Raw genomic sequence first — 60,948 nt, forward strand, 5'->3', positions numbered from 1 at the left:
GCACGCGTGTGGGAACCATATACGGCCACACGTGGGCGTATTTGTCACTATGTGACACGCATGTGAGATCTGAGCTTAGATACGATGTTTAGATCGTCTGGCACAAAAAATCACGCGATTTAACACCTTAGGTGGGCTACAGAATATCGGATGTTCAATTTACTTTGTATTTTGTGGCCCACCTGAAGAGTGAATTATCTGATTTTGAAGGCCGAAGATCTGAGCCTTATTTAGAACATTCCAGAAAACTCAGAACTTACACGCTTGTTTCATTTTTGCACGTGTGCCCGTGTGTGTGGATGTGTACCGATCTACACGCGCGTGGAAATAGCAAACCTATAAAACCATGTCAAGCTAATCCTCCTCGTCTCAGAGGGAGTTATTCGATACTCTGGTAACGTGTCATGGTCAATACGCTGGCACACAAATATTGTTATACCTGGAAACCATCTACTCGTACCAAGCCGACCAAATTGTGGGAATCACTTTAGATACGCCACCATCCCAAAGATAGATTTGATTGAACGGTTCTAACCTCTTACTAATGGCCATTTGCTTTTGGCATTCCAACGGTTGGATGTGTTTCATTTTGGCCATCCATTAAATGTTCACTGATCATCCGGTGGGAAAATCAATAAAAATTCTATTTTGAGATTCCCGATTTGAACGGCTTAAATTAAATTAGTTAAGTTCCACTTGTGCGATTTATGTGGTTGCGCATTAAGTACCATTACACTACCAGAGTAGAAGTTTTTTTCCTCATCTTAGCCACGTCAGCAATTAGGACCGATTCTAACCTAGTGCAGTATTATGCCATCGGGTCAACGGAACACTTGGCATACATCAGAACTGTCCACTAATAAATTTAAATCCGGATATTCTTCTTTTCCGATATATATATATATATATATCAACCCCATGTTGTAATATGATTGTGCCACGTACGCATTAATGCATCAGTGATGAAAATGTCAAAGATGACATGAACCAAAGGTTGGGTGGGTGTAGCGCACTTGGCTCACCTCACCGAGTACTGTTGTCCTATTTCGAGGTATGTATTATATTCAAACTGTCCGTTCCTTTGAAGATTTGCTTGTACGGCTTGAGCCGAAAAATAAGAGATATCCAAATATCAAGTGGACCTGTAATAAGCAGTGAGGGATTGAACTTCTACCATTGAAACCCTTTTGGGGTCGCAGAAGTTTTGAATCAATATGATATATAATTTTACTCTTCATTTTTGGTTTGTATGACCTTATAAACAAATTAGATGAAAAATAAACATTTTAATGAGCCCTATAAATGTTTTAGCAGTGAAAATTATTGTCCCCATTTGTATTTATAGTGTAGTCCTCTTGAGCTTTTGATGCAAATCATTTTTGCGCTCATGCTCTAAAAAGATCTCCCAAAATGGATGAACGGTGTGGATATAATAAATACATCATTGTGGGCCCCATGTTACTAGGATCGCGTTTGCCCTGTTTGTACAACTGGGAGATAGAGGAGCGTCAGCGCTCGTCACAGGTACCCTCATCAGCTAGGTGGTTGGTGCGTGGTAGACCAGTCATTCCGCTTCCGATCCAAACACAGTCCAAGAAAATAGAAAATCTGGTAAGCATAGGACCCAGATTCTATAAATTTCCTTAATCAAAATTCTCCTATCAAGAATTTTGGACACCACCACGTGTCACAAAAGCCATAGCTCACATTTTGGATGATAACCATTGTTGATCTGGTGGGCCTCTACTTAGATGACCATATAAAAATAGCCATAGTGCTCGAATGATCCTATCCATCTAACTTGATGAGAATGTGTGGCCCTCAATGTGGGAGTACTGTAATAACCTCTCACATAACATGCTTAATATTTATTAATTTTAAGAAATGCTGCAATGCTTCTGGTTGCGTTGGAACCCTTAGGCAATTCAGTCAATTGATCTAAACTGCCCATTAACTTCAACACAGATTTCATGGCATACCATGTAGATATCCCACCAATCTGATCAAGATCATTTACACAGTAAAAAAAAAAAAGTTTCAATTGACAATTCGATCAATCTATTTAGTGGGACCATCGTAAATTGCTTAGGATTGTAAAAAGTCACTTTCGTATGCAATCCTAACCTTCCCATACATGGCTTAGTACCTTATAGTGCTATGAGAGCATTGGGCCATTTCTCATTAATTTTATTAATATTGAAATGTTAATATTACAAATACATTTACAGTAACGTAGAAATAATGGAAATGTTCCCTACTAGGTTTGTGGAATAAGCTTAGGGCCGGTTTGGCCGGTCGGATTGGAAGGGATTGGATGGTATTGGAAGGGATTAGAAGTTAAATCCCGGATTGGCCGGGCATGCCAAACAAAGACGGTGATCTGATCCCAATCCCATGGATCTTAAGACAATCCACTGACAACACCATCATTACCTTTAAATCTCATCCAATCCACCCTAATCCTTTCAAATTTCCTTGAGACGTGTTTGGTTCGAAAGATTGGAAGGGATGGGAAGGTTTAATATTGGGATTGGCAGGGCACGTTAAACAGCCTGGATATAGCAATCCCATGCATCTCAAGACAATCCACAGACAACACCATCATTACCTAGAAATTCATGCCATCCACTCTAATACCATTCAATCCCTTCCAATCCACCTGGCCAAACAGGCCCTTATTCTTGAACACGGTTAGTGGCCTACTGTGAAATGCACATGACATCTAGTCCATCCGTCATATGGGTTCTCTCTTATTCTCCTTGGAACCCAAAAATCAGGTCAAGTCAAAACATAGGTGGGCCAGACTACCTAAAATCATGCCTTAAACCTCTAAAATCACATGATCTGGCCCACTTGAATTCTAGAATTTCTTGACTTTTGGGTTGTTCCGTCAACCTGGTGGTGAAAAATATTCGGCACAGGTTGGATGACACATGCAACATAAAGTAAGCCTCACATGGGGCCTGCAAGGTTTTAATGGTGAGCATCCTCTTCCCAACTTTTCTATGTGGTGTGGTGTGGCCCACCCATGTTCTGAATCGTACTGATTTTTCAGATAATGAGAGAATTTGATAAGGAGGAACGTGGGTCATGTGGGCTAGCTCCATATACTGCATGTTCTACAAATTTGTAGAGCAAGCCTCATCTACACCGTCCATGCAATTACTGTCGTCACTCAAAAAGAGCCTATAACAATTGGATTTTATTTTTTATTTTGTCATAATTCACTAGATTTTGACCGTTCATCCACCGTTGAGATGACATTAGGATACCGATTTCCTGCTGTGGGAGCTAGGTGTGGCCCACCATGATGTTTGTGAGAAATCTACCCGATTCATATGTTTTTCAAGACCATTTTAGGACATGATATAAAAAAGGCACATCCTAAACTCAAGTGGGGCACACGACAGGAAACAGTGAGGATTGAATATCCACCGTTGAAATATTTGCAGCCCCATGGGAATTTTGGATCCGGCTAATATGCTTGTGTTTTTAATTCACCCCAGTAGAAATGACTTTATGAACGGTATGAATGGCATATAAACATCAGGGTGGACTTCAAGAGGTTTCAACTCTAGGCATTTCCCTACCGTCTCCTGTCAGGTGGCCCACTTGAGTATTGGATTTGCCTCATTTTGGTCCCATGTTGAAAAATGATCTGTTAAAATGTATCAACCGGGTGTTTTTCTCACAAACATCACAGTACTTAGCTTCCTGTATTATTCTTGTTGGGAGCAAAAAATACAAGTCCGAAGACTCGGACTTAATGCCTCGGGTCACCGAAGGATGTGTCAAATCCGAGGCATGATTCGCTAAACCGAGACAAAGGTTGAGTCGGTTCGGACGACTCATCAGCGTTCCGGGCATGCGTCGGGCGGACCACCTTGCCAGATCAACCGTCGCTAGGTCGGGCCTCATCCCAGATATCTTGGGATAAGATCTCCGACCCCGAAGCTCACGGGATCGGATGAAGGTTCAAGATAGGCACGATCCTATCTCCGCGATACCAGGAGAAGATCCCGCGCTCAATATCAGGAGGAAAATCCTTGTGCGACTAAGGCCCCAGCAGCTATAAAAGAAGGATCCCTGACACCTTGAGAGGTACGGAAAAAATCCTCTCTTAAAAACTCCTCAATATTCTCAGACCCAGAATCCAGGCCTGACTTTGGCATCGGAGGGTCCCCTGCTCAAGCCAGGGTCTCCTTTGTCCCCTTTTTGTGCAGGTACGCGAAGGTCTAAGAGGAGGAACCGGACATTTGCATCAACAGTTTGGCGCCGTCTGTGGGAACGTACAAAAAGCTATCTCGTATCTCTATACTGAGTCCAATGGTGATGACTAGAAGGACGGTCCCAGAAGAAGATTTAAATGAGAACGCGATTACAGGGCCACCCGGTCCAATCGCCGTTCCCCCAGCCCAGAACCCACTTAACAACCGCCGACGAGGGGCGACCGGAACAAGCAACAATCAGCGGGGTCGCGACGATGGGCGGTTGGACAAGGAGGTTCAAGAAATCCGCTCCGATATGAATATGATGAAGCAGATGCTGGAACAAATGTATCAGCAGCAAATGCAGCCACTCCCGCATCCTCAAGGGGAGACAGCGCACGTGCCGACGGCGGTTGATCCTCAACCTTCCGCGCCACTCTTTCCGGCCGAGCCAACCCTAAGGCGGATCGTAACCATCTCCAGCATAGCCACCAACGCTCCTCCCCGACTGATCTTCGGCACGAAATAGAGCGAAGAAGGCGCAATCGCCCTTCCATGGAAGGCACGGCAGAAAGCGGCGAACCTTGGAAAGCCGACATTCAAAATTTCAAAAAAGAAGTGCGGGAAGAGATGGCAAAAGAGATGGCGGACATAAAGCACGGCCGGAATGTATATTCAACCGGGTCCGAAGCGAAAGCGTCCCCCTTTGTAGACTCGGTACTGAAGGCCCGGTTGCCCGAGAGGTTTCGATTACCTCAAATCACTCCTTTCACCGGCAAGACCGACCCGACCGAGCATATTGAGTGCTTCAGAACCTATATGGAACTCCACGATGCCTCGGATGCAGTAATGTGTCGGGCCTTTTCTCTTACATTGACTGATGTAGCTCGACTGTGGTTCAAACAGTTGAAACCAAAGTCCATCAGCTCATTCGTTGAGCTGAGCGACGCCTTCCTCACCAACTTCATCGGCGGAAAGAAGAAATTAAAGCCCTCAGCGCATCTGAACAGTAGTTCAAAAGCATGGAGAGCTATTGAAAGATTACATCAAGCGCTTTAATTTCGAATCCCTTCAAGTTCGAAAACATTCTGAGGAACGGCCCTCAATGCACTCATGCAAGGAGTTAGGGATAAGATTCCTTGCATCTCTAGACAAAACTCCGCCCGATACTCCGCAGAGTTTATGGCACGATCCGATAAATATGCCAACGCCGAGGAAGCGCGAATCTGCGTGAAACTAAAACCTCGGCCAAAGAGTCGGCCAAAAAGAAAGCCGACTGCCGGGGGAAGGAAACGCAAAGAGGATCAAGCGCGTGACGAGCGAAGGTCAGGAAAACGGCCGGATCGAAAGTTTTCTACATATACTCCCCTGAATAAGACTCGGGAAGAGGTACTGATGGAAATAAAAAACGAAGGCTTTGTCAACTGGCCCAGCAAGCTCAGGAGTAATCCTAATCGGCGGAACAAGGATAAGTACTGCCATTATCACCGCGATCACGGGCATAACACAAGTGATTGCCGTCACTTAAAAGAAGAGATCGAACGACTCATAAAAGACGGCCGACTCAGAGAACATATGGTCAAAGCTGGGGCATCCGAGGCGCGCCCGACCGAGAGTCAACCTATGGAAGAAATCCGGACGATTATCGGCGGTCCACAATGTGGGGGCGACTCAAACAACGCGCGAAGGAATCACGCACGAAAACTTAGTCAGCCTCAGTTCGAGCTCATGATTATAGATCGCCATCAAAGGAAAAGAAAAGAGAAAGATATTGCATCTCCTCACAGAAGAAGATGCCCGAGGTATCCATCACCCCACGATGATGCGTTGCACCCTGACGATCGCTAACCGAAAAGTGTTTCGAATACTCGTCGAAAGGTCATCCGCAGACGTGTTATTTACCCAGGGTCGACAAAATGGGGATCGAACGATCCAAGCTACGCCCACACTGATCGGTTTTTCCGGAGGACAAGCCGTCGAAGGGATTGTCTCTTACCACTCACCGCCGTAGTGCCCCATGTCGACGACGATGATGGTTGACTTCCTGGTCGTCGATCAACCATCATATCATCCTCGGCCGACCATCCCTTAACACCCTACGTGCCGTGGTATCCACATACCATCTTTCATGAAATTCGACCGAGTCGAGTCGGATTGTCAAAGGAGACCAGCAAGATGCGAGGCGATGTTACATGATAGCCGTAAAAGGAGCCGCCGACAAAAGTCCGACCAACATATTAACAATCGAATCATTGGACCCTCGGAGTGAGACGAGGACAGCTGGTCGAAGATCTTGTCTCGGTCCCCTTGGTCGAGACAGATGGATCCAAGACGATATGAATTGGCTCGTCTCTGCAGTCTCCTTGAAAGAAAAGCCGATAGCCCTGCTCCGTAGGTACGCGACGTCTTTGCCTGGAGTCATGAAGATATGCCCGGAATCGACCCCTCCGTGGTGACTCACCGACTAACATCGATCCATCGACCGATCCGACCGAAGCGACGACCGCTCGGCCCCGAACGATACGCTATCATCGAAGAAGAAGTCAACAAACTCCTCCGTGCTAATTTCATAGAAGAAATACACTATCCAGAGTGGGTCGCGAATGTCGTGCTTGTAAAGAAATCCAACGGAAAGTGGCGAGTCTGTATCGACTATACCGACTTAAATAAAGCCTGCCCCAAGGATAGCTTTCCGCTTCCGAGGATAGACCAGCTAGTTGATAGTACAGCCGGACATGAGCTCCTTAGCTTCATGGATGCTTATTCGTGATATAATCAAATTGTAATGCATCAAACAGATAAATCAAAAACTACCTTTGTCACCAACAAAGGCCTTTATTGTTACCGAGTGATGCCATTTGGTCTGAAAGAATGCCTGCGCAACTTATCAAAGGTTAGTTAACAAAATCTTTGCTCGGCTTATAGGCCGAACCATGGAAGTATACATCGACGACATGCTCGTCAAAAGCATACACGCGCAGATCATGTGAATAATTTGGAAGAAATGTTTCTAATCCTACGGAAGTTCCTGGATGAAGCTAAATCCAAGTAAATGTGCTTTTGGAGTAGGAAAGTTCTTCGGTTTCTTGGTCAGTCAACGAGGAATAGAGGCAAACCCCGAGAAGATAAAGGCTTGATTGATATGGAATCCCCAAAACCATTAAGGACGTCCAAAGGTTGACCGGACGAGTCGCACTTAATCGATTCCTGTCCAGAGCAACGGATAAATGTCTCCCTTTCTTCAAACAATTGAAAGGAAGACAAGCGATGGGTTGGACGGAAGAGTGTGAAGCAGCATTTCAGCAATTAAAATCATATCTCGGTTCTGCACCGCTCTTATCAAAACCCGAACCGGGGGAGTCGTTGCTCCTCTACCTAGTTGTATCCGAGGCAGCGGTTAGCTCGGCTTTGATACGAGAATCGGAAGCAATTACCGGTTTACTACGTCAGCAAAGCGTTACTGCCAGCAGAAACGAGATACCCAAGCTTGGTAAAAGTGGCCTTGGCTTTAATAACTTCCTCTCGCCGATTAAGCCGTATTTCCATGCCCACACCATCATTGTAATGACCGACCTTCCGCTTCGCCAGGTACTTCCGGCCGACTCACCAAATGGGCTATCGAGCTGAGTGAGTTTGATATTCAATACCGACCAAAGGCAGCAATCAAAGGGCAAGCCGTAGCTGATTTTATCGCCGAGGGAACGTCTTCAACGGAACTTTCGGTAAATGATACACCGAAAGACGGTACAGTTCCGACCTCAACCGCTCCCCCTTGACCTATTCCGTGGAATCTGTATGTCGACGGTTCTTCCAACTCGAAGGCCAGTGGGGCTGAGGTTGTGCTGGAAGCCCCCGATCATACCTATATACAGTATGCCTTACGACTTGGATTCCAAGCGTCGAACAATACGGCGGAATATGAAGCGTTGTTACTCGGCCTCCGACTCGCCGCTAGCATGGAGGTCACGCACCTAAGTGTTTTCAGCGACTCTCAGTTGGTTGTTAACCAAGTTACCGGTGTATACCAGACACGAAAAGACCAGTTAAGGGCATACATGCAGAAAGCAAAGGAACTTATCAACGGATTTCAACTCTGTCGTATCACTCGGATCCCTCGAACGGAGAACAGCAAAGCCGATCTGTTAGCAAAGCTCGCCTCAGCCGATGAAGATGAGATACCCAGGTCCGTCCCTGTCGAATACGTTGACAAGCCAAGCATAGATGAACCAATTAGCGAGGCCGTCAATACAATCGACTCGGAACCTTCCTGGATTGATCCAATCCGCCAATACCTTGACGAAGGAAAGTTGCCCGAGGATCGTGCCGAGGCTCGACGAATTAAGATTCGAGCCTCCCGTTATACCATATTCAACGGAACCCTCTACAAGAAAGGTTACTACGCCCCGTTGCTGCGGTGCCTCAAACCCAGCGAGGCAAACTATGTGTTACGGGAAATTCATGAAGGAATCTGCGGAAACCACTCTGGAGGGCGATCCCTCGCCTACAAGGTCCTACGACAGGGATACTACTGGCCCACTATCCAACACGATGCTCGCGAGCTCGTTCAAAAATGCGACAGATGCCAACGGTTCGCGGCAATTCCGAGGCAAGCACCGAAGCACTAACGCCGATGACCGGTCCCTGGCCTTTCCAGTGGGGCGTCGACATCATAGGACCGCTCCTTATGGGAAAAGGTCAGAAAGTTTGCTGTGGTAGCGGTTGACTATTTCACGAAGTGGGCCGAGGCAGAACCATTAGCTAAAATAACCGAGCAGAAGATCACCGAATTTGTATGGAAAAACATTATCTGCCGATTCGGGGTACCCCGTACCATCGTTACAGACAATGGAAGGCAATTTGATAATAGAAGCTTTCGCGGGATGTGCGCCAACCTCGGAATCAGAAACGTTTACTCTTCGCCTCATCATCCTCAAACCAACGGACAAGTTGAGGCGGTTAATAAGATTATCAAGCAACATCTTCGGACCAAGCTTGGCCGGGCCAAAGGAACATGGGCCGAAGAGCTCCCGAAAATTCTTTGGGCCTACCGAACCACCGCTCGAACAGCCACAGGGGAGACTCCGTTTTTGCTAGCTTATGGCTCGGAAGCCGTCACTCCCGTTGAAATCGGATTACCTTCGGCTCGAATCACCACATTCAATGCAGAAGCAAACGAAGAACTCCTTGCACTCGGACTCGACCTTCTGGACGAACAAAGAGAAGTGGCACGGCTGCGCACGGAGGCGCGGCAGCGACAAGTGGCCCGGTTCTACAATACCCGAGTTAGGATTAGAAGATTCCGAATGGGAGATATGGTGCTTCGGAAAGTGTTTTCTAGCACCAAGGAATCGGGGTCGGGTACACTGGGACCCAATTGGGAAGGACCCTACATCGTCTCGGGCACCATTAGACCGGGAACGTATCAGCTAGAAGACCTAAACGGACAGCCGTTGCTTCACCCTTGGAACGCTGAACACCTCAAAGTCTACTATCCCTAGTTCTGTATTCAACGACTAAAGACTCCGAACTAAGAAAGGATAAAGCCAAGTCAAAAGTAAAGATAGGCATTTCTTTTTCATTCATCAAAACATATGTAGGTACAAAGCAAACGAATACATCAAAGCAAAAAATATATGTCCAAAGGCCCCGGTAACGGTCCTCATGCGCCGGCCTCATCCCCAACAGTATCTTCAGCAGTGGCGTCCGGGTTCTCGGATCCCGAGGCTGCTCCACCCTCGATTTCTGAAAGGTCAAGGTCAGGAAAGGATTTCTTTATGTCCTTGACGCATTCCAGATACCCGCTTTGGAACAAGCGGTCCCTTTCATCCTCGAACTCCGCCGACTCGAGGAATGCTTGGACGGCTTGATCCCTAGCCTTCTCGGCCTCCCGAGTCTTCTCGACGGCCTGCTGGATGTGCTCCGCCGCCTCAAGCTTAGCCCGAGCTAAGTCATCCGCGCACGAAGCATGGACTGCCAGAACTCGCTGATTCTCTTCTTAAGCTTTGGAGAGTAAAGCCAGTGCCTGAGCGACCTCTGCCTTCGCGTCGTCCAGGGCTCTTCTGGTGGAAGCCGCCTCTGCCCTCGCGTCTTCGGCAGCTTTTCGGGCAAGGGCCGCCTCGCCTGTCAGGACGCCGACCCGGATCTCGGCCTCCTCGCGTCGACCTACGGTCTCAGACAGAAGAGCCTGCAGCCGATGGGTTGAGGATAGCTCCTTGCTGGCCTTGATCAAGCAAGGAGCGAGTTCAAAAAGCATCCTGGCAGCGTGGCTGACGGTCTGCGACGACGGGGCGTTGTAGAGTTTCACGAACTCTCTTTCACACCCGTGGGCCAGGGCCCAAGGGACCATCCCCGACACCACTTGCTGCAGGACTGACGGCCCCTCCTGGTTCGTCTCCTCCCATCGGGAGGACGCAGTCCTCGTCTCTCCCTCCCCCTGGAGGACGCGGCCCCGGTCTCTTCCTCCCGACTCGGAACATCCGCCTCAACGCGTGCCGAGTCAGGATCCGCCCGAGGCTAGGCAGCGACCGCCGTCTCTTCCGCCCTTTCGTCCGGTCGGGAATCACGACGACGAAAGGAGCAGAAGAGCTCGCTGGCTCTTTCCCCTTCCGCAGCACCTTGCCTCTTCGGCGGCCGAGGCTCCGAAAGAAGAACCGATCGCGGAGGAGCCTTCAACTCGTGGATCGCCTAAGGGCGTGACGAGCTCCAGCCATCTCCGGCTCGAGGACAATCCCGAGGTTGGGACGAGCTTCGGCAGATCTTAAAAAAAAAAAAAAATAATAAGTTATGGCGAAGTAAGTCGGGAAATTCGAAAATCCGAAGATTCACTCTCAATTACTCGTAACTTCCGAGTCCGACTGCAAGATGAAGGCGCTCCTGCTGTAGAAGCACCTTCCAAGACCTGTCCTCGAATCCAACGACCTCAACTCCTTAATTCGAGCCGAGGCACTGGAGCCGAGCTTTGGCCGCTTCTTCGGAATATCTCCCAAACACAAGCACCTACTAGTAATATTACAAAAAAAAAAAAAAAAGGGCGAGTGGAGAGAAGACCCAAGTCACTGCTCTTTGGAACGCCCGAGGGACACGAGCCTCGCAGGATCCGGACATCCGTCTCCCCGCGACCACATGCCCAAAACCAACGCTCTCTCCAGGTGTTTGTTGGAAGTGGGAGGGTTATCCGGGAACCGCCTCCGCCTCGCCAAGCCGCGAAGACGTAGAAGCCGGGATAGTTCGGATTTACTCGCACTTGATACAGGTGGAGAAATTGCCGATCGTAAGCGGTGGTCTGCTCCATCTCACCACAACACCGCACATCCGAGTAAGTTCCTCCACCCATTCGGGACTATCTGCCCGGGTAATCTTATGCGAGACAAAACTCCCCGGACGATGGCCTTAAGGGGCAGACGCAAGCCGCATTGCATCGACACTTGGTAAATCGCGACCGCCCCAGCAGGATGATGATCCGGCACTGGGGAGATAGGTGATGACCGACTCGGGAATATGATACCCGATTCGGATTCTGTCCAAGTCCGTCTCGCCAAAACCGAGGAACCGGACTACTTAAATCTTCCCGATCCTTCTTCTTCGGACTCGCGCGCCGATTCACCAACAGAGCAGAATCGGGGGTTCCTTCGGCGATTAAAACTTCATCTTCTTCCTCCTCATCTTCCTCCATGTCCCTTGGCAAGTTAGGCCTTCCCGGGCGGGTTAATAGAGACGACCCGCCCCGAGAAGGAACGACGGAAGCAGGGCGCTCCGCCGGAGCTTCTGTGACTCTCTCAGATAGAAACGCAGCGTTGGCATCCACTGCTATCTCCGTCAGTAAGGAAGGCGATTCCGCAACGTTCCAAAAACGTTGCGCTTCGCCTTCGTCTCCGGAAGCTCCCCCCTGGGGACTTCGAGAACCCCTATCCGCCATTATTATCTAATAAAGAGGAAGGAGAAACTCACCGGAGGGAGAAAGGAAAACGAAAATGGCGGAAGGAAGCGCTGACGGTTAAAGAGAGAGGAAAGGAAGAAGATGAAGGGCCAAAAAGCCTCCAAAGGGAATGAAAAGTAGGAATGACAATAGAAGTTCAAAATGCGGGACCCGCACCAATTTATAAGGTTGCCATACGGCGGGAGTAATTAATGAGGAAATGATTCGACGCCTGCATCGATTCCCCCACTCGACACGTGGCGCTCGTCGACTGACGGTAATAATGTCCTAGCTACGTGTCCAACCCTCATTGACGGGATGAGCGACTTGACGGCTGACGGCGCATGAGATGTCAGGAACCGAACCGCCTCTCGTCAGCGGCGGCATGGAACGCATTAAATGACCACCTGCAGTCTCGGACTGTGTTATGAACCGACTCAAAACTCGCTACTCCTAGGTGTCATATGAGACACACGGAGTAGGGGGGGCTTACTGTTGGGGGCAAAAAATACAAGTCCGAAGACTCGGACTCAATGCCTCGGGTCACCGAAGGATGTGTCAAATCCGAGGCATGATTCGCTAAACCGAGACAAAGGTTGAGTCGGTTCGGACGACTCATCGGCCGGGCATGCGTCGGGCGGACCACCTTGCCAGATCGACCGCCGCAAGATCAAGCCTCATTCCGGATATCTTGGGATAAGATCTCCGACCCAAGCTCCCAGTAGAAATGACTTTATGAACGGTATGGATGGCATATAAACATCAGGGTGGACTTCAGGAGGTTTCAACTCTAGGCATTTCCCTACCGTCTCCTGTCAGGTGGCCCCACTTGAGTATTGGGTTTGCCTCATTTTGGTCCCATGTTGAAAAATGATCTGTTAAAATGTATCAACGGGGTGTTTTTCTCACAAACATCACAGTACTTAGCTTCCTGTGGCAGGAAGGCTTTTGCAGTCAAATCGCATCTGCGACGTACGTGGGGCGTTCAAATGGAGAGGATTAAAAGAAAATGCTCAGTGGTTCAAACTCAATGGGTTGGATAAGCTGCTTACGATCATCTAATAAGGGTGACTTTCGTGATGTGGTCCATTGCCAGCGGGGCCAGGGTTTGGTTGTCTAGAGTGGAGCCACCTTAGCTGTGGAGGAATTGCCACATTTTGGTAATGGGGAGTTATTTTATACTCTGGCTAGGCGTGTCACTTGAAAATCAGATCGGTAGACCATTTTTGTTCCTAGCCTATCCGTTGATCAAATGGCCCACAGGTACCAAAAGAAATGAATAACTTAAGAGGAACGAAATCAACGATCTGCATTCAATATAATAGTTGTGTATAATTGATCATTAAAGTATGCCATTTGTCAGAAATAGGACTCTGTAAATATGAAAGGCTAGGATGACCGGGGCCAAGCTGGGCTAAAATAACTTGAGCCCAAACCCAGCCTATTAATTAACCAGGCCTTGCATGCCAGGCCCAAAACCAGCCCACCGCCGAAGCTAATATGTCCTGGGCTCATGGGGCCACCAGCCGCCCAGCTCGTTTCGGACCATTATATCAATATCAGCATTTATTTTTTTTTTCGCACGAAATTGGATTGTCGTACTGAGTAAACTCTGTTGGCCCCACCGTGAATGTATCTGGTCTATCCATGCCGTCCATCCATTTTTCCACATTATTTTAGGGGTTGAGACCAAAATTTAAACATACCCAAAGATCAAGTGGACCATACCATAAGAAACAGTTGGAAGAATGATAGATCACACAAACATGGATGAATGGAAAACACAAATATAAGCTTGATCCAAAACTTCCGTGGCCCCAAGAAAATTTCAATGGTAGATGCTCAATTCACACTATTTCTTGTGGTGTGCTCCACTAGAGGTTTGGATATACTTAATTTTTAAGCTCAAGCCCTAAAATTATCTGGTAAAATGGATGGACGGAGTGGATAAAATACATAAAACACGGTGGACCCCACAGAGTTTACTCAGTACACTAGTTACTCAGTTAGCAAAGCTTCCCTCACACACTCGCACCATGGTGGGATTTCACCATCCATGGATACTCAACCCTTAACCGGTTGTTGAAACTCCTGACAGTCTACCACCGGAGCAAAAGTAAGGATCCTATATCAATATCAGCATCGATTGATGGTACTGGGGGCTAAGTGCATCAAAGCCTTCTCATGCATATGGTGTTGGGGACCGTAGAAGCACACAAATATGAATCAAGTGAAGTAATCCAATCACATCAAGCAATCACAATGCAAACACAATGAATTTAATGTGAAAAAACTCTTGCGGGGGAAAAAGCATGGCACAAAGCGACGATAAGCATTATGAAAACAGAAAATTATAATAGAGAGAGAATACCCGATTCGAACAAGCCTAAAATCTCCCTTAGAAGCCCTTAAAACTCTTAGGAACGAATTAAAAAGCTTTGGATACCTCCCAATCCCGATTACACCCAAATATATATAACCTTTAGAAGAATCCCGATCGGATTTGAAAAAAAATTCTGCAAATTCGTAAATCTGTGTAACTCTGCTATACGCTCAATGACACATTCGATGGGACTTCGATGACATCAAACCCACTTCGATATTATCGAAGTAACACCAAAACGTTTCAGCAATCAAACATGAAAATTCAAATTTTAACAATAACATTAAACAGACTTCAATGATATTGAAACTTACTTCGATGGCATCGAAAAAGACACCTAAAATATCCAGCAACCAATTCGATTTATTTTGAAAATTTTCGAAAGTATCGACCCGACTTCGATAAAATTGAAGCCTGCCCGATGACATCGAACATATCATTGACAGACTATTGAATTGCAAATTTAAAACATCTATCAACATATAGTTGCATTTGGATTAGTTGCCATCAGTGACATTTATCTCAATCTTCCATTACGCAAGTTCATCAATTCATACGTGTATTCATTGCACATGTGTAGCCTTCATGGTTAGTTGTCTAGCCCGATGCCTGTGCCGGTCGTGACACACGGGAGGCCCCACCTGATGATCGCTACGCTTAGCACACGTGTGCCAAGTGGATGGTCTTAGCATTATAGGCACTGAAACACGTATTAAACATAGTATGCCCCTTGGCCACCAACGACAACTCCACTCTCCACGAGTAACAGCTGCCCTGCAACTCACCACGGGCCACACACCTGCCATCTCTCCAACCCTCGCAGCCCCATTGCCGATGCGGTTTGGCCACCAATGACAACCCATCATGCACATAAATCTAAATGCTGGCACGTGTGTGGCATGTACACAAGCTTCATTGCATGACTGTGTGCCCTTAGCAATATAGCTCTAAATATAAGATTGCCCAATTGAACCAGAATACTGCCAAGGGAAGGTTTGCTAATTCCACACATGTCTAAGCATGCAGCTATTGTTTTATGGGACCCACTATGGATGGACAATTGCCTTAAAACCTCCATGATAGGAAGACCTTAGCCATCCAATCTTTACCCTCGTTTTCCACTAAATTTGGACTTAGTTGCATTTTCTTACGAACTATCTATTTGGAAGCAATAATGAAGGGCTATATATATATAGGAAAACGCTCACCGGAACCCATCATACGTTATGTGGATCCAAAATCTAAACCATGTAGCACCTCGTGAATCCCCCGTTTGGAAATGTTTTACATTATAAAGAAATTATTTTTTATTAAATGAAAATAAAATTATTATATTTAATTCAAATAAACTAAAATACTTAATAGAAAATTAAAATATTATTATAAAGAGAAAATTTCAATAGTAACTTGAAAATGGGTAATTTTGGAAGCAATTATATATATATATATATATATATATATATATATATATATATATATATATATATATGACTGTCCAATTGAGGAATGCTACACTGTCCACACGTGATGGGCCCCATGTAGAACAATAGTGTGGACTATGTATTGCTGAGCTGTGGAATATAATGGGTGGAGTGGATCCACCTGATGCGGGCCCTATCGCGGAAAAACCTCGAGAAAACTGTTTATATATATATATATATATATATATATATATATATATATATATATATATATATATATATATATATATATATATATTAGGATGCTATTTTGATGTAGAGCAGTTTCATGGCCAAGATGGATGAAAAGGCTTGATCGGAAGCGGAAATGATCCGAACTGTCATATCTTGCAATTCGGAATGAGTTATCAGGCATAAAATATATGATTTTGGGTAGAACGAGCTACTTTAGCCACCCAACCTTGCTATGCTAGGTTACGCAAGCCGGATTTGCAAAATACCCTTGGATGGACGGTTGTTTCCCTATTTTAATTCCGTTTTTACTATAAATAATAAGTTTTAGTTTGATTATGAGTCTTTATCTGTTGGGCTTTAAGAGTTGTGCCAACATGAAAAGAGCTTAGAATAATTGGGAGAACAGCTTAGTGAAGCCAAATAGGACACTATTTTTGGCCGAAAACCTTGCGCATTAGTAGACGTCACAAACTTACTATTTATAGTAAGTTGTGAATTCTAAGAGTTTTAGTTGTAGTTTGCTTCTGATTTCTCTCTCATTGTTTGGTATCCCTATTTAAAGGGTTGTGAACTTGTTTATTTGATTGATCAATTAAATTTCGAATTTATTAGAATTTATTTCTATTTTCTTGCTCTCTTTTCTCGTGAATTCGAGAAGTCTTTGTGAGGAATCTAGAGAAGCTCCGTGGATTCGGAGTAGTTATCCTTGAGGAAGACGATGATCGACCTCTTGATTTTTCGTGCGGGCTTTCAAGATACACAATTTCTTATTTAGTGAGGCATGACTTGCCTTGGGAAGAAAGAATTCTAAATTCACTGACTTCTTATATCTTCTTTTCATAACTGATCCATTGTGGAAATCTTCGTGACCAACTAAAGATCTAGCTTAAGATCGCCAAAGATTATTTGATAAAGAAAATTAGACCAAAGTCTGGGGACCTCATGGGCTTAATCTAGACCAACTATAGCTGGTCAACAGTTTTGCTGATGGCCCACCTTGTCAACTTCTAGGTGTTAGACAATCCGGTTCAAATCACCTTCTTTATTTAATCACCTTAAACGGTGATGGCTTGGAGTGTTGGAGGGAATTTGACCTCCGATACTGATCTATCACTTGGATAGATCAAATCTCCCATTCTCTTAATTCCGATCATTGTGTAGAATGAGACCTGGTGTAAGTTTAGTCTATCTATAATCCTGGTATGAAGCCGGGCCTAGATTGGCTTGCATACCAACTCGACCTTTCAACATTCAAGATCTTCTGAAATGTTGTTGGCTTTTCGAATGTCTATGGGAAGATCTCCAAATTTAGAATGCCTGTAAGAGATCAACGACACTCCTAATGATATCATATCCAATTGTGACATAGGATACGCTCATCCTGCGGGTCTTTTATAACCATGCTATGCATATCCCTCATTTAATGGACATGTTTATCGTGGCCACGTGGAGTATGATAGGAGTCTATACCATCATAATAAAATAAAATGCATAACACCAAAAGAAAATCAAATGCAAATCTCTTTGGATGAGAGTATGTTTCTGACTTTGCCAAACATGTAATATATCTATTGTTGTTAAAAAGATTGATTAAAAATAATATATATATATATATATATATATGTTTTGTTTGAAATAATTTGCGTTTTGGCGTTTTGGGGAATAGTCCCATATCAGAAAGGATATAGAAAAAAATAGTGTTTATATATAATAGGTAAAGTACCTTTATATTTCTTTGGTTGATTTGTGGAGTATTGGAACTTGCGCGCACGTGCTCGGGCACGGTCTCGGTCTCGGGCTCGGGTTCGGGTTTGTTGCAAGGGCGCGGACATGTGAGGCAGTGCAATAGGGAATAGTGGTCAAGTGGCTGGAATGAGTGAGTGGTCTGAATGAGACCTGTGTGGATTTTACAGAGGCTAAAAACTAGCCTTTGGAGTGAGGTGTAACTCCTCGTGTAACATAAATTTGGACCATGCAAAAACTGTTGCATATGGCTAGCCCAACAACCATAAAACGGCTAGCCAGCGAGTCTAAACAGCTAGCCCAACTCGACCTTTCAACATTCAGGATCTTCTGAAATGTTGTTGGCTTTCCGAATGTCTATGGGAAGATCTCCAAATTTGGAATGCCTGTAAGAGACGACACTCCTGATGATATCATATCCAATTGTGACATCGGATATGCTCATCCTGCGGGTCTTTTATAACCATGCTATGCATATCCCTCATTTAATGGACATGTTTATCATGGCCACATGGAGTATGATAGGAGTCTATACCATCATAATAATAATAAAATGTGTACCACCAAAAGAAAATCAAATGCAAATCTATTTGGATGAGAGTATGTTTTTGACTTTCCCAAACATGTAATATATCTATTGTTGTTAAAAAGATTGATTAAAAATATTTTATATATATATATATATATATATATATATATATATATATATATAAATGTTTTGTTTGAAATAATTTACGCTTTGGCGTTTTTGGGAATAGTCCCATATCGGAAAGAATATAGGAAAAAATAGTGTTTATATGTGAGAGGTAAAGTACCTTTATATTTCTTTGGTTGATCCGTGGAGTATCGGGCTCGGTGCGAGGGCGTGGGCATGCGAGGCAGTGTGGCTGTAGAGATGCTACTGACGTACTTTACATTTGCTCTTTCACGACCTTACGCGAACCAGTGCAATGGAGAATATTGGTCAAGTGGCTGAAATGAGTGAGTGGTCTAAATGAGACCTGTGTGGATTTTACAGAGGCTGGAAACTAGCCTTTGGAGTGAGGTGTAACTCCTCATGCGACATAAATTCAAACCATGCAGAAACTTCTGCATGTGGCTAGCCCAACAACCATAAAATGGCTAGCCAGCGAGTCTAAATGGCTAGCATGTAGCAGCAATTATCCCACATGCACAATGGTCAGAAATTATCAATAATGGCTAGTTTTTCACCAACGACCATAAAATGGTCATATTGGTTTATGACCTAGTGTAGACACCCCACCTAGGCTAAACATCTTGAGAAGGCTAAGACAATCCGGGAGCCATGATTATATCATAAACCAAACCATAATCCCAACTTAAACCTAAACCTAACCCAAAACCCTGACCCAAACTTCAAACTTCCAATCCGCAACCTGAAACCCTAATCCAGATCATTCAACCCACATACAGCCCCCGCCTATACCCTATACCCTGATCTAAGCCCCTTTACCCAAGCCTAAGTCCATCTATCTGAACCCCAAAACCCCAAAAAGGAGACTAGCGGATGAACCAGCACACCAAGTAAACCCACACGCTTAAGCCCGGCTCGAACCCATACCAGACAGTAGTCTAACTACCGCCGGCGGTACTTGGAGCGTCGCCGCTTGCGGCCCACGTGTGATCTCATGGGGACAGCTGTCCTAGCGTCCAAAAGTCAACTTTCTTCAGAAATTACCCCTCATCCGACTTTATTTACTGTTTTACCAATCCCAGGAGCCAATGAGATTACGCTACGTGGCGTTTCGCTTCCCTTAACCATTCACAACTTGCTATATCATCATTTACCCCTCTCAAACTAAGAAATTACCACATTGCTATTGGAGAAGGCTATAAATAGCCTTCTCCTCTTCACAGTTCACAACAACTACTCTTCATTTTCAAGCTTAAGTGAGAAGGAGAGAAAGAGAAAGGGAGAGAGTGAGGGTGAGGGAGAGCTCTCGTGTGACGCCCCAGGATCAGATTTTTTTAGCCATCTCTTAGCCTCCTCCTAACCTTCTCAATCCCAAGTCTAGCCCGAATTGGCCATGGTCCAACCCATGTCTTAGCCTACTCAAGTTCTAACCAAAGATCCTATTATTTTATGCAAGCATTCATCATGACATCTACTCCCTTCTCAACCCCCCTGCTCCTCTAGATTTCTAGTGAACGTATGCTCTGTGACTTGCCCTATACTGGACCCTGTCACATCAGAAATTCCTAGCAAACTAGTACTATTTTCTTACCTCTTTACATAAGCACATCATATCTGCCTTCTAGACACATCATTGGACGTATGCTCTGTGGCTTGCCGAAACCTCGGATCTTGCCGCATCAAAAATTCATGTGTGCGCCTAGTCCTATCTCAACCACATCATCCATCCCTTAAGATTGTTTTACCACACAAAGTAGAGACCGTACGTTTGTAAGGGCATATAGGGTGCTTAACACCTTCCCTCTTTGTAACCGAGGTCCCTTATCCGGAATCCCGATTCGCAGATCAGGAGTCAATTTTAGGTAGGAGAATCTTCAGATTTCTCCAACCATACGTTTTCCGTAGGTTCTAGCCAACTGTGGAATTCTGAACTCAATTGGCTAGTGGCGACTCCAATATCCACAAATCCGTTTGATAATCCCCATCTGCCAAACCATAAAATACGCCAAATTTACATAGGCACTGATTTTTCAGTGTCTACACCTAGGACCAAAACGGTCAACCATTCTAGCCGATATAAACAGTGTTTGGATGGTTCAACAGACAATCACCAACACTCGAACCATACTCACTTACGAACCAATAAAAAGAGCAACAATGTACTCTTTTCAGTCAGCATGGCTTATACAAACCTTAGCCAGAAGACCTCAAGAAATAGATCAATGCTGTGGTCTAAATTTTTCTATTTCTCTTTCTGAATCTGGGATGTTTTCTTTTATTTATCTGCCAGAAAATTGTGTATAGAGTTACATTCGTGGTTATTCGTATTTGTTGAACGCATATCCACACTCATGTTCATCGTATCCTATAAGCTATTTTGCCTAAAACCTATTAGTATTCTCAATCTTTTTGAGAAGGGACGAATAACGCTTCAAGGACAACGTGATCACATGTGCTTTGGTCTGTCCTTATATTTTCAGTTTAATTATTTTTATATAAATTGTAAATTTTGTAATTTACAATAACATCTATGTGATATCTTCCCATTGATCCATGTCAGGCACCAAAAATGGATGTAAACCTATCACAATCAAATCCTATCGTGGATGGATGTTGATGTTCGTAGGGTCACCATGCAATCTGCGTCCTGAACCCGACCCATGGGTTGAGTGTAGAGTGGCAAGGCATTCCCATAGCCATCCCCTGTGATGGATGGTCAAGATCTCATATATATTTGCATCTCTGGCATGTGTGTTTTGAAATTCCTATTTACCACGGATTTGAACTCAGTCGTTAGAATTTCTTTGGATAGCCCACGTTCTTTCTTTTTCCTTTTTCTTTTTTTCTTTTTTTTTTCCTACTCCGTGAACACGAATTGCCTTCTTGCATTGTGAGCTCACCTTGATGTTTGTGCTATATCCAATCTGTTCATATATTTCGCTTGCTCGTTTTATTTAATGGAAATGAACAGGAGAGATCCAAAACTCAAATAGGCTGCACAACAAGAAACATTAGAGATTGAATGCCAACCATTGAAACCTTCTCAGCTGTAGTAGAAGTTTTGAATCAGCCTGCTATTTTTGTTTCCTCTTCATCCAGGTGGTAGTCACCTTATAAATGCGTTGGATGGCACGTAAACATCTCCGTGGTCCTAAGAAGATTTCAACAGTGGACATTTCCATCCCCGTCGTTACTTATGGTGTGGCCCACTTGAGTTTTGAATCTCCATCGTGTTTGAGTCCATGTGCTAGATGAGCTGGCCAAATGAGTCAAGAAATTATACATTACACAAATATTATGGTGGGCCCCGCAATGTATCTTAGCTCCAAAATCATAGAATCCACACTTTCTGTAACACCTCGAATTTTCGCTATTTTGGGATTTGTTAAAAATCCTTTAAATATTTTTTTAATAACTAGCCATGTCATCACTTACGGACCATTGACGCTCGAGGAGATCTTATACGCGACTAGTATCGATAAAAAACCATACAAATGAAATTGATCAACTGTAGAAAACCAATGAATCCAACTAATCACTTGAGCATCGAGTTCGGCCCCATGATTTATTCACATAGGACCCAAATCTAATCGACTTACCACTGATTAATCAAGACAATCGTAACTAAATTAAAAGATCTACACAAAGTGGAGTTAGATAAGGCCCGAATCTTGACTAATGGACCAAATCAACCTAGTTACTCTTTTAGCCCCAAACTGACGGTTCAGGGTGATCATGACCGAATCACCATTTTCGCTAATTTTGAATAGGCCATATTGTGAACTTGGTTAATCCATACCTCAACAACTGTGCCCAAGAAATTTTCCTACCTAATTTATTCCAGAAATGCCCCGATTACCCGAACAAACTCTAGACCGCTCGTTAGTGGACCACTGGTTCTAAAATTGTAGAGTAATGTCCATCCCACTAAGCTTATGGTTCATTGTGGACAATAAACTCAGACGACGCCCGGAAATAGACGATTCATGCTATCAAGTCAGCACTTGTAAAGTGCAACTTGCCTTAGCACAGGCCAAAAATCTGAATTTTAAGACAAATAGCCCCACCACTTAGGACAATAAATTAGGGCATTTCACTCATCGAATTTCACCCAAATTTACACCATAAGCTGAATATATTTCTCTACACTCGTCCATAAAATTTGGTCATTGATCGTGGAACGGTGACCGTTGATCACGAATCGGCCGCTGCGGCAAAACCCTGCATCTGTTTGTAATCAAACTTTGCCCAACTCTTCATCAGACTATGGGGAACCTATCCTATAAATTAGATGGGCCAGAGGGCCATCAAGGCAACCCCAATAGCCTGAAATGGGCCCCACAGGGCCATTGTGGAAATTTCCCTAAACCTTAGGGCCAATAGAAATATCTCTGGATATATAAAAGTCTAGCCCTTTTCTCTATCAGCCCATAACCCTAATAGCTGAGAGAGATAGAGAGGGAGAGAGAGAGAGAAGGAGAGAGAGAGAGAGAGAGAGAGAGAAAGCCCTTTTTTGTGGTGTATTTGAGCTTGGAGCTTGGGATTTGGAAATCCCAGCCCATTTCACCTCCTCATCGCTGGAAAACGCCGGCTCATACTGTTGTTGGAGTGAAATTTCACCCCATCTAAGGTAAGATAGGGTTCCCAACCTCATCTTCTTCGATTTTTTGCAACATGCATGTGTTTTACCTTAGTTCTATGCAATGTAGGGCCCCGGCACCTCGAACTTGTGGACTCAGCGACACTAGGACAATCTTAGCAACCTCCGGCTACGTTTAGGTGAGGACCATTACCTTTAGGTGGCCCGTTATCGCGCCTAGAGTAGGTTTAATGAACGTGATTGGTGTATTGTTAGTACATAGGCTGAATTTTCATTTGGACTGCAATGGACTAGGAATTATCAAAATATTGGGAAGGGATTTGACCCTAATATCCCAAATTGTGACTTGTGCATTTGCATGCTCATGTAGGGTACAAATATCTAAATATCCCCAAACTGCTATTAGTTGATTCTTGTTTTCCTAGTTTGGTGTTAACTATGCTTAACACGATGACATGGATTGCTGTAGAATGGTAATTAGTGGTTAATTTCCTGATTTTATGATTAATCGTGCTTGGGTGAAAGCATGAAACATTGTAAGTTGCTAATTGGTTGAGTCACTTGTCTGAATTTTCAGGTTATGGTTGAATAATGTGATGTATGATTGGCTTATAGGAGATTTATTTCAGTATATTATTATATGGCTATCCATGTGACCGTATAGGCTGAAATATGTCATGTTGAATTTGTAAATTTGGGTGAAATATTGTATGTTGTTGTCCTTGTTATGATCACACTGAAATCTTGTCTTCCATACTTGTATTGTATCCAAGAAATCCATGTTGGTGGTGCATTGTTGCATATTTTCCTTATGGATCGGCCAATTACCTGAAAGTTCTTGGGTGGTCCTTGTTGGACTTGTCCATGAGTGAATCTGGCCCGAATAGTTAAACTGTAGGTTGTTGGCTGTAGTTGGACTACACGGGATCATGTTCTTAGGCCGATTAGTTATAGTTCAGCCCGTTGGGGCATATTGACCATTAGTCGACTATCCTTGTATGTTAACTTTGTTTGATCATGCCTATATGAACCCATAGTACCCTAAGACCATTGCACCCATTTTAAAATATGATTTGCGGCCCACAAAGTCTCATGAGCCGAGGATGGTGCTATGAGACACTATACCCATGCTGTCGGCCTACGCTGGGGTGACGAGCCTCCCCATAATGTCCATTGAGCATTTGGATTCTTGAGTCGGGAACGGTGGTATATGACACTGTACCCGTGCTGTCGGCCTGTGTTGGGGTGACGACCTCCCTACAGTGATCGCGAGTAGGACATTTAAGCCCCAATCTATTTTGTCTATGTTCATACTACTTTTCGGGATTGACGACCCCAACATAGGGCTAAGGGTCGCGAGAGTCACATGACCACAACTCTTGAGCCGCGCGATCGGGTTAGGGCAATAACTCCATTAGGGTATTCCGATTTTCCCAACCTGCTGAATGAATAAACTTAACTAATCAACCTGGCTAACACGTTCCACGACATTGCATTTATTATTGTTGGCGATTATGCAGTCGAGGTCGCTTTTGAGGGAGTGATGGTTCATTGCGAATGTCAGATGTCGTCGCTTGAGGGAGAGCTGATTTTTGTGAGGAGCATGCATCATATTATAATTATGCATTTGCATTAACAATAGTGTTTAAGATTCTATGTTGTTTGTTGTTCATTAAATGTATCCTATGCATGATAAATTGTGCGCCCATTACTAATGGTACCACTGAGTTAGCTATTCACTCCCACTCTAGGATGGTGTTCTAAAACACCAACCAGAACACATTATAGATGTAGGGTTGATGGAGCTGGACGCGCTAGAGGATGCCGGCATGGACAATGAGGAGGAGCGAGCGTACTACCAGACTTATGGTGAATCTTTCTAGACTGAGCTTGGCGATCGCCGGGATTGGGCAAGGGCCCTAATCACTTTGGGACATATGTATGGGTGGGACTAATTCCCTGTTTGGATGCTTTTAGATTTATGGTTTGGATATTTTTTCATTTAATGGCACTTGATACTGTCTTATGACTTATTTATGCTTCATGCCTTGCTAAACTTTTCTTTGCTTATAAAATCAACCAAATGCATTGAAATCTAAAGCCCATTAGGGCATACGTGACACTCGGGAATTTGGAAGCCGAGTTCCTACTCGGCTCCTGAATTTCGAGGGCATTACACTTTCCTTAATTAAATTCATAAATATAGATAATTTCTTGACTCCCACTTTTCCTATGAATTGAGTTGGGTTCGGGCCTTGGATGGCTCGATTTAAACCTATCTAAAATGGTTATAGGAGTTGACTTTGGGATCAGGGTGGATTAGGTGCGGTCCTTACCTGGGCCTATCTTGATGTATGTAGTCTATATTGACTCGGACCATCCGTTTTGTCAGAGTATCTCAGGCAATTAATCTAAGGGATTTTGACCGTACTGGCATCATTGTATGGTCAAATTCTTGAAAGAGGTTCCACTTTCTAAATATTCCGAGGGTGGCCTTCTGACAAGCTTTGGAAAAATTTTCGAACCAAAATGCCCTTGTCCTTGGTTAAGTAGTTGTACGAGAAAGTGAGGTGGACAAAAGCCTTTTTGGGAGTGGGCAAAGCCCAACTTGTGGGGCCCACATTGATGTATGTGTATAATCCATGCCGCCCATCCTTTTTGCCGTTTCATTTTATGGCTAGGGCTCAAATATCAGCCTGACCTAGAACTCGTGTGGGCCACAAAATAGAAAATGATGGTGACAATAGCACCCACTATTGAAACTTTCTATGCTCACTGTGATGTTTGTTAGAAGTGGACATTGCCCAAGTCAGTACTTTTTGGATCCACGATGGGCTAGCCGACAAGGTGGACGGAACGGATTACCCCATTGTGAGCCTCGATTCCTATTATTTAAAAATAATTAAGTTATTAATTACATCAACATTACAACCATGACCCTTACCACATTACAACCACAACCCTTACCATTTTATATGGGTATGGGTCATGATTGTCATGTTATATGAGTCGTGGTTATTATGTTATATGAGTCGTGGTTGTCATGTTATAATATGGGTTGTGATTATCATGTTATAGGGGTCGTGTTTGTCATGTGACGTGTAGAGTTCGTGGTTATAAGGGTCGTGGTTGTCATGTTATAAGGGTCTTGTCATGATTTATGTGTCGAATTCAATCCGTCCATTGGATTTGGAATTTAATTTAACGTCATTGGCTAAAAAATGAGTTACATCCAAAAAATTTTATGGCTCCCGAAAGATTTTTAATAGTAGGTTTTCAATTTCACTGTTTTTTATGGTGTGGTCCATATGAGCTTTGCTATGCCTCATTTTTGGGCTCATTCCTTAAAATGATTTTTTAAAATGAATGGACAGCGTGGATAAAATATATATGTGGACCAAAAATGAGGCATAGCAAAGGCTCATGTGGACCACATCATAAAAAGCAGTGAAATTGAAAACCTATTATTGAAACCCTTTTGGGGGACATATAATTTTTGGATGTAACTCATTTTTTGGCCAATAACATTAAATTAAATTTTAAATCCAATGGACGGATTGGATTAGACACATAAATCACGACATGATCCTTATAACATAATAACCTTGACCCTTATAACCACGAACTCCACACGTTACATACAACCATGATACATATAACATAACAACCTCAACCCTTACCAAATTACAACCACAACACATATAACATGACAACCACAACTCATACCTATATCACATGGTAAGGGTCATGGTTGTAATGTAGTAAGGCTCGTGGTTGTCAGGTTAATGTAATTAATAATTTGATTATTTTTAAATAATAGGAGTCGATGCCCACAATGGGTGATTCGTTCTGTCCACTTTGTTAGGCAATTCGTCATGGGCCCAAAAAGTCCTGACTTTGGCAGTGTCCGCTTCTAACAAACATCACAGTGAGCTTGTAAAATTTCAATAGCGGATGCCATTATTACCATTATTTTCTATTATATGGCTCACGCGATATCTGGATCAGGCTAATATTTGGGCCCTGACCCTAAAATGACACGACAAAAAGGATGGGCGGCATGGATTATATACATACATCAATGTGAGCCCTACGAGTTGGGCCTTGCCTACGCCCAAAAAGGCTTCCGTCCACATCACTTTCTCAACATTAAATAGGACATAACTTCTTATTCAATCAAAACCCGCGGAACTAATGAACCAAGAACAAGAGCAATCTGGTATAAAAATTTTCTCAAGAATTGTTAGAAGCTACCCTCAGGATATTTGAAAGGTCAAACCTCTTTCGAGAAATTGATCGTGCAAGGATGTCAGTATGGTCAAAATCCCTTAATCTAAAAATGAAATAGATCCACATGAGATGTAGACCATCATAGCGAACGGTGGTGATTGACCATTAAAAACTTTTTATGAACCACACAAGTTTTAGAGCAAACTTTTATTTGATTTTTCCTTTCATCCTGGTTTGTATGACCTTGTAAACTGGTTGTCAACAGGTCAGATGAGATTTGGATCTTCTTAGCTTTTGGGTCCATTCTCTAGAATGATTTGAAAGAATGGATAGACGGCATGCAGAATAAATACATCAAGGTGGGGCCATGGTAAGGCCGTACCTAATTTGCTCCCTTTGGGAGGTTTCATCCGTACCAGACATTCAGTAAGAAGCCAAGCCCAAGCCCACGCCCAAGCCGATATTTACGAAAAGCACGAAGCCCAAACGCCGTTGAAACTCGACTTCGTGACGGGGACGCGGCTTCCGTGGACCCCTGACCGTTGGGCCACTGTGATACTGTGATGTATGTGACTACATCCACGCCGTCCTTCCGTATTAAAAGCTCCTTTTATGATATGATCCAAGAAATGACGCAGATCCAAATCTCAGCTGGACCATAGTACAGGAAGCAAATGTAATTGAGCATTAAAAACTTTCTATGGGCTACAATAGCTTTAGATCAAGCTGATATTTGTGTGATCTATTTTTCTATGTCTTTGTGACCTTATCAGAAGGTTGGATGGAAAATAAACATTTTAGTGGAATCCATGATGTTTTCAATAGTGAGGATTCAATAACAACTGTTTCCTGTGGTGTGGTCGACCTAAGACTTGGGCTAGCTTCGGTTTTGGAATTATGCCATAAAATGAGCTTTCAAAATGGTTGGACGGTGTGGATTTAAGACATGCATCACTGTGAGCCCCACAATTAGGGGTAATGGATCCGGGGAATTCCCATTAGTTTATGGATGCGAGGCCCATGGTTAGTTTATCCAACTCAATGATCTGACACCTCCATCGTCGATGGACCATTCTCCCCGAACCTCTCAAATTGGAAGATCTTCGTGTATTTGGCGCATTTCTTTATAACCATATATTTGATAATCGCATGATAATTAGAGTGCTGTGTGCTAAGTAATTCTGCAGGCCTACAGTAAATATGTGCCATATCTATACTGTCCATTTGTTTTATCATATCATTTTATTCACTTAACTATAATTAAACTATAATTGTATCACATTCAAAGCTCAAGTGAGCCACACCAATTAAAAGAATGGAGATAATGGCATTCACGGCTGAAATCTTCTCAACTCCCACGGTGATAACCCACACATGGATGTTTATTTGCCATCCAACTTGTTCATGTGGTCACACGGTCCGGAGGAAGGGAAAAAACAATTCTCAGCTTCATCTAAAACTCTTGTGGCCCCACAAAGTTTTGAACAGTATGAGCTGGAAAAATAGGTAGAATAAATCGGATTGCATAATGAGTTACTTGGTATGCTTCTATCATACTGAGTAAACTCAGTTGAGCCTAACGTGAATGTTTGTGTGTTATCCATGCTGTCCATCCGATTTTACAGCTCATTTTGAGCTGAAAATTGGAACATGCCTAAAGCTCAAGTGTAACACACTACAAGAAACAGTGAAAATAATGACTTTCACTATTGAAAGGGCCCACAGTGATGTTTATTTGTCATCTAATCTTTTCATAGGATCACACAAAGATGGATAAGGAGAAAACATAAGTAACAGATCGATCCAAAACTTCTGTGGCCCCTAAAAACTTTTCGGCGGTAGAATTTCTATTCACACTATTTCCCATGGTGACGTCCACTTGAGATTTGGATGTAATTCGTTTTTAGGCCCGAGCCCTCAAATTATTCGTTGAAATGGATGAACGGATTAGATAAAATATATAAATCATAGTGAGTTAATCATTATGCAATCCGCGTCCTGGGTAGACCGCGATAAAATACAGACATCACAGTGGGGGCCACAGAGTAAGTACGCAATACACGTCCGGACGTAACATGGCCAGCGTCTCCGATCTATGTACCGAGCAGGACGCGGATTTCCAGCGAAAGCCTAGAGCAGAAGTTCCTGCGCAGGGATTCCGGGTGGGGCCCATTGTGATGTTTGTTAGAAATCCAACCCGTACATCCGGTTTTCAATATCAATTTAGGACATTCAATATAAATAAGGTGATCCAAAACTCAAATGGGCCACAAGAGAGGAAACAGTAGGGATTTAGTGTTCACCGTTGAAATATTCATATGGCCACAAAAGTTCCGTATGGGCCTAAGATTTCCGTTTTTTCACTTCATCCCGTCAAAATGACCTCATAAACCCCTGGATTGGCAATCCTCTCGGTGTGGTTGGTACCCTTGAGTGTGAATCAACTTTAATTCAAAAATACCTATACATGGTATATTCACGGGGTTTGAATTTAATTACTAAATCAACTTTAATATCCCCGATTAGTGAGATATATAATTTTTGACACTATGGTTGTGATAAGCCCGCTAAAATATATGTTTTGCCTAAAAGTGATGAAATTCCAAGTCTCGAGATGACCGCAAGCACAAGATCAGTTGAGTGACTAACCAACGATTTTTAATCGTTGATTGATATGGACAATGTTTGGGCGGTCCTGATCATCATTGGACAGTGCTGATCTACATGAACAATGTTTGGGCGGTCGATCATCGTTAGTGGGCCATGTGCCCGTAGAATGATAGTGTACGGTGACATACATTTATACCGCAACTATTCAAATGATTTTAGGTGTAATCCAAGCTCTCACCTTGGACTACAAACCCCTCAAAGAGGGGATTGGAAACCCCTGGATTGGCAATCCCCAGTTGCTTTATCCCGCCAAACAACCATGGGGGTTTGAAACCCCCTCTAATCCTCTCCAATCCCCCACAAAAGTTCCGTATGGGCCTAAGATTTCCGTTTTTTCACTTCATCCCGTCAAAATGACCTCATAAACGGTTTGGATGACATATAAACATCAAGGAGTAGCTGCAAAAGGTTTCAACCATAAGAATTCCTTTCCCCACTGTTTCATCTTGTATGGCCAGTTGAGTTTTGGATCCTCCTAATTTTTTGTCACACGTCCTAAAATAAGTTCAAAAAATGGAGGGAAGGGTTAGATTTCTCATAAACATCACAGTGGACCCGAACTGTGCAGTAACTCCATGCGGAAGCTTTCGTAGGAACTCCACGTCCGTTCTGATATTTGTAATTTTCCTCATCCAGGTATGTGTGACCTTACGAACATGTTACATGACAAATAACCATCAGGTCCCTGGGAAAGATTCAACGGTGGACGTCACCATCCCCACCTTTTTCTGTGGTGTGGTCCACTCGAACTTTGGATATACTTCAATTTTTGGAACATACGCTAAAATGAGATCTCAAGACGGATGGTCAGCGTGGATGAGATAAATACATCATAGTGGACCCCACAGAGTCCTGCCACCACGGAGGTCAGTGGTGTCCGTATCGCCACGCAATCCGCGTCCGTTCCGAACAGGGAAGTTGCCTGTCAGGTGACTCGCCCTCCCTGTACTTAACCATCGTAAACCTCCAAAACCCTCCTCTTTATATCGATCGACGCCCCTCTCTCTCTCAAAAAATAAAATAAAATTTCTCCTTTCGAATCTCAGTACAAATCCATGGATTTCGATACATCATCAGACGGCAACAAGCGAATCTTCAGTCGCCTGGGCCCACCATCAGATCGATCTCAGCCAAAGGTCTGCTACCAGTGGCAATCAGGCCGATGCTACCGCCTTCCCTGCCCCTTCCTTCACACCAATTTGCCGCCGAAGCGAACCCAACAATATCACCCTGACGATCCTCGAAGTTTCCAATCCTCAGATCCTGCCCCATTCACCCGCAGAAACCCTAACCCTAATTATTCTGCTAACCCTAACCGTAATTATTCTGCTAACCCTAACTACCGGGGCGCTTCTTCGAAGTGGGGCCGCGGGCGAGGCCGCGGCGGGGCTTTGGGAAAACCGAGGGCCATTGAGAAGGTCTGCAGTTACTGGATTGCTGGGAAGTGCAGCTACGGTGAAAGCTGCAAGTACTTGCATACCTGGTTCATCGGGGAGTCTTTCACGTTCTTGACGCTGCTCGAAGGGCACCAGAAGGTTGTCGTTCTCGTAACTACTTGGTTTCTTTCGGGCGTTTTCTTATTGGATTTTCTGGGTCTGATTGTGAGATTGGAGGCATTATTTTGGTCCAGGGCGTTATTGGAATTGCACTTCCATCCGGGTCGGACAAGTTGTATACGGGAAGCAAGGATGAATCTGTTCGGGTTTGGGATTGTCAGACTGGGCAGGTAAGAATGCTGCTTGTTTATCGAACATTGTATTTGAACTGGTTTTCAATTACCCGTCAACTGTATTGTATTTGAACTGGTTTTCAATTACCTGTCAACTGTATGATAATTGAACTTTAGTAGTCTTGGACTCATCGTTGGGTGGGTCCCACTTTGGATGGGCCACTTGTCGAATATAGCGTAAATTGGATGATCTTGCTTGTTTAAGTGGCAGAGTTTGTACCGTTAAATATTTTTCAAGTCTCAATTTATAGACTAGTGATTGTACAATTGAGATGATCCCATGAGTTAGATTGTCCTGTTCTGCAATATTTCGTTGGTGTGGTCCACCTGATGAATTGTTTGGACCAGGGACGGGTGGGCCATGCTTCCAATTTCATGCAGTGAAGAGGATGTTTCAATACTTGCTCTCTACATCATGGATTACATTACTCATTTGGATTTATTGGTAGTTTTCATTGAATTATATTCATGCTGTTTTTTTTTTTGTTGTTGTTGTTGTTGTTAATAGTGTATTGGAGTGGTTAATCTGGGAGGTGAGATTGGGTGCTTGATTAGCGAAGGCCCGTGGATTTTTGTTGGTCTTCCAAGTGTTGTCAAGGTAAAATACTCTTGCTTGCCAAAATAGCTAGGAAGGGAGGACTGGAAATTTTGAATGGCAATTGGTGTGATTTTGGTTTGCTTTGTTTTGATTTCGTTAGCTCATCTAAGGCAATGTTTTGTAAACCAGACTGTTTATGTTGGTGGTTTGGTCTGACTGCAAGTCCAACCCCATTCCAACATGGGACATCTGTGCAAAGTCCAATTAATAGAATCAAAGAACAAGAAAAATAAACAACCAAAATGCCTTTGGTGCAGTGGATGACACCTTTGGCATTTGATATGATAAAGGGAATTCGTGGGTTTGACTTTCAACTGGTGTAATTGTACAAACTTTTAAGAAACTTTTTAGTTCCTATCGACCCAAGTTTTAAGTGAACTGGACTGTTTTTGTTTCTGGTTCGGTCCAACCTGGTTTGATAATCTGGTCCTGTCCGGTTTTTAAAACATTGCCATGAGGGGAATTTTTCTTGCTTGATTTTGCTCATGTTGTTGTTTGTACAGGCATGGCACACCCAATCTAACACAGAGCTAAGCCTCAGTGGACCTGTTGGACAAGTCTATGCTCTAGTTGCTAGTAATGATATGCTGTTTGCCGGAACACAGGTAGAAACTTTTTATCCGTTTCAGTATATGTTTATTTGTCCTGCATAACATGTTGCTATGTTCTCTCTTATTTGAAACTTTTATTTCTTTTCTTTTCTTGCTCCATGCATATCCTATATTGATTTTATATAATCGTTCTTTAGGTATAAAATCATATACATTCCTTTTCTTGCTCCAGGGTGGAAGTATATTGGCATGGACATTCAATGCTGTTGGAAATTGCTTTGAGCCAGCTGCTTCTCTTATTGGTCATGGCCTTGCAGTCATGTCATTAGTTGTCGGAGCTGGGAAACTTTATTCTAGTTCCATGGACCATACAATCAAAGTAAGTTTTGCTTACCATATATGTGTATGATGTTCTCAAAAGAGTGGTTTGGTAGGAAATTAATCATCATTAAGCTTCATTTTTGTTTGGAACACTTGTGCAAGTAAATATCAGTTCAGAACAGAATTATACTGCTTTGGCTTTAGTTATATTTTGATAGAGTGAGTGACTGTTGAATACTGATTGAAATGTACGTATTCAATAATCAAAATGTTTAACCAAAATTTTGGCTTATTAAAAAAATTAGCTAGAAATTCTGCCATGAAGCGTTTCACCTTATCATTAAAAAAAGAAAAAGGCAATTCACCTTTTGGCCCCAACCCAAGTAAAGGAATAGGATTGATGTCTGGTGGACGGCTGGCCATAGAACTTTTGCCAAGAGATCATGGCAATTTGTATTTCAATTATGATTGGCCAAATAGGATCCATAAAGCTAACCAAATAGCTGGGACAAAGCTATGATGCTTTTCTTCCCCAAATATATTAAAAGGCTATGATTATGATGATCAAAAGAATTTTGAGATAAACAAGGAGCTATCCTAAAAGAATTTCATCCACTTATTTAGGGACTTTGTTCTCTCATTTCTTGAAAATGTCTAAATGGCTGCTGTTGTAATCAATGTTTTAAATAGAGGTTTGCTCCCTATAGGCGAGGGTTCGATTCCCCTCCTTGGCTTTACCTGATACACGTGGTTGTGGGTGATTGCCTGTATCCACAGGGATTAGTCTCACTTCAAAAAGAGGTGGGGACACCCTATCTTCAAAAAAAGAAGAAAAAAATAAATAGAGAATAGCATGTAGTGTAACATTCACCCCTTCTAGATTTTCATTCAAGGTTGCACTTGGTTGCACCAATTTCATGATATTTTGCAGTAAATTAGACTGATTAGCAATGAAATTTAACAAAATTTCATGATATTTAGTGTGACCAAACGAAACTTAAAGCAATAGGAAATGGCAATGATTAAGTATAAAGGTAAAGAAAGAGCAAGGGACTGATTTAATATTGTTACTTATTTTATTTTACTATAATCATTGAAAATATTTAATTAATTTTTATTGAAAATAGAAAATGTAACAAATCATTGAAAACCTTAATTGTTTTGAACGTTATAGTGAAAAATAACTCATAATGTAAGCGACGTAGCGTGTAGTGTAGTCTATGTAGCGTGTACCGTATGCAAATTATCATGCAGCGTAGGCTACACACAACTTAATATATTTTGATGAGCTATGTACCATAAGCTATACGCTACATAGCGTAGCTATTTAAAACACTGGTTGTAATCAATGAGTTGCTGCAAAGATGTATCGTATAAGTTTCTGTACATGGCTATTGTGTTTTTGCTTTGTCATGTCAAGATCTGTAAGTTTGAGATCATGGAGGCCAGAATTATTTCAAGATGCCAATTTTCTTATTTCGCATTTAAACTATCTAGTAATGGATATCTGTAGGAGGTCCTGTCCTCTTAAGGCTAAGGTTGGTGATTAGTACGAGCTACCTAAGAATTTGTCAGTAGATCCTCATCCCCTGAAGAGCTTTTATTTATTTATTTAATTAATTTTTTTTTTTTTTTGGTCCTCTCACTTATGGGCTATGTTTAAACCACCTGGTTTTTCCTGTTTGAGCCTTTGTAAATGTGTCTTGCCTTATATGATAAAATTTATGGCCCAATTAGCAAGGCAAAGCTGTATCATCCATGCTGCAGCCATGCACATTGTGGCAGGCGGAAAAACTCTTCTGGCCGTGTTTCTTTTAGAGTCTTCAGCAGTTCTCTTTTTCATTTTTGGTCATATGTTGTGTACATGGATCTAGATGTGCCTAATTCTTTGATTCTTTGTGGAACATGTACATTGTGTAGAATGGAATTGATAGGTGTGGTGCTTCTTATAGTTTTCACTATTTTTATTTTGTATTTCTTTTTTCCTTTTTTGAGATATCGTCAGCATGCATTTATCTCTACTATAAACTATTGAACTTTTTTTCAGGTATGGGACCTTGGGACTCTACAATGCATTCATACTCTGACAGATCACACATCAGTTGTTATGTCAGTTCTTTGCTGGGATCAGTTTTTATTATCTTGTTCTTTGGACAAAACAATAAAGGTAAGTTTGGTTGGTATTTCCAATGTTGCCCATGCACTGCTGCTATCAATTAACTTTCCATTCCATTTCTTTTACTTGTGCAGGTTTGGGCAGCTACAGAAACTGGCAACTTGGAAGTGACTTACACACATAACGAAGAACATGTATGTTGTTTATGTTGCCATTTGCTTATGTTACGTTGATATTGCATTTTTTTATTTTATTTTATTTAGTTCTGAAATGTCAGGAAAAGGAGCAGTTGAAATTTTAGTCCTCAATATCTTGCTATTGACACTATAGGCATGTATAAATATGCAAATCTTATCGAAGTAACTGTTATGGTCATTTGGGAAATTTTAATCCTCAATGTATTGTTCTTAAGTGTTGACGGAAGGGAAACTCTACCAGAAGGTAGAGCCGGTTTTAAGTCTCCATGAGCTGATTAAGAATGCATTTCTAGGATGGCTAGAATCCTTGTTGAGAAAATTATGTTATTCCCCAAAAGTCAAGAGGTGTTGATCCCTTCACCTTTGTAGAATTGACTCCTAGATGGTCTTCATTCATGATTCCAAGTACCTTGGTTACGGAGAAGGAAGTTGGTCAATCTTCTCCACATGCAAAATACTCTACTTAAGAGAACTAAGATTCCAAAAATTGCATTTTTTTGCACATGGTTGAATTTGCTCGAAGAGCAAAAGAAAATTGAAACGGAAGCCAGAAGGGCTGAAAGAAGAATACAAAGAAAGAAAGGAATGTGGCGAATCAGTTGATGATCCATTGTTCTCCAATACTTTGACTTCTTGGTCTTCAATTTGAATTGGACTTTTAAGCTTGAGTTTGTCCACTTTGGTTGAATATGTAGTTGTCCACCAAAGTGGGTCTTGTCTTGCTTGGCTTTGTAGAGAATTGGGAGGAGGAGCAGTGGAATAGTTCCTATATAGGAGGTTACCAGAGCCATCACTTGTCCTAGGAGTAGAGCTGTACTGTACTCCTTTGTCACAGGTGGAACAGCTACCCAAGCTCTTAATTTCCAAACCTAAGTTCTCCAAATTCTCCATGGTTCTAAGTTGCAAATTTTTTTTAGTGTTGGGACTAATTTTGTCAAATCGCATATAGTCTCATGCAATCGCATATGCGATCGCATAATTGCATATGCCATCACTTTTTTTTTTTTTGAAAAATATAAAAAAAAAATCGAAAATGGGAAAAATTGGAAAAAAAGGGGGAATACTTTCCTAATTAGTACACATGATTGGATTAGGTTATTTTACTTATTTCATTGTAGTTTGAGTGTTTCATTAAGTTATATATTTAATTACTTTTATTATATTTACATAAATTTTAACAAAAAATCAACAAGCTACATTAAGAGAGAATTAATTATTAAAAGCTCTGAACATGAACATTTTATTGATAAATGGATAACTTGAAACAACCTACTAGTTACAAGTTACAACTTAATTTACAAATACAATTGAAAAAAAACAAGCATAACTTCCAAAGTATAAAAAATAAACATACTTGAAATAGTTATAGAGAGATTAGAGTAAGAGAGAAATGAGAGATTTAGAGCTTTGGAGTAAAGAATAGTGAAAATGGAGGGGATATGAGTGCCTGTTTATGGGCAAAAGTGCCTAAAAAATAAAAAATAAAAAATTGCTCCCAACGGTCATATTTCTAACTGTTGGGAAGTATGTGCATATGCAATATGCGATCACATACTCGCATGTGCAATTGCATATTGGTCGCATATCAAAGTAAGCCATGTTATTCTTGCCAGGATCGCATATGCCATGATGTCATGTGCGATCTAATCCACAATATGGGCATATGCCATTGCATTTGACAACAATGGTTGGGACTATTTTCTCTTTAGGCCATGATTGGAAACCATGGATTCCATCCCAAACAATGAAAAGGAAAACGGATTTTCCTTCTGATGTGACGATTGGTATTGTTTGCATGATGAGGAAAAAGGTGGATTCCACCAAACAATCATTACACTTTTCTATATTTTAGATTATTGGCATAAGAAACAAAGTGAGTATTGTGAGAAGAATATGAGATTTCCACTTACTATCCAAACAAGAATTGAAAATTGGATTCCATGTTTCACTAATTCTCATGAAGGTGTTCCATAACAGAAATGGTGGCCATAACGGCCACCACTGTTACTGTTACAATATTGGTTGTAACGACTACTACAACTCTCGTATCGGTCGTTACAACTCTCTCTCTCTCTCTCTCTCTCTCTCTCTCTCTCTCTCTTTTTGGTAAAAAAAAAAACTATTTCTAGACCGTTGCCAGGCCGTTACGGGTCTTTTTTGTTTTTTTGTGTGTGTAATGGCCGTTACGATTGTTTCAGCCCCCATAATGCATACCAGTTGTGATTTTTACCATTATGTGATGGCTGTTACATAACCGATTTGGGATGCCAGGGTTCTCATGGAAATCATCATTGCATAAATTGTTATTTTCTCATTTTTTTAACCTCAGATTCTACATATTCCATGTATCCAAACATACCCTTAGGGGCTCTAGTACTTAAGAGAATTTTAGGAGTTAAGAACCCTTTTGTGGAGAAAAAGAGGCCCTATTTATAGAGGTTTTGAGGGGTAAGGTTTTAATTAGGAAAAAAGAGGTGGGCCTTTTTGAAGGGTTGCAAAGTTCATGGATGGTTGACAGCTGGCATGGCATGGGTTGTTGATTAAGTGGTTCGGTGTAAATTCTGATGAGTTGGGAGGCAGTTAGGCTAGTGTAAAGGTTAAAGGAGGCTTCTAGTGGTCTGGAGATTGAATGATATGATTATGATACTTGCAAAGATCCTAGTGCTTTGGGAAAGTTAGTTAGTTAGGGGGGTTACTTTTGCAAAAAGATGGTAGCTTAAGCTCTAAATAAGAGTCTTAAAAGGTGTTTTGATAAAAATGGGGTCAAAGGGTCAATGGGAAATGGATTTTTTTTTTTTTTTTTTTATAAAAATTTTAATTTCCTTGCAAGGACATAATGGTAATTTTTATTTGTTTCCTGCATGATATAAACATGCATGCTTTTCGATAATGGTAATTTTTATCAGATCTTGGTGCTTGGGAGTTGGTTTGGTTTATCTATGGCTCGTTTGAAAGATGACTTAATTATGGACTAAGTTATGGTTCTAGTTTGGTATTGAATTCCTAAAGGTAAGGGGGATGTTAGGTCTGGAAGTTGGGTGTAGTGTCTCGATTTCATATAGCCAATTATACGCACACCAAGATATATATATATATATCCACCTCACGAGGAGTATAGTGAAAAATTAAATCAAATGAATCAGTGTAAATAGTACAACTAATTAAATTTCGAGAATAAAATTTTGTTTAAGGAGGGTAGATTGTAACACTCCGAACTTTTCAATACCCGAGTATTGAAAGTTCTCAAGTGTTACCATGAAATTTAATTTTTATGTATATGTGTACGATACCAATCTAGCTATCCTAACCTTATATTTATTCTCCAACACGAATCTGACCGTTGGGAATAATCTCCATTCATAGATCAAGCTATCTGATCGTTGATTTTAAGATAGGATCATCATATATCTAAATATTCTCACTTGTCCATCATAACCAACCGCTTAGTCAAATATGCACTGCTATATAGAGACATCTAACTGCCACTTTGATTTTGGACTACCCAATCGTAGTAAACTAGCTTCTTAATCTCTACATCCGCTTGTACACACATCAAGTTGAGATTCTGATCCGTTTATCTTGTTCATCACCTATGAATATGCTTAATCCACCATCAGAACTACAATCTGAGAAACTTACACATATGAATAAGACACTCGAATCTAATGATACACATGTTCTACCCCCTAATCACTCCAGAAACCCACCTTGTGTTCTTCCATTTACAAAACTGATCGTACATAATACCTATATACACTGTTAGAGTACCAACCATGAAGTCTTCATATTTTAACATGTCATCCGACCATCCATTATGTTGGTTGATATATGTACGTTCCCTTAGTTAATTTGGTGAATAATTCCTTATTCATAATGATTTAGATATAAGTTCTTTTGTAAGAATTACTTAGAAAGGTGCCTATAACCATGTAGAACCGTTAGATTTTCCAAAACTCTCATATCAGCAATAATTACGAAAATGTCATTAACCTATACCCTTGAATTCTAGATTACATGGTTCTCATGATCCGTTTCATGTGAAATTTTATACTATGCCTATGCATCATAAATTAACCATACATGTCAAATTTTAACTTTTAGATTATTATAAAAGCGGCCCAATTGATAAATCAACCCCTTAATCGTTGATTTTGGTGTCCGTCGAGTGAAGAAAGGTCATGGGTAGTCGTAGTAGGATATTTCTCTTTATATGAAGGACTTGGATTGTCCATCATATGGACCAAGTGTGAAATATGAAGACCCCATTTGGTAGGTTTTTCCTTAGGCACGAAGTTATCCTTTCGAGGCTTATCAACTCCTTATAAATCTGGATCTTCCAATTTAACTACTTCCTTCCGTCCATCGCAACTCAAATTTGGACCACAATTTGTTCTCATATGACTACGAGGTTATACGAAATTTAGGCCCCGATCTGTGATCATACGCCGTTGAAGGTTGAAGTCAGTTCCTTCCTTTTAGTACAAAAGGTGAAATTTTATATTTAGGCCTTTTCTAGCATCGATCAACCACCAAAATTTGTCCAACCATTTGCCTATCTTGACTACACATTTCTCCCAAAATTGCGCCCTGATCATTAAGTGTGAATCGTTAATTGAGATCAAGTTCGTTTTGGCACCCGTTATGAGAATTTTCAAGATAGGCTAATCTAAATTTAGGATCACCAAGAAAATCACATACCTCAGCTCTATTCGACGACTCTAACACAATGGATGCATTAGATTTAAAGAAAGATCGTCAGAAAAGGAAAAATTGCAGAAACCCAATCCAAGTGGGATGTGAAACACACCCCTCTCACACGCCCACTCCTTTTAAAAGGGGGTGTGCATCTCCTCTCCTCTCCACTCACACGCCCACCTCCCAAATGTCTAAGGAGAGAGAGAGAGAGAGAGAGAGAGAGAGAGAGAGAGAGAGAGTAACATCCCAAAATTTCACGGCTAGAGTTTATATTCGTGTCCGAGAAAACCGGGTGTTAATAATGTATAAATTGGATGCTTTAAAAATCTCACATTATTATTATTATTATTATTTTTCATTTAGATCACATCCAATTACATTCATGAAGGTAACCATTCACGAGAATAAAATCGATTGTATTTATTATTTCATCAGAGTAAAAGAATTCAACAAATTATCAAATGCCTCCTCAATGGGAGCTTATTACATTATCGAGTTCGCAGCGGAAATATAATTATCAAATGCCTCCTCAATGGGAGCTTATTATATTATCGAGTTCGTAGCGGAAATATAAAACTAAATCATGAAACTATCTTCTTATTTATTCAGTATAATCTTCCATAGGGAGATAATCCTCTAGGTCTTCAATCTGTACATCACCTGCATCATCTGTACGGTTGAAGAGGGTCAATGCCCTACTCGTAGTGATGGTTATCCTTTAAGATTAACAATAATTCAAGAGATTCATAAAGTAATATAAGGGTTCTGATACGTCCCGTACTCTACCACTACGAGAGGTATCAGTATGCGCAACCAATATATATATGAATGCATGCCTAGCAGAGTGTGTGCGGTTCATCATACGTAGTGATCATCACAATGTGGAATATAATTCATAGAAAACCCGGCTAGCCCTCCGCATTCTCACACTACAGAGATTTGCCGGCATGTCTAACGCTACCGTGGATTTACGTGCACACCTCGAAGTGGCACAACACATGAGTCGGATGAATTACGTGACACGATTTGTTCATGGAGCGACTATTTGTGACATCCAATCCCAGAAGTGTTGTAACACGCATTGTGAATTACTTACATCGATTTGTGCATCACCACCTAAACCCATGCGAATTACATAACTAGTGAGTCAAATATTTTATCATGGATGCAATGCGCTCTTGATAGAGACCCTCTTGGTCGACGCGTAATTCCATGGGTTTGAGTAGTGGTGCACAAATCGATGTAAGTAATTCACAATGCGTTTTACATCACTTCTGGGACTGGACGTCGCAAATAGTCGTTCCACGAACAAATCGTGTCACATAATTCATCCGACTCGTGTTGTGCCGCTTCGAGGTGTTCACGTAAATCCACGGTAGCATTAGACATGCCGGCGAATCTCCGTAGTGTGAGAATGCGGGGGGCTAGCCGGGTTTTCTATGAATTATATTCTACATTGTGATGATCACTACGTATGATGAGCCACACACTCTGCTAGGCATGTATTCATATATATATTGGTTGCGCATGCTGATATCTCTCGTAGTGGTGGAGTACGGGACGTATCAGAACCCTTACATTACTTTATGAATCTCTTAAATTATTGTTAATCTTAAAGGATAACCATTACTATGGGTAGAGTATTAACCCTCTCCAACCATACAGATGATGCAGGTGATGTACAGACTGAAAACCTATAGGACTATCTTCCTATGGAAGATTATACTGAATGAATAAGAAGATAGTTTCATGATTTAGTTTTATATTTTCGCTACGAACTCGATAATATAATAAGCTCCCATTGAGGAGGCATTTGATAATTATATTTCCGTTGCAAACTCGATAATGTAATAAGCTCCCATTGAGGAGACATTTGATAATTTGTTGAATTCTTTTACTTTGATAAAATAATAAATACAGTCGATTTTATTCTCGTGAATGGTTACCTTCATGAATGTAATTTGATGCGATCTAAATGAATAATAATAATAATAAGGTGCAATTTTTAAAGCATCCAATTTATACATTATTAACACCCGGTTTTCTTGAACACGAGTATAAATTTTGGCCATGAAAATTTAGGATTTTACACTCTCTTTCTCTCTCTTTTTCCTTATCCCTGGACGTTTGGGAGGTGGGTGTGTGAGAGGAGATGTACACCCTTTTTTAAAAGGATTGGCCTTTTGATAGGGATATGTTTCACATCCCACTTGGATTGGGTTTCTCCAATTTTTCCTTTTCTGGCGATCTTTCTTTAAATCTAATGCGTCCATTGTGTCAGGGTCGTCGAATAGAGCCGGAGTATGTGATTTTCTTGGTGATCCGAAATTTAGATTGACCTATCTTGAAAATTCTCCTAACGGGTGCCAAAACGAACTTGATCTCAATTAACGATCCACACTTAATGATCAGGGCCCAATTTTGGGGGAAATGTGTAGTCAGGATAGACAAACGGTTGGACAAAATTTAGTGGTTGATCGATGGTGAAAAAAGCTTAAATATAAAATTTAACCTTTTGTACCAAAAGGAATGAACTGGCTTCAACCTTCAACGGTGTACGATCATAGATCGGGGGATCGGGGCATAAATTTTGTGTAACCTCGTAGTCATATGAGGACAAATTGTGGTCCAAATTTGAGTTAAGATGGACGGAAGGAAGTGGTTAAATTGGAAGATCCAGATTTATAAGGAGTTGATAAGCCTTGAAAGTATAACTTCGCGCCTAAAGAAAAACCTACCAAAGTGGGGTCTTCATATTTCACACTTGGTCCATATGATGGACAATCCAAGTCCTTCATATGAAGGGAAATATCCTACTACGACTACCCGTGACCTTTCTTCACTCGACGAACAACAAAATCAACGATTAAGGGGTTGATTTGTTAATTGGGCCACTTTTATAATAATCTAAAAGTTGAAATTTGACGTGTATGGTTAATTTATGATGCATAAGCATGTTATAAAATTTCACATCAAACGGATCATGAGAACCATGTGATCTAGAATTCAAGGGTATAGGTTAATGACATTTTTATAATTATTGCTGATATGAGAGTTCTGAGAAATCTAACGGTTCTGCATGGTTATGGGCACGTTTTTAAGTAATTCTTACAAAAGAACTTATATCTAAATCATTATGAATAAAGAATTATTCACCAAATTAACTAAGGGAACGTACATATATCAACCAACATAATGGATGGTCGGATGACATGTTAAAATATGAAGACTTAATGGTTGGTACTCTAACAGTATATATAGGTATCTGTACGATCAGTTTTGTAAATGGAAGAACACAAGGTGGGTTTTTGGAGTGATTAGAGGGTAGAACATATGTATCGTTAGATTCGAATGTCTTGTTCATATGTGTAAGTTTCTCAAATTGTAGTTCTGATGGTGGGTTAAGCATATTCATAGGTGATGAACAAGATGAACGGATCAGAATCTTAACTTGATATGTGTACGAGTGGATGTAGAGATCAAGTAGCTAGTTTACTACGATCGGGTGGTCCAAAATCAAAGTGGACGGTTAGATGTCTCTATATAGTAGTGCATATTTGACTAAGCGGTTGGTTATGATAGACAAGTGAGAATATTTAGGTATATGATGATCCTATCTTAAAATCAACGGTTAAATAGCTTGATCTATAAATAGAAATTATTCCCAACGGTTAGATTTGTGTTGGAGAATAGATGTAAGGTTAGGATAGCTAGATCTAGATTGGTATCATACACATGTACATAATAAGTTAAATTTCATGGTAACACTCGAGAACTTTCTATACTCGGGTATTGAAAAGTTCGGGACGTTACGATGAGTCAATTCTCAATTCTGCTATGATCAATCGATTCCTTCACACTTATCAGTTTCCCGCTCATTATTGAGTGAGATTGGATTGAGCCAAAATTAGGCCCATTGAAGAGCTGACTCGAAGGGCTTTAAAATGGACCCTTGGATCAAAGAAAATGGACATCAGAAGCCTGAGAAATTGGAGGCTGAAAGTGAAGGTCAATGCTAGGGGAGCTCCCTGGGATATGGGCAAACTGTTTGTGTTCTAGAGAGAACCTTCAAAATGGATCTCCCTACGAACTCTTGGATTTTATTTTTACTTTTTTTTTGTTTTTTTGTTTTTTTTTTTTTGTGCCCCAGGGGTGCCTCCAGAGAGTAGAAGGGGTGTGGACCTCAGGCCTAGGCCAGGATGTGTCCCACACCTCTTGGATAGTCCCAAGTCCAATAATTTGGGCTCAAAAGGGTTTTTTTGTTTAGATTTTGGGCTGAAGTTCAGATGCAAGTAGGGGTTTAATTGGGTAAGGGGAGTTGGATGAAATTTTGCAAGTTTCAGATAATAAAAGACCTCCTTGAATGACTGGGTTAATAAGTCCAGGTAACCCATATTAGGTAGGTCATGGTGTGCCGTAAAGGTCGTTATAGGACCAAGGTGTTCCGTAATGGTAACGGTGGCCGTAACGGCCACCACCGTTACTTTTACGATACGGCCCTGTAACGGCCGTTACGGTCTCTCTTTTTTATTTTTTTAATTTATTGAAAAAACCCCGAAACACCTATATCTACCCTATAATGTTGATTAAAAAGTATGAAAATCCTATACATGTCTCGCAATAGACCATTATGGGGCCATTATGGCCTTTATAAGGGATCTAACGTGCTGTTAACGGCAATTACAAGTCATTTTTTCCATAACGGCTGTTACGGCTGTTATGACCCCGTAACATGTAACGGTTGCCACCATTACCTTTATGTAACGGCCTTTACGGCCCCGTTACTGCCTTTACGGAACACCATGTATAGGACGGTAACACTGGCAACTATTACACATTACGGGGTCATAACAGTCGTAACAACCATTATGAAAAAAAAGAAGACCTATAACCATCGTAAACGGCCTGTTACTCCCCTCGTAAAGGCCGTAACAACCTTGTAATAGTCTATTACAGAGTGGATACAGGTTTTTTAAAAAAAAATTCAATGTTATGGGGCATATATAGGTTTTTCGAGTTTGTTCTTCAAAAAAAAAAAAAGAGACTGTAACCGCCATTATTGGGACTGTAATAGCCGTTACGACTTGTATCGTAAAGGTAACGGTTAGGGCCGTTTTGGCCATCGTTACCGTTACGGAATGCCTTGAGGTGAGTTGTCTAAGTTAAGGGTCCACATGAGTTTTAGAAATAGAAATATCATGATGAATGGTTGCTATAAGACAACACACAAAAAATAGACAATTTCATCTCTAGCCCTCCCATTGAAAAGTTTGTTGGAGACATTTCAGAGTTGTTGCTTTTGAAGCAATCATTTTTTCCAGCTATGTGCATATAAGATAAAACAACTTGGAGAAATAAACCAAATTGCTCATTCAGTCGGATCATGTTGCATCAGAATCAGCAGGAAATTTTTTGCATCTGTTGATGTCTTAAAATCGGGAACCAGAGTTTCCCTGTGAATCAGTTTTCCTGGACTACATACATGGAAGTTTCTTTGATGGATTTGATGAGGCAAAGGAGCTGAATTGTTGAGGATTGGATGGGATTCCACCTCTTCATCCACCAAATTCCTTCATCTCCCAAAGAAAACCCCACCCCTCCATAAAGTTCACCCTCAACAAATCCACCGCCTTTCACATCGCCATAGCCCTGTTTAGTGATGAGGCCTAATCCGTCTACTTCCTTCTTGAACCCCATACTTTCTACCAATCACTTCTCATCAATAGTTGTCCTCTTCCACATCAAATCTCCAGATCCATTTCCCTAGCAATACCGAATTCATAAACCCTTAACTTAGGTTGGCTCCCCCTTTATCGAAATGTTTACATACGTCCTCCCACTTCATTAAGATGAAGCTTATGTTTTTCTTTTGCTTCTTGCCATCAATCACATGTTTCAGACATTTGAACAGAGACATGAAATAAATCGCTATTTTGGACATTGCCACCTTGATAAATGTTAACCTGCCACCTAGAAAAAGATGCATTCTCTTCCATTGTGACAGTGTTCTTTTGTATCTCTCGATAGCTTTATCCCAAAGATGTTTGGCTGGTTTCCCTATGCAGGGAGGGAGTTCGAGATAAGAAAAGGGAATGAGCCTGTCGTACAACACAAAATTATTGCAAACTTGCTCACTTCTTCCTTAGAAAGACCCAATTCCTAGTAACTTGCTTTTACTAATATTCACCTTTAAACCTGAAACCACCTTAAAGCATGTGATAATTTTCCGTAAGTTATCCACCTTCGACTCATCTGCACTACAAAAGAGAATTGTGTTGTCGATATACTATATATGAGATGTTTGGAACTCTGATTTTATCCACCCGAAATCCTTCTAACAGCCCTATGACCACACAAGTAACCATTTACCAAAATAAAAAATTTAGCCGATTTCACGCGTGTTTGGATCTAACTTTCTCCATTTATTCCCACACCCTAGCAGGCCCAACATGTAGTTGAGAAACTTCCAATCTACATGGTCCTAAGCCTTTTCAATTTCTAACTTACAGATTACACCTTTCTTCACTTCCCTATGACAAAAGTTAATGCATTCATGTGCAATTAAGGTGCAATCCACAATTTGTCTCCCCGCCACAAAAGGCCCTTGGGATTCTGAAATCACCTCAACCGGCACCACTTGGAATTTGGAAGCCAATATTTTTGCTAATACTTTGTAAGGATCCCCCAGAAGACTGTTTGGCCTAAAATCCCGCAAGCATTTTGCTCCTCCTTGGGAATGACAGCAATAAAAGTAAGCACCCAACTGTCTTATTGCAAAATTCATTTATGAAAGCTATAAGTCACTCTTTACCATCTCCCTGAACTTTTAATAAAACACAATCGGGAGCCCATCTGGAGTTGGAGCTTTATCACTGCCTAGTGCATTAATTGCCACCTTGATTTCCTCCTCTGAAAATGGTTTTTCCAGCAAATCCACCACCTTTGAAATAGAATCAAACCGTAATTTATCCAGCCTTGGTCTTTCCCTCCCTTCCTCGGTAAGAAGATTCTTATAGAAGTTTACTATTGATGTGCGCACAACTTTGCTTTACCCACTTTTTGTCTCCTTCTTTCAACCAAGTCACGCTGGAACTTTGCTTTGATTTAATTTCCTCCTCTCCTAGCTGAGCATTGTATTTTGCATTGTAAGTTTCCCTCAATGCTATTTCTTCTTCCGATAATCCCCCCTCTTCTTTAATGCCTAACGCCTGAATGTCCTCCACACACTGATCTTCCCTTTGAACCCTAAGTTTTTGAAACAAAGAGAAGCTGGCATAACCTTGAATCGAGAAAGACGACCAACACTCCCTTACCAACTTTGAGAATTCCTCCTCTAGCCATGCAAGCCCAAACCAGAAAGGACGCAGACCCCATTCTTTCTGTTCCACCTCCAAAATAATCGGGCAATGATTGGACCTTGGCCTAGGCAAACTTGTTCAATGCACCAATGGGAATTTCTCAACCCAATCTGAAGAAACCAGAATCGGTTCAATTTTGACTTGATGACCTTTGCTTGTCCATTTGTCCGAGTGTATTTCACCTCTCCCATCGGCAAACTAACCATCTCATTTCTTACAATCCAACTGGAAACTTCATGCTATGGGTGATCTGGCCACTGTTTGATTTCTCAAACAAGAATCTAACAACATTGAAATCACCATCTACACACCAAGGCAATTTCCATTGGTTACAACTCTCATTCAGCTCTTCCCAAAACTGTGGTCGACGGCTTGGACTATTCAGCCCATATACCACTGAGAATGCCCACCGAAAACCAGATCCTGTCTTTTAACAGCAGTGAAACAGAAAAACTCCTGCTCCAACTATGCTCTTTAACCCATATTGTATAACTGTGTATCACATCTTAATCAATCTCCTGAGTCATCCCGGATTGGAATAAATAACTGAATTATGGATTACGGAAGTTGATGCCATAGAAAATGGTCAGAGCATTGGTGCAAGGGGTTGATCCATGTGATCTTGACATCGTTTCTTCCCTTAACAATTCTTAGTTGGGCTCCTCTTCTGCTAGAATCAGTATATGCTTGTACAATTCCCCAAAGTGTCATCGTGCAACTAATAGATTCAAGGAAAGTATATACTGGAATGTGAAAATTGTTGCTATCCAAAATCCACATCCCTTGATCATCCATTGGAGCATACTTGGAGCAGCTCCTTGCAGTCCTAGTTCACTCAGCCAGCAACAGGATAGCTGATTGCCTTTTTCAGACAGACATGATAACCCAAATTTCTCTGCTTGTTTCATGTTGAAGCCCTGCATCAAGTTGGAGTGTCAAGAAGTTAGGATTAAAAAGACGAGTTGTGGAGTGTTGGATGTTTATTCAATCTCTTGCACACTCTTGAGGATGTTAGCATGCGCATGGTTGTAAAACTCAATGGTTTGACTTGAAACTCAGCCAAGTCAACTCAACAAGATTTCAAGCACCGTCTTGTGGAAACTCACTTGTGAGCGAGGCACTCAGTTGGGTCTCGACAAGACTCATTGAGTCAGCTTGAGAAATTGGTTGACTTGACACAGCTAAGCGTGACTCTGCTGAGTCACTCGTCCATTCAAGTGTTTTGAGTTACAAAAAAAAATTTAAAATCAAATGCATGCAGCAGGATTCCACACCCAACCTCATGAGAGAGCAAGAACCTGCCGCCAGCAAATCATACAGTGCAGTTGCACTTCTTGTGTTATCTATATACTTAGCCTTTCAAAATAAATATATAAATCATCACACCAAATACTTTAAATTTAATTATTAAAATATCAACTCGAGTCAAGTAAAGACTTTGTCGAGTCTTCAGGCAGCTCCGACCCTTCTAGACATTGAGTTGAGTCGATTTTTGAGCTTTTGTACCATGCTCTATCAAGACACGTTTACTACATTCGTTTCTAGCATAATGCATTTCCATATCATCAAGCACATATCCCATCTAGATATTCTTTATTGTACTCTTTTTCTCGCTCTATTACCGAAGGTAGATTAGCAATCCCATTCCCTATCCCCTATTAAACAAAGGCAGTGGCTCATTCACTCAAACCTAATTGACGGAGTGGGGGCTTACTCCCTTAGATTTCTATATCTGTTCCCATTTCCTTCTCCCCTCCAGCATAACAAACATTAGACCAACCATAACAAGCCACAGGGAATACAATTACCCATAATGTAATGCCAGCCCCCCAACATAGAGGAATCCGGCTCTAATGATGTGACTCTTCCCTGACTTCGATACCTTCTAGGGGCACAGCACTACTTTGTTCCTAGAATTGACATTCCAGGATTTTCCACATACCTAATTTTGGTCCATTCAGGTGTTCCATGTCCAGTCCCATATCGCTAAGGTGCAGGAGAAGCAAAGGCATAACTCTAATACCCCATAAGTGTACTCATTTCCAGATAGAGACTCTAGCATAATGCATTTCCATATATCATCAAGCCCACTTGTTTCAAAAGAGTTGTTGATGTGTGCGCAACATTTGAACTAGGTTGCGGTTTGAGAAAAGACTGTCATTCACGAAAGCTGGATAGCATTTTTACACCTTGCACCTTTTTGAAAAAGCAAAATCCACATTCCATTACAATAGAAATTAAGGGATGCAGAGTTGCCAAATCATTTGGGGCATTTTCACACTAGGCTCGAGTGGAATGGCCTGTGGGATGCAGGGGCACACTTGAGGTGGGCGGCCCGTGTGAGGCGGAACCCATGTGATGTGGGGCTTACGAGGGGGGTTAGGCCGAGGACCTAACCCATGGGACGTGGGGCATAGGCTATCAGATAAAGGGATTGATTCGCCTTGCTCTATTAGTTCGAGCTTTTAGAGCAAGTGGTTAGTTGTCCTGCATCAAAATGGCATCAGAGCAGGAGGTCTTGTGTTTGAGACTCCTCACCGGGGATGAATAATGCAGGGACATTTTCACACTGAGCTCGAGTGGGGTGGCCTGTAGTACTCTCGAGATGGGCGGCCTGTGTGAGGCGGGTGACTTGTGTGAGGTGGAACCCATGTGATGTGGGGCCTACGAGGGTTCGGCCGAGGACCTAATCCATGGGATGTGGGGCCTAGGCTATGAGATAAAGGGATTGATTTGTCATACTCTATCAGTTCGAGCTTTTAGAGCAAATGGTTAGTTATCCTACATCAATTATACTAGTTTCTTATTTTCAAAATAAGATGTTGAAAAGAGGGAGGGAGGGGTGGCCCCAGCTTTCACTCTTTATATTTGACTATACGAAGAAGTGCGCTATATTCAAGTCCCTTCCCAGCCCACCATAGTTTATTCTTGCTGCCGCCAGTAAACTGGCTGATTATTGAAAATGCAAAGGAGACTTTTGTTGTTAGTATCCTATTGATTCTGGAATAAAGGCTAAGATGATGATGATGAATGTCATGTTGATTTCCATCTACACCTGTATTTTTTGTGAGTCTTCAAGCGTTTGGAGATTTTGAAATTAAAGTTGTTAATTGGTCGGCTTGCTTATATGACAGGGTGTCGTCGCCCTCTGCGGGATGCATGATATGCAGGACAGACCTGTGCTTTTGTGCTCATGCAGTGACAAGAGCGTCCGCCTCTATGACCTGCCATCGTAAGATTTATTTTAATCCATTTATTTGTTTTGATTGCATGTCCTGCCTCTTATGGATTATTATTGTTGTTGTTATTGAAATTGAGAATTTTACGTGCTGTTTTTATGTTCTTTAGGTTTAGCGAAAGGGGAAAAATGTTTTCGGAGGAGGAAGTACGGGCTATCCAAACAGGTCCTGGGGGCTTATTCTTCACAGGGGATGGGAGAGGGGAGTTGAAAGTTTGGAAGTGGTCGACGGCGTAGTTCATGTCATGGTGTCATTTTGCACTTTATACTGCCCACCCGTCATTGTATTCTTCTTCTATTTAATTTTTCTTTCCTTTTCTTTTTTTTCTTTTTCTGTTTTTGTGTAAACTATGTAAGGGATGGGTGTGAGATCAGAAAAGGAAGTCTATTACTGTGTGAAGCCATATCTGTGTTTCCACCACCGTTGGATTCAGTTGATCACATGATTTTCAATAGTCAAAGTGGATCCAACCCAATGGTGGGGGAAACACAGACACAATCCCCTTGTTACAGAGAGCCCAGTGGAAAAAAACGAAAAAAAAAAAAAATTATAAAAAAGAAAAAAGAAAAAAAGAGAAGCAGCAGCATTATGCGAGTTTTGGGTTGCCAATTGATTCTTACTTCGGAATTCCTTTTGAAGAAAAATGCGGAGGTGGGCCACTCTGTTTATGCTCTGGCCCAAAACTCAACCTGGCCAGCTAATCAGCTGGACTTCGCTTGTATGTTGAGTCTGTACATTTGTCTCTTTGAGAGGAACCGTTGGGCTGATGAGTGGACTGGGTTCATGCTTTGATGATCCAAACCGTTTATAATGAGGCATTCCTTTGAATACGTGCGGCACTCTCCTAATCAACTGTTTAGTACCATGATGGAAGGTCCATGATTGTCCAATCTTAAAGATTTCTGAGGCAGCTGCCAGTAGTTAGTTCTCTTTTCAGAGATATGGTTTGGAACACCAGGGACATGACTCCAAATCCAATGGCTGTAGTAGTCTCCACGTGATCTGATAACAAGTAAAGAGGGGGGGCGTGTTATAGAAAATCCATTTTTGAATAATGCTAACTAGGCCTGGTGGAACCCACCTAATCAGAGGGGGGAGCTTTGGGCGGGCGGGTGTCAAGGCATTTATCTCTACCCGGTAGACAGCTGCTGATGAGCCGAGCAGCTACCCGAATGATTTTAAATGGGGATGTACGTTAAAGATTATAGAGGAATTGGGATTGGGTTGTGGTTGGTCACCTTGGGTTGTCTATTTTGGGATTTGCTTGGGTTGCTGGGTTGGTTCCTCTTTGAGTTTGGATTGGGTTAGACCCTCAAAATCCAACCTAACATCCCACTGCCTGATTTGCACCCCTAGTGTAGTGAGTCACAAATTAACATGTTCTTCAGGAGGGAAGGGGGGCAGCCTCGTGCATTGATTCACACTCAGATGGAGGTTTTCTTCTGGTGCAATCTTTAGAAGGCCTCATCTTCTACAGCCACCGACAGATGGGACCCACTGAGACTTGTTCATGGCATACAACCTTCCAACGCAGTTCTTCTTACCCCGAGATTATAAGGCTCTAAAATTCACGAGGATTCAGTTGTCAAGAGGGCCATACCATGCAAACAACCGAAAAGCACCTAGCAGCCTCCAAATTCACGCTGTGGCCCACCAGATAATTAGAGATTGCCTGGAAAGCCTTTCCAGAAACCTCTTGGGACAGGAAGCTAGGTGGGGCCCACCATGACATTTTGCCGGATCATGTTAGGACATTTGACTCAAAGTTGAGGCAGATCCAAAACTAAAGTGAGCCGCATTACACAAAAAAGTGCAGGGAAATGCCAACCATTGAAACCTCTTGGGGTACACTGTGATTCCTATTGGGATGAACTGAAAAACCAAAATATTAGCCTTAGTTTTGCCTGATACAAAACTTCTGTGGCCCTCTGAGTGTTTCAATGGTGGACATTCACTCCACACTATTTCCTGTCGTGCTGCCCACTTGCGTTTTGGATCTGCCTCATTTTTAGGCCCATATCCTAACGTAATTTAGCAAAATGGGATTTCTTACAAGCATCACAGTGGGATTAAAAAAGTATGGATTAAAATTGGTCAGAAATTATAATTTTATCAAATAAATGCCCTTATTGTCTGTACTTTTCCAGCAGTGAAATTACCATAATGCCTATTGTGTATAGTTTTTTTGGAGGCGGTAATTTAGAAAATGGTGGGCTCGTGTGATAGTTTTATGATATCCAACTCGTTCAATGGATGTAATCCATCATAATGTTTATAATAACAAAAAAATATTGATCGGTTTAAACATAAGGTGAGCTACACCATGAATATATATATATATATATATATATATATATATATATATATATATATATATATATATATATATATATATATATATCACTTGAAAATAACAAAATTCATGTGCAACCCATCCAATGATTTAATCAGATTTTTTTATTTTTTATTTTGGTTTGTGCGGTTATCATGGATGGGGCATGTGTTTGACAGGTTGGATGTCTTACACATACCATACGACCCATAGAATTTTATTTATTTTTTACTTTCTTACTTTCATAAAGAAAAATAATATATAAGAGTACTTTGGTGAATTACCATCTCAAACAGCAATTCCTATAGTGAATATTTACAAAAAATTACAAAAAAGAAATTGTACAAAACCTTACGGACAGCAAGGCCAACCAAAAATTTCATATTATAATACAGTGGTAGCTCCTACCTTCAGAATTCCACCTAACACAGTAAATATTGGATCCTGACGGTACATCTCAGGAATTTAATCATGGCTGGACCATGGTTGAAAAATCATTTAAAAAGGATGACTCTCTACATATAATGTGCTGCCTTTAAATGGATGGAAGAATGAAAAAGGTCACATTATCTCATCAACATGAGAAGGCAATAGTATTAACCTGTGACGCAAATGGAGAAGAATTGGTAGTGTCCTGTATAGCCTATGTAAATTTAATTGGATGGTAGATTTCTCTTAGAGATAAGACAGCCACACCCTTCTTTTCATAACGAGCAGGACAATGCCCAATTCGTGTCTGTTGTGAATAGCCTATGTTCCCTCCCAAACTTCTTCCCTGAGTAGAATTCATGTGGGGCCCACCGCAATGTCCAGGTAATATCATCCACATGGTCCATCAAATCTCCATCTCGTGCTTAGGACACGGTCCCAAAAAATGAGGTAGATACAACTTGAGTGCGTTGCATGGTAGGATTGTAGGGATGGAAATTCCTACCATTAAACATCACGGCGGACCTTGGAAAGCTTTCAACGGTTGGTGTTTCTTTCTATACTGTTTCCTGTCGTCTGGCACACTAGAGTCTTGTATTTTTCTCATTTTTGGGGTCATGTCCTAACATGAGCTGGAGAAATTGATGGACGGTGTGGATGTCACACGGACACTTGGTGGTTCCACGCGCTTCCACCCACAGGAACTTTCCGGGGTTTCAGTCAATTCGCGTCCTTGTTGGACCCAGAAACGTGCTCGCCGCATATGCCAAAAGCGGATAAGATCAGATGGAGTTATTTGCTACTCCAGCTGCGTATGACACTTAATACGCAGGAACGTAGAAATAATACACGTGGCATGCATTTACTCAAACTAATCGACTAACTTGTGAAAATACTGCTCATGAGTCACGTTCTAAAAATTAGATATGGTCGAATTATCTTAACATCCGATTCGTAGACACTTATTTTTCAAAATAAGACCATTGTATATTTTTCAGTTTTAACCGTCCAATAAATATTCATGAATCTACTAGTTGGATTACTAGATAATAATATTATTACAATCAAAGTACATCCAGATAATAATAATAATTTGCATGGTAAGCTTGAATTTATCTGATGCCATGGCATGGCTCTTTCTCAGTAAATCCTAATTGCCAAACACTTTCCCAGCGTACAAAGGCCGGTTTGGTTTGATGTATGATGTAATTATATGTATATTAATATAATTTATTTTCTAATCAATATTAAATGCATACATCAAACAGCAACTTTGAAAGCGAAGATGAGCTGCCCAATATCAGATTTCATAATAATTCGAAGCCAAAAAGCTTGGTGGCCCCCACCATGATATATGAATTATATCCACTCCATCTATTCATTAGTACGGATAATTATAGAGCATGAGACTAGAAATGAGGCATATTCAAAAATCAAATGGACCACACTACATAAAATAGTGGAGATTGAATGCTAACCATTTAAATGTTCTTCCCATAATGTGGTCCACTTGAGCTTTGGATCTGTATCATTTTAGGAGGCATGCTCTAGAATGATCTGGCCAAATGAATGGACAGAGTAGATAAAACACATACATCATGGTGGGACCCAAAAAGTTTCATATCCAAAAGTTGCTACGTTGGATGTTATTACGTACCATCCCTTCAATTACAAATTCACGTAAAATGTAATTACTGCTTAAAAAATATATAATATAATTCAATTCTCCTGAAATACACCCAGACAAGCCATGAAAGTTTTTCTCTAAGATTATTTTGAAAAATAAAATCTTTTTTTAAAGCTCCAAGCAAGACGAAAAGTAAAATTTCATGCTGGGATAGCAACGGTTAATAGGCAGGCACTAAGAAATTATACACGCTAATTAAAATTGACATATTTTTAACTGTCTAAATCATGAGCAGCAGTTTTGGTTGATCATAATCCCAAATTTACACCCTTATAATGCCATAACTAATAGATTGACAGAAATTAATGGACGGTTAAAAGGAAAATGAGCCAAAATTCGGAATCCAACAAGCAAATGTATGTCAACCAGAGACAGAGAGGTTTATAATGGTTTAACCAGATTTATTTTTATTTTTTAACATGTATCTACATCGGCTTTACAATTTGGGTGGTTCAAATTTATGTTAGATATGAGCGCCTGAGTATCACCCTCCACGCTCTGCGAGATTATCAAATAACTCACTCTGCTGTAAAATCCACTCCCTCGCTAATTCATGCGAGTCCTCCCCTCCAAAGCTATTAGCCCACACTCAGAGAGAGAGAGAGAGAGAGAGAGAGAGAGCAGAAGAGAGATGGGGAAAGGAGGAGAAGGAGAAACAGAAAACATGGCAGCTTGGCTCGTCGCTCGCGACACTCTCAAAATCCAACCTTTCAAACTCCCCCCTCTCGGTTCTCTCTCTCTCTCTCTCTCTCTCTAGCAACTATAATCGTTCTGATGCATCAGGAACTCACTTAGCATCCTGACGCGCCAATTTCACCTTGGAGTCATGATCCGGAGATCAAGACAGTTCATCTGATGTGGGTGGTCCGAATATCTTTCTAATCGGAAGATGTTATTCATCCGATCATCACCTTTACTTGGGACCATTGCTATGTGAGAGGCCACCAATCAAAGGATTAGGATCTTCTGATGCGAGAGGTTTTTTTTGAGGCATCCCATACAGGATTTAGAGATAATTACCAAAAGAAAATAAAAAATGCATGCTCGACTCTCTTGCTCGTTAGTTGAGCTGCTAGAGACAGTCTAGTCTGTGTGAGTGATAAAAAATCATGCTTGAGAAATTCAAGTTATTCCACAATTCTAACATCCCTCATGCATCCTAGTTGGGTCCATGGGATCAACGGTCTGGATTACTGGAACACAGGCCTGTTGCATCAGAACTCAATTATGCTCGTCTATTCAATCTCTTCAATTTCTTCTCATTTGGCCATTTCCTTTTACTAGTGTGTCTTGATTTTCATCTTGTATGTTAGGCCCCCATGATGTCAGGGTTCGTATGAAAGCAGTCGGTATCTGTGGCAGTGATGTTCACTTCCTCAAGGTATATCCAAGAAAAAAAAATATATTATTGAATTTCTCAATTTGAAACATGGGGCATGTAGTTTTACCAGGATTGAATTCCCTCTGTTGCTGATTGTTTTGGATTCTCTGTTTTAGAGTATGAGTATGGCAGGTTTTGTTGTGAAAGAGCCCATGGTGATCGGCCATGAATGTGCTGGGATTATAGCAGAAGTGGGGAGTGAGGTGAAGTCTCTGGTTGTGGGTGACCGTGTTGCTTTGGAGCCCGGCATCAGCTGCTCGCACTGCAATCACTGCAAGGGTGGCCGCTACAATCTCTGCCGAGATATGAAGTTCTTTGCCACCCCTCCCGTTCATGGCTCCCTTGCGAATGAGGTTCTTGTCATCCTGAATTTTTATGCTGATTAGTTCTTTGGTTGTGGACATGTTGATATGGTGATGGGTGATGTTTCAGTACTCAACCTTTTCATTCATCGATGATTGATTTTTTACATTTATGCACACATCCACTGTACATGTAGCATACAAATACTCAATCAGGACCATCTAAATTGTGGACCCCACAGTTGATGGTGTGTATTCCAAATTTGGCTTTGATCCAACAATCCTAATCATCATGATACATGATATGATGCTTACCTCAAACTCGAACAAATGAGAGGTCAAGAAACGAGAATTTGCCCAAAAAGAACCCATGCCTAGTCGAGTGCGAGACTTGGTGAAAAAATCCGCAATTTGAAGGTTGGACAAAACAAAGGACTGTCTTTTAATTCAAGCAGTCCTAGTGAGTGAAGTTTTGTAAATGACTAGATTTGTTTGGATTTGACCATGGACAATATCTTTCAATTGTCCATTTTATGGCCACTGAATGGATGATTAGGATTTTCTAATCAATGTGAAGTTAGAGTATGGCTCCGTCCACTATAGGACCCACAACTTGAATGGCTTTGTTCGACCTACATCCATGCCACTTTTGTGGTGGACACGTGTGAGTGTGATCTACTAGACTTAGGAGTATCACATATATCCCTTTAGCATTTACAGGTATTGATAGATCCACCGAAAGAAACATATAAATACATTTAAGTTAATCTAAGTGTACATATATAATCTGTGATGATGTTCCTCTTAAGTTAAATACAACATATAAGTACATATAAGTTGTAGAGATAATCATTAGTGGATTTTGTACATATACAGTGGTGTAGATTCTACATATCTGTAGAGATTGTGTACAGCTGTAGAAGTAATCTATTTTATCTGTAGATGCTATATGAACAGTCACATATATGAATAAGAGTCACTTCTTCTCTTCATATCAGTAGATTCCTCTACTGCTGTTTACATGGTATCAGAGTAGATCAATCCAGGCTGTTGATTGTTGAATTCATTGCCCCTGAAACTTGCTTCAAGCACTCTGATGATCAGATCCGTTCCAATCAGATCTGACTCCTCTCTGACTGATTTCTTCTTGTATAAAAATCCATAGGTTAGTCTGCATAGATGAATAAGGCTCACATCTTCTCTGCATATCATTAGATTACTCTGATACTGTTTACATAAGCCAAATACAAAAGTAATCATATCATTGAATATGATTGGCATGTCATGTGTTTTGTAAGGGTAGAACACAATGTTTATCATTTCTTAAACTATTTTAGTTATATGCATTCATTTTTTCTTTTCTCTTCATTTTTTTTTTTTTTTTTTTGGACAGGTAGTGCATCCTGCTGATCTGTGTTTCAAGCTGCCTGATAATATGAGCTTAGAGGAAGGGGCAATGTGTGAGCCACTTAGTGTTGGGGTCCATGCTTGTCGCCGTGCACATTTGGGTCCAGAAACAAATGTGCTGATCATGGGGGCTGGTCCAATTGGCCTTGTTACTATGCTTGCGGCCCGTGCTTTTGGAGCTCCCAAAATTGTTATGGTGGATGTGGATGATTATCGTCTATCTGTTGCTAAGGAACTTGGTGCAGATCAGTCTGTTAAAGTTTCTACAAATATTCAGGTTTTTTACCTATTGCTTTCTTTTCTCCTTTTGTGTCATAAATAGTTTGTAGTTCTGTAGTTGCTATTTTATTTCCAACTATAAGGGCCTATTAAGCCGACCCCAATTATTTGGGATGAGGCATTGATGATGAAGTGCCTATTTGGTTGTACCCCTTCATGAGAATGGAGTTGAATGTGGCCTGGCCCATGCACATTTTCTGGAAGTGGCCATTTATGAAATTCCACAAATTGTAGATGATGGGATGTGCTAAAGACACCCATGTGCAAAATGGATCCGAAAATGAAAATGAAAGTGTGATGAGTCTTACATTGCACAGATGCTCCTCTTTGCATTTGGAGGACATTCCAAATAGGCCTAAGCTTTTCTTAGTAAATTGCTTCTGTATTCCTTTTTTATCATCTGGTTTTGTTATTAAGTTAGTTGGGGTCTCCAAGAAATCATGCATCAATCTGAATATTACTTTGCTTATTTACTTCTAATTAACTACTAGAGTCTGCTTATTGGTTTATTAGGATGAGTTTGCGGTGTTATGGGTCTTATGGCAGCAGTCTTGGGTTTATGATGATGGATCATACTGTCCTTCTTATTTGTAGATTTCCTCATTTTATTAAATTTCATATCGTGATCTAAGGCTGCAATGGGATGCAAAGTTATTGTGAAGATTTGATTTAGGGTGTGTTTAGGTGCACTAAACATCATGAACTTTCATGATATCGTGCACGAAATTTGACTGATTAATCATGAATTATAATGATGATGATGATGATGATGTCTGTAACATGACAGTGAAGAAGTGCCCCCCAAATTGTATTTATATGCCCTCTCAAATCCAACTTGAAGTAAGAAAAATGGCTTTTTGGAGCCCAGACCTTAAGAATGAATCACAAGAAAATTTCAATTTGGTTGTTTTCACTTTAATTTTTATACTAAAAATTGCAAGGTATTTTGATAGTGCATCCAAATGCACCCTACATTAGAAGAAGTGCATCGCCATCCTTGAAAATTCTTAATATTATTATACCCTCGAGGCCTTTTTCACCATTGGCTCCTTTACAGGACATAGATCAGGAAGTGGTTCAAATACAGAAGGCTATGGGGGCAGTAGTTGATGTGACCTTGGATTGTGCTGGCTTGAACAAAACCATGTCAACAGCTCTGAAGGCTACTCATGCAGGCGGCAAGGTTTGCCTTGTGGGGATGGGTCACACTGAGATGACTGTTCCTCTCACTCCAGCTGCTACAAGGTATCTTATCTTCCGTGACTTTGCTTTCTTCCCATGATGGTCTTTGGCATTGTACCAATAGCATACTAGCCGTTTACTACATTGAGGAAATTTAAGATCTTCCCAACAAACTGTACATGCCTGGCCCACCTCTTGGTGATACAAATAATTCACACAGTGAGCTGTGAAACATCCTAAAAATCTCCCCCATCAGACAATCATGGTCATCCAATTGGGCTGCCGCTAAATGTCAGCCATTTGTGGTCACTGTTTATTTTCATTTAGTGACTTGGCTTATCTGATATGGGGCATATAAGGGCATTTCCCAGCCTACGAATGGGGCACACCAGATCAATTGCTAAGACTGAAAGGTGGGACCAACCTCCACCATTTCTGGGTCAAACAAACAAAAGGGAAAACAGAGTTTCCTTCAATCAAACATCTTAAAATAACTCTTATTAAATATGTGGATTTTGTATGCCTGGGTCTGTTTGGTGGCAGAGAAGTGGACATCATTGGCGTTTTCCGCTATAAGAACACTTGGCCAATTTGTCTCGAGTTTATAAGATCTGGGAAGATTGACGTGAAACCTTTAATAACCCACCGGTTTGGGTTCTCTCAAAAGGAGGTTGAAGAGGCCTTTGAAACCAGCGCTCGTGGCGGTAATGCCATCAAGGTGATGTTTAATCTATAGGTGAAAGGACATGTTTATTTTGGACTTCTCGCAGAAACATGATTCCATGATGATCACAAAAGGTAAGGAATCTTAGGACCTGATTTCCATGTATAAATAGCTTCTTCCTGTATATTGTTAATATGCTTTGCTTGAGTTGGATAATGTTTTCTCATCAATGGTGGTTTGTTTGTGGTTGTAAGTTGTGATACCATAAAGATGAAAGTGCTCTGCACATGCCCACATTGCATACTTGTAGGAGATAACGACTGTTCACCATGTGACACTGCCATGAACATGGTTGGCAAAAAATTGGGCAGGTCCACTCATCAGGTGGTGGGCATGTGGATGGTTAGGAAAGATGTTTAACA

The 60,948-nt window shown here is 41.4% G+C and overlaps 2 protein-coding genes across 2 annotated transcripts; both read left to right on the top strand.

The window, feature by feature from the left end:
- Positions 1-31,001: 31,001 nt before the first annotated feature.
- Positions 31,002-51,378, top strand: LOC131232869 (zinc finger CCCH domain-containing protein 48). The gene is made up of 9 exons (XM_058229375.1): positions 31,002-31,594; positions 31,690-31,785; positions 32,297-32,386; positions 32,890-32,991; positions 33,170-33,316; positions 35,306-35,425; positions 35,509-35,568; positions 50,759-50,856; positions 50,973-51,378. Exons 1-9 carry the CDS (start codon positions 31,115-31,117, stop codon positions 51,097-51,099), a joined length of 1,320 nt encoding a protein of 439 aa, XP_058085358.1. The 5' UTR covers positions 31,002-31,114; the 3' UTR covers positions 51,100-51,378.
- Positions 51,379-55,839: 4,461 nt separating this feature from the next.
- Positions 55,840-60,710, top strand: LOC131232912 (sorbitol dehydrogenase-like). Its single transcript, XM_058229438.1, has 6 exons — positions 55,840-56,039; positions 56,625-56,692; positions 56,809-57,045; positions 58,388-58,678; positions 59,738-59,925; positions 60,406-60,710. Exons 1-6 carry the CDS (start codon positions 55,865-55,867, stop codon positions 60,596-60,598), a joined length of 1,152 nt encoding a protein of 383 aa, XP_058085421.1. The 5' UTR covers positions 55,840-55,864; the 3' UTR covers positions 60,599-60,710.
- Positions 60,711-60,948: the final 238 nt, after the last annotated feature.

Source organism: Magnolia sinica, chromosome 18 (genome assembly GCF_029962835.1).
Source record: "Magnolia sinica isolate HGM2019 chromosome 18, MsV1, whole genome shotgun sequence".
In the NCBI taxonomy this organism is placed as follows: domain Eukaryota; kingdom Viridiplantae; phylum Streptophyta; class Magnoliopsida; order Magnoliales; family Magnoliaceae; genus Magnolia; species Magnolia sinica.

What these genes read in the sequence shown, in the direction of transcription:
- LOC131232912 (XM_058229438.1), top strand. Translation starts at nt 55,865, where the DNA reads ATGCGAGTCCTCCCCTCCAAAGCTATTAGCCCACACTCAGAGAGAGAG. An exon ending in ATGGCTCCCTTGCGAATGAG is followed by an intron (nt 57,046 to 58,387) that starts GTTCTTGTCATC and finishes TTTTTTGGACAG; the next exon opens with GTAGTGCATCCTGCTGATCT. An exon ending in AAGTTTCTACAAATATTCAG is followed by an intron (nt 58,679 to 59,737) that starts GTTTTTTACCTA and finishes GCTCCTTTACAG; the next exon opens with GACATAGATCAGGAAGTGGT.
- LOC131232869 (XM_058229375.1), top strand. Translation starts at nt 31,115, where the DNA reads ATGGATTTCGATACATCATCAGACGGCAACAAGCGAATCTTCAGTCGC. An exon ending in TGCTCGAAGGGCACCAGAAG is followed by an intron (nt 31,595 to 31,689) that starts GTTGTCGTTCTC and finishes ATTTTGGTCCAG; the next exon opens with GGCGTTATTGGAATTGCACT. An exon ending in GTCTTCCAAGTGTTGTCAAG is followed by an intron (nt 32,387 to 32,889) that starts GTAAAATACTCT and finishes TTGTTTGTACAG; the next exon opens with GCATGGCACACCCAATCTAA.